The sequence below is a fragment of the Lontra canadensis genome, unplaced genomic scaffold, assembly GCF_010015895.1.
Source record: "Lontra canadensis isolate GAN:19392208 unplaced genomic scaffold, GSC_riverotter_1.0 scaffold205, whole genome shotgun sequence".
NCBI lineage: Eukaryota > Metazoa > Chordata > Mammalia > Carnivora > Mustelidae > Lontra > Lontra canadensis.
The window spans coordinates 751,291-812,238 of record NW_022631199.1 but is presented as its reverse complement, the minus strand read 5'-3'; the positions used below and the strand labels follow the sequence as shown (position 1 = coordinate 812,238).

At 35.4% G+C, this 60,948-nt stretch overlaps 2 protein-coding genes across 2 annotated transcripts; both read left to right on the top strand.

The window, feature by feature from the left end:
* The first annotated feature begins 6,373 nt into the window (after window positions 1-6,373).
* LOC116861728 (olfactory receptor 2T33-like) lies at window positions 6,374-7,315 on the top strand. Its single transcript, XM_032848499.1, has one exon. The coding sequence runs from the start codon at window positions 6,374-6,376 to the stop codon at window positions 7,313-7,315; it is 942 nt and encodes a 313-aa protein (XP_032704390.1).
* A 22,536-nt stretch (window positions 7,316-29,851) lies between these two features.
* LOC116861722 (olfactory receptor 2AJ1-like) lies at window positions 29,852-33,573 on the top strand. Its single transcript, XM_032848495.1, has 2 exons — window positions 29,852-29,915; window positions 32,618-33,573. Exon 2 carries the CDS (start codon window positions 32,635-32,637, stop codon window positions 33,571-33,573), a length of 939 nt encoding a protein of 312 aa, XP_032704386.1. The 5' UTR covers window positions 29,852-29,915; window positions 32,618-32,634.
* Window positions 33,574-60,948: the final 27,375 nt, after the last annotated feature.

The following is a 60,948-nucleotide window of genomic DNA, read 5'->3' as shown; positions in this document are numbered from 1 at the left end:
TTCTGTGAACACCAAGGCCAGCTCCAAGCAATACCAATTATTTGGTATTGGTATCATAATACCTGGTCAGCTATGAATATCAGGAGCTGCTTATCTCAGGTGAACAATATTCTATTTATTTACCTACACCATTCTTATATCACCTGATGGAGGTATTTTGGGAGGTAATCTATCTTACTGTTCTATTATAAATTTTTCATGCTGTTGTATCCCTTTGAATGCTGCAGTAAAATAAAAAGTGTTATCACTTAAAAGAACTTTAAATTTGTTACAGCTAATTAATTTAAAAGTACAAGTTTGCAATGACATATATGTTGCTGTTAAGTTATGTAATGGATGGTTTTTCCTTAGTCCTATTTATGTAGAATCATGATAATGCACCTTTAGGCAGGATGTATATCTCTCAGTAATTCCTCAATAAAAATAATACTTTTCATAATTGTTAGTGCTGTTATTAATATCATTATTAATGATGCTGTTTTTATTTAATTAACTTATCCAGAATCACCAGCCTTTGATTCATATATATATATGAATATATTCATATATTTTTTTCCCTCTCACGTCACACTCCATTGACTGTATGTATCATTAAATACCTATATAAAGATAAAATTTTTTAAAACTTTTATATATTGGAGAATTCTACAAAAATTGATGAATTTATTTTAATTAAGGTAATACTACAAACATATGTTTTGATCATTATGAACCATTGTAATTATCTCCAGGTTTTATGAAATTATTTGTTACCAGGTTTTAAACTCAATGGATAACACTATGGGAGAGACATTATTATTTCTCTTTTACAGATGATTAACATGCAGTTTACATTGCACTATAACTTACCCTAAATCATATATCTAGAAAGTTTCCAGAATTTAAAGGTATAATTTAGTCTCCCCTCTTGGTGAGATTTTTAACTGGGGGTGGGATAAATTTCACTCTGTCCCCTATGTAATTGTCAGATTTTCTTGACACACTGGTCATTACTATAACACAGGCTAGAAGGATTGAAGGCACTCCTGGGTAGTTTGCATACATTACCTCATTTAACACTATTATGCAGCAGATGTCACTTTCAAATTTGTCATATCCTCATTTGAGCATTATGTGAGTCAAACAGGACATTTCTTCGGGGATCAGCTACCCTGAGATTTAAAATAATCCACATGGAGATGGTAAATGTAGAAGGTGTTTGGTCATCCGTATTCTTTTAAATGCCTTCCTACTGGCATTTCTAGAGCCTGGAACTCAGGACTCCTTAGGCTTTAGCCAGGTGACATGCACTTTATATTAGAACAGAAGCATTTTCTGAATTCCAAACAGTGATTTGGGTGTTGGAGCCATAATCATTGGAACCGTGGATCTGTATGGTGGCTTGCCCTGAAGCAGGTGAGTTCCAGGACTCCCAGATTGGGTGCATAAAACTTAAGGTCATGTTCTCCAGTGCTTTTCATTTTGTCCATTTAGTTCTATAATTTTAAAAGACTAATAATCCATGGGAAAACATCCATAGAAAAACAAAGAAATTTAAATATCAGGATTTCACTCAATGACATTTTAACCATTTTCTTTGGCTCTTTGCCAAAGAATTTTATAAATTTTTAAAACATGGATTTGCTTCTCAATTAACATAATATATAATGCCATTCTGGCTGTTATATTGTGTCTATAGCAATGATTTTGATACTTTGATTATATAACTTCCTATTACACATTGTAAAGGAATGTGAAAAATCTTTGTGTATATAGGATATTTTACACATTCTTTTGGGTTGCATTTTAGGACGATATCTGGAAGAGCACACATCAGTGATTCCAAGGGATAAGGGTAGTCTTACAGTTCTCACTTCACATTTTCAAATGGAAATATAGACAATTTTCATTATTATCCTATAATTATTTGTTACTCTATTCTAACTGGTAACTTATGTTACAAAGAAAAACTTAAATCTGGTAGTAAAGATATAAAAACAATTATTTTGTTTAATCTGTGCTTCTTTAATTTTGTCTGAGAATGTACATTTTCTATGATTATGTCAACCTGTATTTATCAAATATCAGTTATGCACAATATATTGATGAATTTGTCAGGAAACTTGAAATTTGCTTCCTGCTCAACTTCCAAATTAGAAAGATGTATCTGATTTCAACAATTACCTCTTCTATTCATTACTTTTCTGTAGGAGTAATCATATTTTCTTGAGTACATGAAAGTGGTAGTGGCTACTATTTACTGATTCTTGCTGTTTTCCAGTGATCAATTAAGTACTCTCTATATGATAACTTATCTTATTTTTGTAGTAACCATGTAATATAATTAATGACTCACTTTAATTTTTTATTCATTTTCTAAGGACCCACTTTTGAAACACAAACTTGAGACCCATAGGATGTAAGAATGTGCTCTACTTTCCAGAACTTGCAATTGTTGGAATCCATCCTTGAGGTGTGCTCTGACTCACCACATGCCCATACGCTTAACCTCCTCAGTCCTCCCTGCTTGAATTGTGTGTGGTCTGGAACCTCTGAGAGGGTCCTTTATGTAACTGGAATTGTAGAGAGGACAGGAGTTCGTGTTTTCCCTTGGCTTAATCAACATTCCTAGTTATTTTGTATGTTTTAATGTACTCACAAGTTTATTTAAAATGTATTTATTCTTTATTTCCTGTTTGTAATTATATTGGGTTTGTAGGAAGACTGAGTCTGGGAATGCATCCATCCAGAAAAGTAGAAAGAACAGATCCCTTTTTTGAATGAATTTATCAATTACATGAAAGATAACCGGTTAGTGTAGCCTATAACTTTGAGAGTCCATTACTTACTTTATTTTGTTTGTTAATGTGCCAATCTTCTTAATCAAGAGAATGGTTGGAATAAAAAAAAGAACTAACGCAAATGTTTGAAGTTAACTTCCAGAAGCTGGGTTTGGGATTGATGGTACTTCATTGGTACCTGGTTTCTCCCCTTGATTTTCCAGATACAAATCATCTCACATCTCAGCTACTCCATGTGAAATTTCAAGATAAAATAGTGTCTATTTCTTTTGGTTGTTGGTATATTGGATGAGACATTGTATATTAACTGGGTTTTCATAGTCCTTGGAATACTATTTTCTACAACTTTTTATCATCTTTATTATGTCCGAGTTGTTACATCTATAGCATGTACATGAGAATCAGGTATTTTAGCTTTAATAGGATCTAATTGAAAAAAGGACCACATGAGGATGAGCCCAAAATATTGGTCAGTGAGGGATTTAACATAGAACATAGAAATGGGAATGATGAAGCTTTGCTATTTTCAAGAAAACCAGTTTGAAGTGTGAATAGAAAAGAAACAAAGGGATGTTAGATTCTGTGTAATCATAAGTTTTATACAAACAGAATATGATAATATTATATCTTTTTTAATTAGTTTCAGAGATGGACTTTAGTGATTCATCAGTTGCAAACAACAACCTGTGTTGTCATTACATCAAGTGCCCTCCTCAATGCCCATCACCCAGTTACCCCATCCCCCACCCACTTTCCCTCCTGGTTTTAATGTGCAATAACAACACAGCTGGTTAGATATACTCTTGAATGAACATATACTGTGTGTTTGAAACCTGTGGAATTAAACATAAGTGAAATAAACTGTTGATAGGAAATAACAAATAATAAGTTTTACTCTTTTAATTTTTGTGCTTATTTTTTTAAAGGAAAACATTATTTTATGTATCATAAATTCCATGTCATAGTACAACTTTTAAAATATATTAAAACAGAAGAAACTTTCAAAATTAATAATCAAAGAACCTATTGCCTTGGAATGATTGGTATTACCATAGTCATGTGTGTTTGTTGTTTTAAAAAATTCACAAATGGTGTATTGAATGCAATACCCAATCCAGACTTTTTATAAATGTTATGTCACTGAAATTATTCCTATACTTTAAAAAATGTGTAACTTAATTGCACGCCTGTTTTCAAATAAGTATTCATTTTACTTGAAAACATTTGCATGGGAGCTATCTATTTATAGCTAATAAATATAACAACAAGGTAATTATTAAGGGTAATCTTTGTAGAGATATTGTATGTCTCCATTGGAGAACTGTCTTGTTAAGTCTTCTGCCCATTTCTTGACTGGACTCTTTGTTTTCTGGGTGTTGAGTTTGAGAAGTTCTTTATGCAACTTGGATACTAGCCCTTTATCTGATATGTCATTTGCAAATATCTTCTGCCATTCTGTAGACTGGCTTTCAGTTTTGTTGACTCTTACCTTTGCTGTGCAGATTTTTATCATGAAGAAGCCCTGAGAGTTCATTTCTGCTTTTCTTTCCCCTGCCTTTGGAGACATGTCTGGTAAGAAGCTGCTGCAGCCGAGGTCAAAGAGGTTGCTTCCTGTGTTCCCCTCTAGGCTTTGGATAGATTCCTGTCTCACATTTAGGTCTCTCATCCATTTTTTTCTATCTTTATGTATGGTATAAGAATAGGCTCCAATTTCATTCCTTTGCATGGGGCTGTCTAATTTTCCCAACACCATTTGTTGAAGAGACTGTCTTTTTCCATTGGACATTCTTTCTTGCTTTGTTGAAGATTAGTCGATTATAGAGTAGGGGTTTCGTTTCTGACACTATTCTGTTCTATTGATCTGTGAATCTGTTTTTCTGTCAGAACCATACTACTCTGCTGATTACAGCTTTGTAACACCGCTTGAATCAGGCATTGTGATGCCACAAGCTTTCATTTTCTTTTTCAACATCTCTCTGGATATTTGGTCTTTACTGGTTCCATACAAAATTTAGGATTAATTATTCCAGCTCTGTGAAAATGTTGGTGGTATTTTGATAGGGATTGCACTGAATGTGTAGACTGTTGCGGGTAGCATAGACATTTCACAAATGTATATTTTTCTAATCCATGAGCATAGAAAGTTTTTCCATTTCCTTGTATCTTCCTCACTTGCTTCATAAGTATTTTGTAGTTTTTAGAGTACAAATCCTTTACCTCTTTGGCTAAGTTTCTTCCTAGGTATCTTGTGGTTTTGATGCAATTGTAAATTGGATAAATTCCTCAATTAGTCTTTCTTCGGTCTTATTGTTAGTATATAGAAATGCAAGCGATTTATTTGTATTGATTTTATATCCTGCCACATTGGTGAATTGCTCTTTGAGTTCTAACACTTTAAGGGTAGAAGCTTTTGGGTTGCCCAAAGAAAATATCATGTCATCTGTGAAGAGTGAGACTTTGACTTCTTCTTTTCCAGTTGGAATTCCTTTTATTTCTTTTTGTTTTCTGATTGCTGAGGCTTGAACTTCTAGTACTATGGTGTACAACAGTGGTGAGTCGTGTTCCTGACTTCCGGGATAAAGCCCTCAGTTTTTCCCCATTGAGAATGACATTCACTGTTGGCTTTTTGTATGTAGCTTTTATGATATTGTGCTATGTTCCCTCTGTCCCTATATTTTAAGAGATTTAATTAAGAGAACATGCTTCATTTTTAAAATGTTTAAGGCTTCAAGTTAAGACTTTTTTAATGTTCCTTAGGTTTATATTCATTTATGAAATTGATTTTTTATAATGAACACATTTAATTAAACTCAACATATTGTGAATATATATTAGATCTAAAATTATTACAAGGCCTCTAAACTCAGACAAATTCCCTGTAATCACAAGTACCCCCCAGGATAACGTAGCCAGTATGGTGGCAGGTGTTCTGAAGCAATGTCTGTGGTAGCCAGGAACCAAGCATATTGAAACCATGTACTGAAAACACATGTAAAACAGAGAAATATAACCATTTTGTGTTTGTCACCTGCTATCTGAGCTATAGTAGTTTTACATTTAGTTTTGCATATTTTAATATTAAAACAATTCCTCGTGGCAGAAGGAAACTTTGAGAAGCCAACTTTCTAATTTATGAAAAATTTATGAGAAAAATGAAAAATTCATAATTAAGAGATATATCACATCAATATTGACTAAAATGCAGGACTATGAGGTTCTTTCAACACAGAAGTACAAACATTTTAGAAAACTGGAATTTCATAGTATTTCCTATCTGCATGAGTAAAATATATGTGGCACACTAACAAGATATACAAAAATAATGGAGAAATATAATATGTATTGCAATATATCCTTGTCATGCAATTTTCTTAGGATTAAAAAAACTGTGTAATAACAGAGATGTATGAAAGGATGGTAAGGCCAACATCTTGTTGCAAAGTGAAAGACAAAGACTTAATCATTCCTCAAAGTTTTTTGCTCTCTCCCTCTCTTTTATGTCATTTGACCACCTCTTCTTAAGTAAATGCCTAACCTTTCTTTCAAGCAACTCATTCCTTATTATTCCTTGCCTTGCAGGCATGACTGCAGCCATGGAGGATTTAAATGACACCACAGAAATGAACTTCATTCTCTTAGGGCTCTTTAACCACACTCAGACCCATGTGTTCCTCTTCTCCATGGTGCTCATGATCTTCCTCATCTCCCTGCTGGGCAATGCCCTCATGATCGTGCTCATCCATGAGGACCCCCAGCTTCACACGCCCATGTACTTCTTCCTTAGCCAGCTCTCCCTCATGGACATGATGGTGGTCTCCACCATAGTCCCCAAAATGGCAACCAACTACCTGATGGGCACCAGGACCATCTCTCCTGCTGGCTGTGGCACCCAGATCTTCCTGTTTCTCACTCTGGGAGGGGGTGAATGCTTCCTCTTAGCAGCCATGGCTTATGACCGCTATGTGGCCATCTGTCACCCACTGCGCTACCCCATCCTCATGAATCACAAGCTCTGCTTTCACATGACCGCAGGCTCCTGGCTTCTGGGAGGAGTGGATGGGCTGATGCAGGCTGGGACCACTCTGAGCTTCCCTTACTGCCATTCTCGGGTAATAAACCACTTCTTCTGTGAGGCACCCTCACTTGTGCACCTTGCCTGTGCTGACACAACCATTTTTGAGTTTTTCATGTATATGTGCTGCATCCTAATGCTCTTGATCCCTCTCTCTCTCATTCTGGCCTCCTACAGTCTCATCTTGGCTGCTGTGCTTCACATGAAGTCCATAGCAGCTCAGAAGAAAGCCTTTGCCACCTGCTCCTCTCACCTGGCTGTTGTGGGGCTCTTCTATGGAGCCATCATATTCATCTACATGCGGCCCAAATCCTACCATTCAGTGGCCCTTGACAAGGTGGTCTCGGCTTTTTACACCATCTTCACACCTGTGTTGAACCCCCTTACATACAGTGTGAGGAATAAAGATGTGAAGGGGGCTTTGAGAAAGTGGATAGAGAAACGTTTTCTGGGACATCTATAGTGAGACTGATTTGATAAACTTGTACCAGGCCACCTGGATCCACTATGAAATTTCATGTATCAATATATATTGCTCTCATCTGGCCAGTTTTCAATGTTTGTTTTTTATTTATTTATTTATTTATTTAGCTTTTTATTTATTTATTTTCAGTGTTACAATATTCATTGTTTTTGTACCACACCCAGTACTCCATGCATTCCATGCCCTCTCCAACACCCACCACCTGGTTCCCCCAACATCCCACCCCCCACCCCTTCAAACCACTCAGATTAATTTTCAGAGTTCATAGTCTCATGGTTCACCTCCCCTTCCAATTTTCCTCAACTTCCTACTCCTAACTCCCGTTGTCCTCCATGCTATTTGTTATGGTCCACAAATAAATGAAACCATGTGATAATTGACTCTCTCTGCTTGACTTATTCATTCAGCATAATCTCTTCCAGTCCTGTCCATGTTGCTACAAAAGTTGGGTATTCATCCTTTCTGATGGAGGCATAATATTCCATAGTGTATATGGACCACATCTTCCTTATCCATTCGTCCGTTGAAGGGCCTCTTGGTTCTTTCCACAGTTTGGTGACTGTGGCCATTGCTGCTATAAACATTGGGGTACAGATGGCCCTTCTTTTCAATACCTCTGTATCTTTGGGGTAAATACCCAGTAGTGCAATGGCAGGGTCATAGGGAAGCTCTATTTTTAATTTCTTGAGGAATCTCAACACTGTTCTCCAAAGTGCCTGCATAATTTTATTCATTTGAGCTTTCTCTCTTTTCTTCTGGATTAGTGTGGCCATTGGTTTATCCATCTTATTGATTCTTTCAAAAAACCAGCTTCTAGTTTCATTGATACGTTCTACTGTATCTCTGATTACCTCATTGATCTCTGCTCTAATCTTGATTATTTCCCCTCTTATGTGTGGAGTTGGTTTGATTTGTTGTTGGTTATCCAGTTCTTTAAGGTGTAGAGACAGCTGGTGTGTTCTGGATTTTCCAATTTTTTTGAGGGAGGCTTGGATGGCTATGTATTTCCCCCTTAGGACCGCTTTTGCTGTATTCCATACGGTTTGGACCGAAGTGTCTTCATTCTCATTGGTTTCCATGAATTGTTTCAGCTCCTCTTTGATCTCCTGGTTGATCCAAGCATTCTTAAGCAAGGTGGTCTTTAGCTTCCAGGTGTTTGAGTTCCTTCCTTACTTCTCCTTGTGATTGAGCTCCACTTTCAAAGCATTGTGATCTGAGAATATGCAGGCAATCATCTCAGTCTTTTGGTATCAGTTGAGTCCTGATTTGTGACCCAGTATGTGGTCTATTCTTGAGAAGGTTCCATGTGCACTTTAGAAGAATGAGTATTCTGTTGTTTGAGGGTGGAATGTTATGTATATATCTATGAGGTCCACCTGGTCCAATGTGTCGTTCAATGCCCTTGTTTCTTTATTGATTTTCTGCTTTGATGATCTGTCTATTACTGAGAGGTGTGTTAAGATCTCTTACTATTAATGTATTCATATCAATATGACTCTTTATCTTGATTAACAGTTTTCTTATGTAATTGGCTGCTCCCATATTGGGGGCATAGATATTTACAGTTGTTAGATCATCTTGGTGGACAGTCCCTTTAAGAATGATGTAGTGTCCTTCTGTATCTCTGACTACAGACTTTAGTTTAAAATCTAATTTGTCTGATATGAGAATCGCTACCCCGGCCTTCTTTGGAGGCCCATTGGCATGAAAGATGATTCTCCATCCCATCACTTTCAGTCTGGGTGAATCTTTAGGTTCAAAATGGGTCTCTTGTAGAAAAAAATGTGGATAGGTCCTGTCATTTTATCCAATCTGAAACCTTGTGCCATTTTATGGGCACGTTTAGGCCATTCACATTAAAAAGTGATTATTGATAGAGACGTTTTTATTGACATCGTGTTAGCTGTGAAGACTTTCTTTCTGTAGATTGTCCTATATTTCTGTTCAATGTTATTCTTAGGATTTTTCCTCTTTTATAGAACCCCCCTTAATATTTACTGCAGTGTCAGCTTGGTGGTTTCATCATCTTTTAAGCCTTGCTGGTCTTGGAAACTCTATCTCTCCATCCATTTTGAATGTCAGTCTTGCTGGATAAAGTATTCTTGGCTGCATGTTCTTCTCATTTAGTACCCTGAATATATCTTGCCAGCCCTTTCTGGCTTGCCAGGTCTCTGTGGACAGGTCTGACATTATTCTGATGGGCTTTCCTCTGTAAGTAAGGAGCCTCTTTGTCCTAGCAGCTTTTAAGAGATTATTTCTACAATTATGATTCCTCAATTTGACTATCAGGTGCCTTGATGTTTTTCTGGAATCCATAATCTTGGGTGGAGACGGTTCGGCCTCTAGTACATGAATGCTGGTTCCATTCGCGAGATTGGGAAAATTTTCATGAAGAACTTGTTCCACTATATCTTCTAGACTACTTTCTTTCTTCTCCCCTTCAGGGATTCCAATAATCCTGACGTTGTAACATTTCATGGCATCATTTATTTCCCTGATTCTGTTTTCGTGGTTTCTAAGCTGTTTGTTCCAGGCTTCCTCCTGATCCTTTCTCTCTATCTGTTTGTCCTCCAGATCACTAATTCTATCTTCTGTCTCAGTTACCCTAGCTTTGAGAGAATTTAGATTAGATTGGAACTCATTGAGAGCATTGTGAACCTCATTCCTGGTAGCTTTCAGCTCTGCCCTAACATTGTGAACATCATCTCTGGTCGCTTTCAGTTTGGCCCTAATCAATTCCATTTGGTCATCCATGGCTTTCTCCAACCTAGCTATTGCCTGGATAATTGTTAGTCTGAATTCTCTTTTCGACATATTGTCTATGTTATTAGCCCTTAGCTAATAGGGCTATAGAAGGTCCATCCTCTGTATTTTTCTTCTGTTGGGCATTCCTCCTCCTAGTCATTTTGGTGAGAGATGACTGAATGGATGTAGCTGGATGTATCGACCGTGGTGCAGTCTGGGTGCACCCTGGAACACTTCTGAGCAATCAGGATTCTCCACCCAAATGAGAGAAAAAAATAAAAGAAAAAGAAAGAGAGAGAGAGAGAGAGAGACAGGAAAGAAAGGGAAGATAAAAGAGAAAGTTCAGCCCAAATGGGCCCCAAGGTAAGATTTATGAGGTGTACAAACAAAAACAAACAAAAAGACTGATAAAAGTGTATGACAAGAGAAAAATTATATATATATATATATATATATATATATGCAAATAAAGGAAGAATCTTGTCAAAAAGAACTCCAAGTTAAGATTTTTATACTATCAGGACAAACACAAAAAAGGAGAATCACTGGAGGAAGAAAAAGATGGGAGAGTGGTTATAAATTCTCAGTGTGGGCGAGGAAGGTTGTTTTGATTCTTCCTGGATGTATCTTGATATCTTTGTTAAAGGACTCAACTTTCCTAAGATAAAGGGGGATAAAAAATTGGTTTACCTATAGGGGTAGTATTGATTGGGGAAAGGGGATTACTTTGAAGTTTAACTCTATATGAATATTAGAAAGTAAATATAAAGAAGGAATAAACTAGACTAAACTAAACTAAAATTAAAAAAAAAATTTAAAAAATAGAAATGCAAAAGAAAAACACAGGTGTATGTATCAAAAAGTTCAGGTTAGAAGGTTATTATGGAATTTGATGTACTGGACAGCTCACTGTGATGGTAAATAGGTTAAAAATTATCTGTATTAAAAAAAAAAAAAATGAGCCAGAAGAACAAATTAAAAATAAAAGTTGTCCTATGAAGTAGTAGTGGTTGATTTCTTGTAGTCTTTTTTTTTTTTTTTCTTTCCTGGTTGGTTTTCTGTGGGAGGGGCCTGCCACGTGGGTTTTCAGTCAATGATGTTCCCTGAGTCAAGTCCTCCCTTGCCCCTCAAGGACGTGGGCTCTGAGGAAACCGGTTTTTTCAGGTTTTTGTTCTCTGGAGGTTGTTTGTTCACTTTTTTTTTTTTCCTTGCCTTGACCGCTTTTGATGGTTTTTATAGGTTTTAGGAAAGCAAACTGCACCCTGACCTCCCTCTCAGATAGAAGCCTCAGTCTGGCTGCAGAGCCCATATAAATTCCCCCTTGGTTGCTGGCAGAGCAGGTTCCAAGTTGCGGTCCCTGCGGATGCTGGATCTTCTGCTTGTACCCAAAACCACGGCAGTGGAGGCTGTCTGGACAGCTCCAGACTGCCGGAGAGTTTCCAAGCAGGGATCGCACACTGAGATTTTCCCTCTGGCCCGGGCTGGGAGTGCCTGGTCTTTCTGGGTCTAAGAGCGCCCGACTTGCACGCACCTCTCTCAGGGGAGGCTATTGTTCATGCCTGCGCGCGTCTCAGGCTCTGAGAGCGGGGCACAGGTCCAAAAGCACCAGCCTGGACTTTTGCACACCTCTCTCAGGGGAGAGTTTGGGGCACCTGTCTCAGGCTCTGAAACAATGGTGTGGGTCTAAGAGCACCGGGTTGGCCTTTGTACACCTCTCTCAGGGGAGGGTGAGGGGCACGCGTGTCTTAGGCTCTGTAGCAGGGCTCAACGTTCTGCCATCTGGTGTGGCTCCCAGCCCCTCATAGGAGCCGGACCCCACGGAATTTTGGGCGCACTGGCGGCTCAGGGATCAAGACCTGGTTTCTCCGCTGCACTCTCTCTGGCTTAGCACCAGGGGAGGCTGTCCTGGGTCCAGGGACTTAAGCCCCTGTCCCTAGCCCCACAGATTCCCACAATTTCCGCCCCCCACCCCCGTGATCCTTTGCTCTTTTGGAGTGCTTTCAACCAGTCTCCAAGTTAATGCTGGTCCTCAGATGCAGGGCACTCTCATATTAGGGGTATTACTTTCCAATCGGTCACCTCTGGTGGCTCCCTCCCCCTTTTGTTTATCTTCAGATATCAGTCCAAAGTTCCCACTCCGCTTTACCTGCCCACTGGCATCTTCTGCCCCTGTAGAGATCCAGACGTGTATAATTCTGATCTCAGGCTGATTTCATGGGTGATCAGAGTTCTCTGGTAGGTAATCAGCTCACTTTAGGGTACAGGTTGAAAAGGCACCTCCTCCTACTTTCCCGCCATCTTTACTCTCCCAGTTTTCAGTGTTTAAAGAAAACTATTTATTTTTTATTTGATAAATTAAAATTTACATTTTTCCTGCTTTCATACATTGTCATAGTATTTTTCTTCTGGATGTTGGACCTCTGCATTAGTAGTAAATGAGGTACTGTAAGTAAAAGATATGCTCAACATTGATAACATGAAAGAGATTTTCAGCTTTTAATGTCCTTGGGCCCTGCTCACAGGATCTTAAAGTAGCTAAATTTTAACCATTACCAGAATCAGCAAATTTAATTTCTGACCCCAGCATCAATTGTATATCTGTTTCATTTATAAATAACCTAAATGGGAGAATTCCAAGCATAAAGCTAAGGGTAGAAGGTCCCTGGTTCCCATGAGACTGAAGTCATACAGTCCTGCAGATAAACTAAGTCCTAAAGTTACAGTCCTAAGATAAGATAAACTCTATAACTTCCTGAAATGTATTTCATCTAATGATATATAATACTTCATGTCTTATGTCCTTAGTGAAGACTAAGCTAAGGGTAGAAGGTCCCTGGTTCCCATGAGACTGAAGTCATACAGCCCTGCAGATAAACTAAGTCCTAAAGTTACAGTCCTAAGATAAGATAAGCTCTATAACTTCCTGAAATGTATTTCATCTAATGATATGTAATACTTCATGTCTTATGCTCTTAGTGAAGACTGTATCCCAGGCAGCTGTCCTAGCCTGGGCTTGAAAACAAAAACAGAACAACAGAACAAAGGACCTTTTCCTTTAAAGATTCTAAAATGTTTGTTCATTTTGTGTCAACAACACCAACTCTTTTGTGTGTGTGTGTGTAATTTTGAGGATGAATTATTTAAAGAGGTAATAATTAATTTGAAAAAAGCAGTGTATATCTTAGTTTCATATAATTTTGACAAAATAGATTTCAAATAAATAGTTAAATGAATATGAAACAAAATACTTAAAAATCTTGTGGGAAACACTGTCAAAATTTTTGCTAGAAGAGGATGTTCTGAGGGTATAGGTGAGTTAAAAAAAATCATTATGGACAAGGTAAGCAGATTGAACTGTGTATGGTTAAATACCTAGCATTCACTGGCTAGCTCAGTCAGTAATACATCTGACTCTTGATATCAAGGTCATGAGTTCAAGACCCATGTTGGACATACAACTTACTTAAAAAAATATGCAGTAATCATGAAGTGTAGCAGTGAGCATCTTCGACCTGAACAAAGTAACATGCATTAAAAATGATAGAATTAGTCACATAAATCAGCACAGACAATAGATTGATTCATAATAGTGATATGGAACAAAAAATCCATTTTCCACAGGTTAAAATAAATATTTACTCTTGACATACATAGATAAGAATTCATCTTTGCTCCCAAGAAAGCCCTAGGGCTGAAGGATCATCTTCATTGTGTTTCAATAAAGGACATAAATCTAATGGCTTGGGAGAAATTTTATAATCTTTCTACAACTTTTGAGTTATAAGTTTTAGGATAATTAATTTAAAAAAAAAACAGAGAGGGACATGTACCCTACAAAACTGATTCTAAGGAAATGTCTCATTAAAAATGAAGAATCAAATTTAAGTGGTGTCTTGCCAAAATTCTTAAAATCCGAACTTTAACATCTGGATGATTTACTGAGTCTCATTTATGTCATTATCTCACATCATCTCAAACAAAAGAACATATCTATATATTTTAAAAATCCTGTTCCATAATTTTTTAAGTATAAGATTTCACTCCCAATAGAATGTCAGGACCTTGAAGTGGAAGTGTTAGAATAAATTTTTAAGTGCCATCATCACCCACTCGATTAAATTTAACAGATTAAATTACTGGAGAATGATATGCCAACTTTGACATCACACATCTGTCTTAAACACAATTCATTCTAAATGCTTACAATGTAACAATAGATACTATAGTCCAGGCTATGTAAAATTATATGCTTTAGGCTACAATCATTTAAAAAGTATTTATGCTACTTTAGTTGAGTGATTCATATATTGGAACATAAAAGGTCATTAAACATTTATGCTGATAAAAGATATGTGTATGCATTTTTATATATTTATATAATATACTATAATTTTTATATATTTTATATATTAATACAATATACTATATATATAATATATAGTATATATAGTATAATATACCTTGGAGATGAATCTCCACATCTCACTTCAGATGCCTGAACTGACATAAAAGTGATGTGTCTAGCAAACTTTGCCTAAAAAAGTTTTATGAGGAAAATAATGTAGTATTGTTATTTTAAATCACTAACATTTGATTGTCTTGCTATATAACAACATTAACTACAACATAATTTGATTCCTGGAAGAGGCATAAACCCAAACCTCATACTAAAATCGTGTCATTTTTTTCAAAGAATCTGTTTGCAGTCAGAATTTTCTTAAAATCAATAAACCATAGCAAAGCAAAACAAAACTCAAAGAAACTGTTTGCAAAAAACTAAGGGCCTTGAGAAACCAGTTGCTATAACTAATACAATGTTAAACGTTTATTGAACTTGAAAAAAATGAATAAACACATCATTTATCATCAGGGAAATGCCAATCAAAATTACAATGAGATATTAACTCACACCTTTCAGAATGGCTAAAATCAATAACACAAGAAATAACAGTTGGTGGTGAGGCTGTGGAGGACATGCATATCGGCAGGAATGCAAACAGTGCCGTCACTATGGAAAACAATACAGAGGTTCATCAGAAAGTTAAAAATGGACCTACTCTATGATCCATCAATTGCACTACTAGGTATTTACCCAGACGATACAAAAATACTAATTCAAAGAGATACATGTACCCCTGCTTACAGCATCAATATTTATAATTGCCAAGATATGGAAGCAGCCCAAATGTCCATCAATCAATAATTAACTAAGGAAGTAATCTATATATATGCAATAGAATATTAATCAGCTATAAAAAAGAATGTCAAAGATATAAATACAATGATTCAAAGTGGTACATGCATCCCAAAGTTTATAGCAAAAATGGCCATAATAGACAAAATAAGCAAAGTCCAGATGCCCATCAACAGATGAATGGATAAAGAAGAAATAGTGTGTTATATATAATATATATTATATATATACTACTTATATAATGGAATATTACACATCCATCAAAAAGAATGAAGTCTTTCCATTTGCAATGACTAGATAGAACTAGAGGGCCTTATACTAAGTGAAATAAGTCAGTCAGAGAAAGACAAATATATGATTTCACTCATATGTGGAATTTAGAAACAAAACAGATAAGTATAAAGGAAGGGAGGGAAAAATAAAATAAGATGAAATCAGAGAGGGAGAGAGACCATTAGATACTCTTAACTATAGGAAACTAACTGAAGGTTGTGGGAGGGGAGGTGGGAGGGGGATGGGATAGCTAGGTGATGGACGTTAAGGAGGGCATTTGATGGAATCAGCACTGAATATTATATGAAGTGATGAATCACTAAACTCCACCTCTGAAATGGATAATGCACTATGTTAACTGGTTTTAAATAAAATTTCAAGAGTAATGAAATTTTGCTATTTCCAACAAATGGGTGGAGCTAAAGAATGTAATTCTAAGCAAAACGAGTCAATCACAGAAAGACAAATATCATACAATTGCACTCATATGTGGTATTTAAGAAACAAAAAAAAAAAAAAACTCCACAAAGGGAAATCATTGGAGAGAGGGAAAGCAAGAAACAGACTTAATTACAGAAAACGAACTGATGGTTACAAGGATAGGTGAGTGGGTGGATGGGTGAGATACGCAAAGGGAATTAAGAATACCTTTACCTTGATAAGCACTGAGTAATGTATACAATTGTTTTTGTTTTGTTTTGTTTTTTAAATTTTTATTTCTTTTCAGTGTAATAGTATTCATTGTTTTTGCACCACACCCAGTGCTCCATGCAATCCGTACCCTCTCTAACACCCACCACCTGGTTCCCCCAACCTCCCACCCCCCACCCCTTCAAAACCCTCAGATTGTTTTTCAGAGTCCATAGTCTCTCATGGTTCACCTCCCCTTCCAATTTCCCTCAACTCCCTTCTCCTCTCTAACTCTCCTTGTCCTCCATGCTATTTGTTATGCTCCACAAATCAGTGAAACCATATGATACTTGACTCTCTCTGTTTGACTTATTTCACTCAGCATAATCTCTTCCAGTCCCGTCCACGTTGCTACAAAAGTTGGGTATTCATCCTTTCTGATGGAGGCATAATACTCCATAGTATATATGGACCACATCTTCCTTATCCATTCGTCCATTGAAGGGCATCTTGGTTCTTTCCACTGTTTGGCAACCGTGGCCATTGCTGCTTTGTTTTGTTTTATTCACTATATTGTACCCCAGAAACTAACATAACATGGTGTTAATTGCACTGGAATTAAAATATAAATGATAAACAGAATCTTTATAGGATATAACTCAGCATCTGTATTTTTTCTTTACCTCCCAGACAATTTTCATGGGGGTTCCTGGAAATAGCTGAGACTTTCCATGTTTCCAGTTCCTGTAAGACAACTATTCTTTCTATGGTTCTATATATTGCTGTCCAGTACCTGTCTTGCTTTCATGTCTTACAGGAAGGTCCCATTCATGAGCTCCAGGAAGGCACCTAAAGTATAATAAAATATTATATATATTATATGTAATGTATATAATATAAAATTATAATACATAATTATATAATGCATTATATTATATGTATGTTTTTATATTATATTCTATTATATATAATAATGTTATTATAATAATTTATAAATGAAAATAAATGAGAGGAGAGGGCTTATATGGAGCCTCAGACAAAGGCTGAGAATATCTACAATTTTGGGAAACTCACTATATTCCATGATCACTTCCTGTCTCATGGGGATTTCATTGAAGAGGTGCACAGTCTACACAATCAAAAGTTTATAAAAGTGTATAGTTTATTTTGATAGATTTAGTGTCTTTTGTGAAAAGCTGAAAAGATAAAATTTGTTTACACTTCAAAACAACAGTTTTACTACTAAGATACAGCACATGGACAAAAACCTTAATGAAAATTATGATTTTGTGGATCAACTCTGTGGCCCAGTTGGTTAAGAGGCTGTCTTTGGCTCACATCCTGATTGGGATTAAGCCTAGTGTTGGGCTCCCTACTTAGTAGAGAGCCATCTATCTCTCTCTCTCAAATAAATAAAATCTTATAATATATATACATGTATATATACATACATGTATATATATACACATACAAATTATAGTAGGTTATGTATATATGTATACATACATATACATGTATGTATATATACATATATACATACATACATATATATGACCTACTATAATTTGTTAATAAAAATGTCATTTTATATGCAACAAAATGATATAAAAATCATATGATCATCTCAATATGTGCAAGGAAAAAATTTGATAAGATGCCACATATTGTCTTGATAAAAACTCTCCAAATATTAGTTATAGGAAAAAATATAAAAATAAAAACAAAACCCCCATGTTAGCATACCCACACCTAACAATATAATCAATACTAAAAATGTTGAAAACTTCATTCCTCTAAGATCAGAAACAACACAAAGATGATCATTCTTAAAGATTGTATTCGTATAGTACTGAGAGTTCTAGCCAGAACAATTAAGCAAGGAAAAAAATAGAAGGTACTCAAATCAGAAAGAAATAATCTAACTTGCTTCTTTTTACAGATTACATCACCTTCTATCCAGAAAACCACAGACAACTCTATCAAACAGTTATTAGAACTAATAACAAATTCAGTAAAATTGCAGGTTATAAAATCAATATGGAATAATGTTTTATTTTTACACACTAATGATGAAGTTTTGGAAAGACTAGTTAAGAAAATAATCCGTTTACAATATAATCTAATGAATAAATACTTAGGAATAAATTTAATCATAGAGGCGAAAGATCTCTACACTAAAATGTATAAGAAATTGATAAAAAATATTTGAAGAAGGCATAAATGAAGAGAACCTATGTCCATTGGTTATAAAAATTAATTGTTAAAATTAATATAATATTTAATTTAATAATATTTACAATATTCATGCCACCAAAAGCTATATTCAAATTAAATATAATTTCTTCAAAATTTCAATGCATTTTTCAAATAAATAGAAAAAAAATCCTAAAATTCTAGGGACCACAAAAGACTCCAAATATCTAAAGCACTTTGAACAAAAACAAAGTTGGAGGAGTCACAGTCTGATTTAAAACAAGATTATAAAAGTAGTAATCAAAGAAATGTGGTACTAGATTAAAAATGAACACAGAGACAATGAAAAAGAACAGAGATTCAAGAAATAAAGTCACATATATACCTAAAATCAATCATTGACAAGAATGCAAAGGATAGGGTACCTGGGTGGCTCAGTCATTAAACATCTGCCTTGGTTCATGTCAGGTACCTGGGATTGAGCCCTGAATCAGATTCCCTGCTCAGTGGGAGGTCTGCTTCTCCCTCTCTCACTCCCCCTGCTTTTGTTCCCTCTCTCACTCTCTCTCTATCAAATAAATAAATAAAATCCTTAAAAAAAAGAATGCAAAAGATACACAAAATGGGGAAAATATTCTCTTCAAATAGGTGATTGGATAACTGAATATCCACCTGTAAAAGAAAGAAATTAGACCTTTAGCTCATACCACTCATAAAAATTAAATTGAAATGGATTAAAGAATTAAATATAATATTTGAAACTGTAAAACTCTTTGAAGAAAACATAGTAAGATGTCTCTTTGGCGTTGATTTTGAGGACTTTTTTAAAAATTTTTTATGACACCAAACTACAGGCAACAAAACCAAAAATAAACAAGTGAGACTACATGAAACTAAAAGGTTTCTACAAAGTAATGGAAACAACCGTGAAACGTAAAAGGCAACCTATGAAATAAGAACATTTGCAAACTATCAACTAATAAGCCTAATATATAAACTATATGAGACAAGCATTATGAAAAAAAAGCTAACAAATTTTAAAAAAAGAAAAAATTCAAACAGAAAATATGGCATACAAGAATCTATGGGATTCAACAAAAGTGGTTCTAATGGGGTATTTGATAGCTACACAGGCTTGTCTCAAACAAACAAAAGGAATGAATCCCTCCCTCCTCATGTATGTGTGTGTGTGTGTGTGTGTGTGTGTGTGTGTATCTAGATATATAGATAGATAGATAGATTTCTATATATATATAAAGAAACTAGAAAAGAACAAATAAAGGAATAAGTTAGTAGAAGGAAATAAATAATGAGGATCTGATTGGAAGGAAATACTATAGATAATATAAAGAAAATATGGGTGACCTGGCTGGCCAAGTTGTTGGAATGTGTAACTCTTGATCCTGGGTTTATGACCCATGTTTGAACCCCATGTTGTATGACCCTATGTTTGAGATCCATGTTGGGTGTAGAGATTATTTAAAAATAAAATATATTTGGGGTGTCTGGGTGGCTCAGTGGGTTAAAGCCTCTGCCTTCGGCTCAGGTCATGATCCCAGGGTACTGGGATCGAGCCCCGCATCGGGCTCTCTGCTCAGCAGGGAGCCTACTTCCCCTCCTCTCTCACTGCCTGCCTCTCTGCCTACTTGTGATTTCTGTCTGTCAAATAAGTAAATAAAGTCTTAAAAAATAAAATAAATTTAAAAATAAATTACATTTTAAGAAGAGAAAATACAAAAAAACAATGAAGCTAAAACTTGCTTCTTTCAAAAGGTAAACAAAATGAACAAAACTTTACCCAGACTCAAGAATAAAAACATTCAAATAAGTAACATCAGGAATGCAACAGAAAGTGCAATGATGCCACAGAAATACAAAATATCATAAGAGACTACCAAGAAGATCTATATGTCAAGAAGGTAGACAACCTAGAAGGACAGATAAATCCCTAGAAATTTACAGTATTCCCGGATTGAATCATGAAGAAATAGAAAATCTGAATATGCATATTACTAATAAGGATATTGAATTAGTAATCAAAAAACTCCTAGCAAGCAAAAGTTCAAGAAAATGGCTTTACGAGCGAATTCTATAAACATTCAAGAATATTTAATACTTACACTTCTCAAAATCTTCCAAAAACTCAGAGTATTTGGAATCCATACAAGATCATTTTATAAGGCTAATATTACCCAGATACCAAAACCAGGCAAGGAAACCACAGGGAAAACAAATGAATAATTTTATATTATATATATATACATATACATATGAATATATATAAATAATTATTTTATAGTATATGACATGTATTATGTAATACTACATATTATGTACTTTATTTATGTATTTTATATTATATATATTTATATGTGGTGGGTGAACATAGATGCAAATATCCTCAACAAAATAGTAGCAAACTGAATTCAAGAGTACAGTAAAAGAGTCATACACCATAATCAAGTGTTATGTATTCCAGGGAAGCAAGTATGACTCAACATCTATAAGTCAGTTAATGTGATACATTACAGCTACAAAACAAAAGATAAAAACCATTGATCATATCTATAAATGTAGAAAAATCTGAAAAAAGTTGACATCTATTTATTATAATTCTCAACAAAGTGTGTATAGAGGAAAATTACATCAATATAAAATGGGCCATTTATGACAAACAAACTGCTAATGTATAATGATGAAGAGCTGAGGGTTTTTACTGTCATATTAGGAACAAGACAAGAATAGCCACAGTCCCCACTCTTAGTCAACACAGCATTAGAAGACCCAACTGAAGCAATTATATTTTTAAAAATATAGTAATATAAAAGGCATTGGCAAATCAGCAAGGAAGAAGTTACCATTTGCAGATGAAATATATATATATATAATATTTTTTTAATTTTTTAAAATTATTTTAAATATGTATATATATAAATATATATATATAAAATGAAAGACCACCAGAAACTGTTATATATATATATGTGTATATATATATATATATATGACCACCAGAAACTGTTAGAACTAATAAATAATTTCAGTAATGTTGCAAGATATAAAATTAATATACCAAAATCTATTCTGTTTTTTACAAATATTTTTTATTTATTTGAGTGAGATATTGAGTGAGCAAAAGATAGAGCACAAGCCAGGAGAGGGGCAGAGAACTAGACCCCAGGGGAACCTGATGTGGTATTCAACCCCAAGACTCCAGGATCATGACCTGAGCTGAATGCACTTAACCAAATGAGCCACTCAGGCAACATTTATTCTGTCTTTATACAATAATAACGACCTTTGAGAAAGAGAAATCCCATTGGTAATCATATCAAAATGAATAAAATATCAAGAAATAATTTTCAAGGGATAAATTTAATCAAGGAAGTAAAAGACTTATACACTGGAAACTATAAGATATTGATGTAAATAACTAAGTGACATAAATAAATGGAAAGAAATTTCATGTTCATAGATTGGTAGAATTAATACTGTTAAAATGCCTGCATGACTCAGAGAAATCTGCAGATTAGTACCTCTGGTGAGACAACAACGAGATTCAATAAAATCCCTATGAAAATTCCAATTCCATTTTTCACAGAAGTAAAACAAATAATCCCAAAATTTGCATGGAATCACAAAAGACCACAAATAGCCAAAACAATCTTGAGAAAAAGAAAAAGTGAAACATATTATGCTCACTGATTTCAATGTATTATAAAAAGCTATAGTATTCAAATTGGTATGGTATTTGCATGAAAATAGACACAAAGATCAATGGAACAGAAGGGACAACCCAGAAATAAACTCACACATATATGTTTGATTAATGTACACAAGGACAGCAAGAATATACACTAAGGAAATGACTGTCTCTTTAGTAAATAGTGGTGAGAAAACTATATGCAAAGGACTAAAACAAAATTTCTGGTTAATATCACATACAAAAATCAAACTAAAATGAATTAAAGATCTAAATGTAAGACCTGAAACCATAAAGCTTAAGAAGAAAACATAGGTAAAAATCTCCTTGACATTGGTCCTAGAGATGCTATTTTGGATATGAAGTCAAACACAAGGGAAGCAGAATGAAAAATAAACATATGGGGCTGCATCAAACTAAGAAGGTTTTCTGCACAGCAAAGGACCCATTAAAAAAATGGAAAGCAACCTAAGGACTGGAAGAAGATATTCAAAAAATATATATCTGATAAGGTTTTAATGTTAAAAATGTACAAAGAACTCATACAAATTAGTAACAAAACAATTGGATTTAAAAATGGTCAGTGGAGGGGCACCTGGTTGGCTCAGTTGGTTAAGTATCTGCCTTTGGTTCAGGCATGATCTCAGGTTCCCCAGATTGAGCCCTGTGTTGGGCTCCCCACTCAGTGGGTAGTCTGCTTGTCCTTCTCTCTGCCCTTCTCCCACTTGTGTACATGACAAATGTAATAAAATTTCTATTATAGGAGTCCCAGAAGAAGAAGAGAGAGAAAAGGGAGCAGAAAATTCATCTAAAGAAATAATAGTTGTAAACTCCCCTAATGTGGGAAAGAATACAGACATCCAGATCCAGGAGGCATAGAGAATTCCCATCAAAATCAACAAAATATATTTACTTAAGATATATTTTCATTAAATTTGCTAGCCATAGTGATTTTTAAAAAATTTTAAAAGACAAGATATGTTTCCAAAGGCAAAGGAAACAAAAGTGAAAATAAACTTTTGGGACTTCGTCAAAATCAAAAGCTTCTGCACAGCAAAGGAAACAGTCAAGAAAACAAAGAGGCAATCCATGGAATGGGAGAAGATATTTGCAAATGACAGTAAAGACAAAAGGTTGATATCCAGGATCTATAAAGAACTCCTCAAACTCAACACACACAAAACAGATAATCATATCAAAAAATGGGCAGAAAATGTGAACAGACACTTCTCCAATGAAGACATACAAATGGCTACCAGACACATGAAAAAATGTTCATCATCACTAGCCATCAGGGAGATTCAAATTAAAACCACATTGAGAGATCACCTTACACCAGTTAGAATGGCCAAAATTAGCAAGACAGGAAACAACATGTGTTGGAGGGGATGTGGAGAAAGGGGAACCCTCTTGCACTGTTGGTGGGAATGCAAGTTGGTGCAGCCTTTTTGGAGAACAATGTGGAGATTCCTCAAGAAATTAAAAATAGAGCTTCCCTATGACCCTGCCATTGCACTACTAGGTATTTACCCCAAAGATACAGATGTACTGAAAAGAAGGGCCATCTGTACCCCAATGTTTATAGCAGCAATGGCCATGGTCGCCAAACTGTGGAAAGAACCAAGATGCCCTTCAACGGACAAATGGATAAAGAAGATGTGGTCCATATCCACTATGGAGTATTATGCCTCCATCAGAAAGGATGAATACCCAACTTTTGTCACAACATGGACAGGACTGGAAGAGATTATGCTGAGTGAAATAAGTCAAGCAGAGAGAGTCAATTATCATATGGTTTCACTTATTTGTGGAGCATAACAAATAGCCTGGAGGACAAGGGGAGTTAGAGAGGAGAAGGGAGTTGGGGGAAATTGGAAGGGGAGGTGAACCATGAGACACTATGGACTCTGAAAAACAATCTGAGGGGTTTGAAGCAGCGGGGGGTGGGAGGTTGGGGGAACCAGGTAGTGGGTATTAGAGAGGGCACGGATTGCATGGAGCACTGGGTGTGGTGCAAAAATAATGAATACTGTTATTCTGAAAATTAATTAATTAATTAATTAAATTAAAAATATTTGTCCTCCCCCCCAAAAAAAATCTTAAAAGCAGCAAGACAATAGACATCATTAAATTACAAAGGAAAACCCATAATCCTAGCTGCAGATTTTTCAACAGAAACTTGGAAACCCAGAAGGCAGTGGTATGATACAGTCAAAGTGCTGTGGGGAAAATCTGCAGCAAAGAATCCTGCACACAGGAAAGCTGTCATTCAGACTAGGATACGTAAAGAGTTTCCCAGACAAAAACTAAAGGAGCTCCTGACCACTAAACCAGCCCTGCAAGAAAGAGTAAAGGGGACTCTGAGTGGAAAGGAGAGACCAAAAGTTACAGGGACAACAATAGATCAGAGAAAACCTCCAGAAAATAATTGCAAAAGAAGTAATGAAATGGCAATAAATACATATCAATAATTACTCTGAATGTAAATGGATAAGGGATCCCATCTAAAGACATAAGTTGTCAGAATGAATAATAAAACAAGACCCATGTATATGCTGAGCACAGGAGACTAATGTTAGATCCAAAGACACCTGCAGATAGAAAATGAAGGGACAGAGAAATACTTAGCAAGCAACTGGGTATCAAAAGACAGCTGGAGTAGTACCCTGACATTAGACAAATGGAATTTACAACAAAGAATGTAATCAGAGATAAAGAAGGGCACTGTATCATAATAAAAGGGGCAATCAACAAGACCTAACAACTGTAAATATTTATACTATCAACATGGGAGCACCAAATATATAAAACAAGTCATCACACACTTATGGAACTAATTTAATAACAAAATAATAGTAGGGATTATAATACCTCACTTACATCAATGGAGATATCATCCATAGATAGACAGATGATAGATAGAAAGATGATAGATAGAAATGACAGATAGATGATAGATGATAGATAGATGATCAGCCATAAAAAAGAATTATTCAGTCATAAATAAAAAAATAGTTTTGTCATTTGCAACAACATGGATGGTTCCAGAGAGCATTTTTCTAAACAAAATAAGTCAAAGACAAATACCATATGATCTTACTCATATGTGGAATTTAATAAACAAAACAAATAAGCAAAGGGGAAAAGACAGAGATAAAAACAAGAAACAAACTCAACTCTAGAGAACAAAGTGATGGTTTCTGGAATGATGTGGATGGAGCAATGGCTAAAACAGGGAATGGGGATTAAGAAGAGCACTTGAGATGAGCACTAGGTGTTGTAGGAAAGTGTGGAATTACTATGCTGCACATCTGACACTAGTATAACACTGTGTGTAATTACACTCCTTCATTAATGTACAGCTGCCATCATGACTATGTGTAAGGCCAGTAAATTAACTGTATGTTTTGTTACATTTACTTTCTCTCTTTTAAAGATTGTATTTATTTATTTGAGAGAGTCAAAGAGCATGAGCAGAGGAAGAGCAGAGGTAGAGGGACAAGGAGATTCCAGGCTGAGCAAGGACCCTGATGGGGGGCTGGTCCCATGACCCTGAGATCATGACCTGAGCTGAAATCAAGAGTCAGACATTGTTACTTTTAGTTCCATATTAATTTATTTGGTAATCACTTAATTGACTTATGAACCTATCAGGAATAAAAACAAGCAAAATCACATATAAAATAATCCCATCTTCTTATCTGCCTCTCTGTAGGAGGCTGTCTGTGTGAGAATTATGTTCCTTCATTGACTCCATAAACACCCAGGAGACTCCATGACTCCAAGTGGGGTCAACCTAGTGGTCTGCTCTAAAGTTGGCATCTCATGTAAGAAACAGGCCATACACTTTTCCTTTAACTGACAGTGTGTTTTGGGGCCTTGAACAATGGAAATAAAATATGCTAAGAACAGAGGGTATAATAGGTAAGGGGTTCAGAAAGGTAGCTTCCCCCCACCTTAACAAATGTTTCCTCTCACTCTATTTAATCAATCTGAAATAGACTATCTCTATTCTGTCTCTGACACTAGGATTTTTTCTGCTGCACCCTGAGGAATGCCTATCTGTTTCAGTGCCCCCACTCCTTTCCACACAAACAACTGTTTCCTGTTCCCTTCATTTCCCTCCCCAGCTGTCCTCTGGAGACATGGCAGCCCATGTCACCCATCAAAGAGTAGGTATTTTCTCCTCCAGAAGCCACATGATACAGAACTCCAATGTGGTAGGTGTCCTCCCTGCCTTTCCTTGGTCCTCCCACATCATTTATGACACTGGTCCTTGCAAACTCTCAGCTCCTTTGAAGTGAGTTTCTGGATTGAAGCACCACACCATGCTTCTGTCATTCTGGAAGCAGGGACATTGAGGCAGATACTCCAATGGTGTGATCAATGGCTAGGCACCCACAAGGAGGAGCTTCTTGGTAGCCTCTGGGGAACAAGTGCACCCAGTGTGTTAGATGTGAAATAATGACAATGAACTGTCTGGGGTGCTGTGAAATTGGTAACATTTAGAGATGTTAGAGAGGAGCACCCAGGAGACATGAGGGGTGAGGTAAGTAACGTATGAGTATGTCACAAACATAAACTCAGACAGTGCAGCTATAGGTGAAACAGGATTCTCTGACAGAGATGCCCAATTTTACAAGAGAAGGAGAAGCAAAGAGGAATGGTCTAAAGAGAGCAAATTAGTCTCCATGGAAGGATATTTTTACATGAACTGTAGCTATTGGAAGACATCAAAGATGTTAGAAACAGGGGGAAGACTATTTATGCAGAAGAAAAGATGGATATGCCAAAGATGCAAGAAAAACAATGTCATGTAAATATAAATACTTTTGTTTCAAAGGAAATGGGAACTAGAGATACGGAGATTGTATGTTGCTTGTTTGTTTGGCTAATTAATTGGTTATTGTATTATTTTTAATGTATATGGACTGGAATGTGCATACAGTGTAATCTAGCAGATTATTTCCACGCTCAAATCAGTGTATCAGAAAGAATAAAGTAGACTAGACAAAAAGTGTATTAATTGGGGAGAAATTGGAGGCAGACATTTCCTTGAATTACCTTTACAATTGATTTTAATTCTTTGAAATTCTATGTCCTAAAAGGATTTGTTATGCATTTGGAATAAAATACACTGGAATTATCCTAGATCCATTATCCCAAAAATGTATGACCCAATGGGAATGTTAAAGAGAGCAAGGACACATCACAGGGAAATATCTTGCTTTTTCCCTCCCCAAATTATTCTTTTAACATTTTGGTGAGTTATTTTTCATTAATATCCACACATTACTATGATGAATAAATTGCCTGGCAGCTCACAGGTTTTGCTCCTGAACTCCTGAATTTATTTCCTGTACAGCTCTTCCAGAAAGAATCAATATCACACATCATCACATACAGGTGCAACTCACAGGACAAAGGAGTGAGAAGTGTAGGATCTTCCAGTCCCAAAACTCTTCCATCGTCTTTACCTGAAATTTGCATCATTGGCCACACTCTTCTGACTTCAAGCAGAGCTGTGAAGTGTGTGGTCAGTGTGGATGGCTCTGAACCCATACAGATATAGACAATCTACTGAGAGAGGACAGAATAGATGTTTAGAGTCACCATGACGACACATGGAATGTAGCACCATGAGGAGGTATAACCTAAGGTGGGGGCATTTATGTAGGGAGAGAAGGTAGGAGATGGTGACTTTTATATGGAGGAGTGCAGAGATAAAGGAAATTTGGGATAACTTCTTTTTTCAAGATTTCTGGCTTGGGCTATTGTAAATGGTGGTACCAATGATGGCGCACGTTTCAGGAGACTTTGGGAGCTCACTGTTGGGCATGATGAATTTGGTGTCACTGAAAAAATACTCACAGGACTTCCTTAGACTGACATGACAGCAGCAACAAATAGATATAAGGTAGCCATGAAATGATTCTTTGGTGTATGATTCGGTCTCCTAAAAGGTCAAAAGGACAAAACAAAATGGCTAGTTAATTATAGTGTCAAATGGCTAGTATAGAATGCAATTGTGAACAGCTCAGCTCATTGACTTCATATTAAGGACTATCAGTTAGCTCTCTTACACACACCTGTCTGTGTGTATATGGGTGGGAAGCAGACTACACATTGTCATTCAACATACTGCATTTCCATTTTCCCCAGAGAGCCTCATGGACCAATGTCACCAGGCAGCGAGAACACAATATACTTTTGATTCACAACGTCGAATTGTATTTCTTTACCTGGTTATATACTCTTATATCCTGAATACTACACCCTCTCTTTCTAGGATATAGTAGTTTAAATGCTTATTTTAAATATAAGGAAATAACTATAATAACAAAAATAATGATAAAGTAATGATAGAAATACTACAACAGTAATTTTAGAAATAATAATAATAAAATCAACAGTAATAATCATTGTCCCTGTATAACTACTAAGTGCTAAACTCTTACATGTGTTTGTGTGTGTGTACACAGGTATGGGCATGTGTGTGCATGGGTGTATTTGTGCGTATGTGTTATAATATGAGTTGTCTCATTTAATCTTCAAAACTTTGAGGCAAGTATTGCTATTGTCCTGGTTTCATAAAAATGCATTTCAGATAAAATTTTACATTTGAATGATATGCTGTGTGATAATAAGACATAATATACAATATTTCATATATACTATATTTGCATTAAATTTTCTTGTTTATCTCTTCAAATCATGGACACTTTTAGCTTATATTGTTACTTTCTTAATATAATTATTTGGTTCAGCAGCATACCCATTCCTAGGAAAAGTCAGAGTGTCATACATCTAACGTGGTATGCATTTTCCATGTCAACTCCTTTACAGAAGCAATGATTTTATTCCATCCATATTTAGGGAAATCCATTGTCAGACCTCTGCTTCTTCTATGTAATTCCATTACAGTGAATTATCAGTAATGACCACTTAACAGGAATCAATTGTACACCCATCATGTAAGTCTGGTATTTGAAGAGAGTGCTTTTAATTGGTGTATCAATTTGGCCATTGATATCATGGGTTTTTAGAATACACCCAAAAATAAAGGCAGCATTATCTTTTAGTATAAAATATAAGTGTGTGTATCAGAATATATATTCCCAGGATTTCTGTATCAAACACTTTTCAAAATAAATATTACTCAGGAAGAAATGATTTCTTGTATTTGTCTTTTGTCTTACAATCAAAACTTTCATATAATGATGTAGTGTAGAAGCATACAAATAATTGGATAAATGTGAAGTCATACTGATATTATTAAATAATTTCCTCACATTTAAATGTAAATTCCCTTCTATTTAAATTTAAAGAAATATTCTGAATGGTTTATTCATATACTGAGATAATTGGCAGAAAAGTGAAAAGAATATTTTTGAAACTAGTCAAGTCAAATTTGTGCATGCATAATGCATTTTGAACATCTTGACAAGGGTAAAATGGTAAAGATTATTTGAGTGTAGTGAATTCACTGGGTAAAGGGTATGAAGGCCTTTCTTTTACATCCAAGGAAAATTTGGAATATGACTGTGTTTATAACTAAATCCATGGTATCTAATGATGACAACATCTTCTATAATTGGTCTCTAAACTTCTAGAGGTTAGGGCAGTATAAACTGTATGTTACATCTGTTTATTTACATTATCATTATTAGACAGAGAATATTTAATATCAGGTAGAGAGAAAGAGACTATAACTTTATAAGACTACCACAGATTTGGAAAAGTTTACAGGGTATGTAACATTTGTCTTCCTGCTCACCACCAGTGCATAACTTTTTGGATTCAAGAACAGATTTCATTCAACATTCTGGATGGCACAGAAGGTATCCTTTTCTCTATCATTCTAGCATCATGAGAGGATATTTCAGATGCCTGATTAACGGGTTGGGCAAAAATACATAAAAGATCATTGTAGAAGTTTGCTTGGGTGGCTTAGTTGGTTAAGCATCAGATTCTTGATCTCAGCTCAGATCTTGAACTCAGGGTCATGAATTCAATCCCTCTGTTGGGCTCCATGCTGGATATAGAGCCTATTAAAAAAATTCTTGTAGAAAGTTCAGGGAAGTGGAAAGAAGATAGTAGAACAAAGAAGATGAAGTAGTCAATTAATTTATTAGGGAATGCTTCTAATATATAAAGATAAAGTCTAGACATTCTTGTGGATGTAAATGTAAACATAATTGATGTATTGTGAAAATTTTTGATATCGGAGTCCATAGTCAAAAATTTCTTTAACAGTCTTTTACTGAGAACATACAATAGGCCAGTAATTCTTAAGCAATTGGGGTTCTGTAGAAAATAGACATTACATATTTTTCTTTTTTTACAGATTTATTTACTTTAGAGAAAGAGACAGTTGGGGAAGGGGGACAGAGAGAGAGAGACTCTTAAGCAGACTCTTTGTTGAGTATGGAGCCTGACCCAGAGCTTGATCCCATGACTCTGATATCCCGACCTGAACAAAAACCAAGAGGTGGGCCTTTAACCAACTGTGGCCCCCAGGTGCTCCCATACTTCTCAACACTAAAATTGAGAAAGGATTTTTCAGTGCAAATGAGTATATCAACGGGAGTCACTAATGGAAAAAGGAAAACTAGAATGACAAAATTATGGTGAAAAGTGAGAAAAAGTCAACAATTTTGGATAATTATTATTGAATTGGAGTTGTCAGTAATATTCATAGACTTATTTTATTCATAGATTTTAGAGGCTTATTTATGATCCACCAATTCATGGGAAGCATCAGTGCCCTTAAATCTTAATCTGTGTCTACACCAAAATTTACCGAGCTGTAGGTCAAACAAGTCAAAAGAGCAAGAACTTCTTAAATATGTGTATATCCACAACTTCATTCAAAGGTTAATCTTTTAATATAGTGAAAATTATAGCAAAACAACATTCACATTCCAGACCATTAAAATAGAATATAGAGGTTTATTTCATAATGAAGAATCGTAATACCAACTAAAACAGAAAAATTCAAATTATTCATATTTAACTAGAGACATATTTGTACATTTGCTTCCCCAAAGGGAAAACCAAAACACATTCATTCAAAATCATGAATAGTTTTTTTTTTTGTATTTAAAGATTTTGTTTTTAAGTAATCTGTAAACCCAATATCTATACCCAATAAGTTGAACTTACAACCCTGAAATCAAGAGTTGCATGCTCTATTTACTGAGGCTGGCAGAGGCCAAAGACTTAAGAATAGTTCTTAAAGATGGCAAGTAACTTGTTTTATATATTATTTCTTTTTCATAGTCGGCATCTGTGTTTTCCTAAATTGTACCACTATGTCTCTGTGTGTGCAAGTATGTATGAATGTATATTTATTTATTGAGGGATAGATCATACCTACTGAATCTGTGCACATAATAGTAGAGGGAACAGTTAAGTAGCCACTATCCACATCTAAAGAGCATCATTATTTAGAAACTATATGATTCCCTATATAAAGAAGTAATTAAATACAAGTCAATTTTGGAAAGTTACTAAAACTGGCCAAAATAAAACATATTCTTATTTTAACTGAATACAATGTTCTTTTTCTTTTACATTTAAATATGACACTTCAAATTACAAACACAGATTAACCTAGTTTTAGCATCTCATTAGTTCATATTTTAGAAAAATATATAAATAATACATTTCATTTTCTCTAAAGTTAGCCAAATAAGAGCTGAGACAGAATATTGAGTTCCATATCCTATTCATTTATTCATTTATTTAAAATATATTATTGAGCAACTACTATGTACAAGGCATTGTTCAGCCACTCAGCTTATACAGAGTGCAAAATAATGATCTCACATTTGGAAGTTTAAGTTCTTGTGTGTTAGGATGACAATAAACAATAAATATAATTCATATGTTTATTTAATATGTTATAGATGAAAAGTGATCTGCAAAACACATCAAAGGACAGCACCACTGAACACTAAATCAAAACTAATGATGTGCTATATGTTGGCTAATTGAACATAATAAAAAAAAGTAAAAGAAGAGTATGACCACATTAACAACAACAACAATAACAAAAGGAGAGCACAATAAGGAGAAATAGGCGAATTGGGGTACGCAGGGCAGGAGAGGGTACTAAGATTTTAACTGTGCTGTTTAAGGGTACACCACATTTAAAGGTGACTTTGACAAAAGACTCAACTCCATTTAAGAATATGGAATTGATTGAATTTAAATAAAATAAAATTTAATTAAAGATTTTTTTAATGCAATTTAAAAAAAGAACATGGAATTAAGATCCTGAGACTACATGGAGCTAACAACTTACTGAACAGACCAAATATGATCATTTCATTCAAACAAATAAATTCCCAGATTGTAAAACAAGCCCATTTCAAAAGCTGGTTGAGAGTCTACTGATTTTAACTGCAAAATATGCCTCACTCTCTTTTTATTATTCTAAATGTAATGTTTTCTAATGTTTTCTAATATTATTCTAAATGTAAGTGAGTTTGAGATTTACACCACTGCATTTTAACTCTCTTTTTTTTTCCTATTTTAGGTGAAAGAGTGAAATTCATGATGGGGCAAGAGAATCACAGTTTCACCGGTGATTTCATTCTCCTAGGACTCTTTTCTTCTTCCCAATCAAGTCTAGTTTTCTGCTCCCTTATAGTCATTATTTTTATTATGACTATTACCGAAAACACAATCATGATCCTCCTTATTCTCAGGGACTCAAGACTCCACACTCCAATGTATTTCCTGCTCAGCCATCTGTCTTTCATGGACATCTTGCATATTTCTAACATTGTTCCCAAAATGGTCGCTGACTTCCTGTCAGGCAGCAGAACTATTTCATTTGCAAGTTGTGGCTTCCAGGTATTTCTGTCCCTCACCCTCCTAGGTGGTGAGTGTCTTCTCCTGGCAGCAATGTCTTATGACCGCTATGTAGCCATCTGCCATCCACTGCACTATCCCATTCTTATGAGTGACTATGTCCGCATCCTCATGGCTGGAGGGTCCTGGCTGGTTGGGACTGTCAACTCCATAGTCCACACAGCTTATGCCCTCCACTTTCCCTTCTGTGGCTCAAGAGCCATTGATCACTTCTTCTGTGAGGTCCCTGCCATGTTGAAGTTGTCCTGTGTGGACACAACCCTGTATGAACGAGGAGTTTACGTAAGTGGCTTAATTTTTCTCCTCGTCCCTTTCTCCCTAATCTTTGCTTCTTATGTCCAAATCCTCCTCAGTGTTCTTCAAATGAAATCATCAGAAGCACGGAAAAAGTCATTTTCTACCTGTTCTTTCCACATGATTGTGGTCACAATGTACTATGGGCCATTTATTTTCACATACATGAGACCCAAATCATACCACACTCCAGGCCAGGACAAGTATTTGGCAATATTCTACACCATCCTCACACCCACACTGAACCCTATCATCTACAGCTTTAGGAATAAAGACGTTCTGGAGGCAATGAAAAATATGCTCAAAGGTAACTTTCTCCATTAAAGATAGTAAGAAAAATGCTTGAAGCCTATGTTTTCTATATTAATATTCAATACTTACAGGTTATTCATTATTCATGTATCTGGAAAGAAAATCAGTTTCTATCCAACAAGAGTAGAAGTGGATTTTTCCAAACCCCTAATGATAATAAACAAAATTTTTTAAGTATTTGTTTTATAAACACATACACCTAAAAAGTTACTATTCCCTCTGACAAAAAATTATAAGAATTTATAAAAATTGACTTTTACAATATAATCACATTTTAAAGGATCTATCCTTATGACTTTTGTACCTTATGAAACAGTAAAATTATAATTCCAATGTTAGAACCAGTTATCAAAAATTCATAAAAAATCATGTGCAAAATGGGTGCAGGTGTTCAAAAGGTAAGAATTCTAGTTGTAAGATACATAAGTTAAAAAGAAGTCCTGCATGGTGAACAGCATGGTGACTGTAGTTAACAATGTTCTTTTGTATATAAGAAAGTAGCTAAATGTGTATGTTTTAGAAGTTATCATAAAAAAATGAATTGTAGCTATGTGTGGTGATACATAATTAAACTTTTTTTTGAAAATTACTTTACAATATATAGATACATCAAATTGTTATGCAGTACACCTAAGAACAGTAGAATTATATTTACATCTCAATAAAACAAACATAAATTAATGCATTTTATTATTTAAAAAATAATATTAATTGAATGTATATTATGCATATTTTAAATATGTATTTTAATATACTAATACATTGTGTAATTCATGTGATATAATCCATACATTAAACATTATTTCATAAGAATAATATTTATTAAAAGTTATTTCATAAATAGCATTCAATTTCTATTAATAGGAGTTCTAAATCATGGAAACACTTCATTATGAAGTCCACAATCCCTGTTTTCTTGCACACAGATGGAAACAAGTATTGCATATAAGAATATCCAGACATGAATTGCATCCTTGTCCTAATACCCTGGGTCTTTTTATTGTGACTATCTGAGTGAGAGGGCTGCACCTCTGTACAGCGAAAAGAGGTGTAAAGAGGGACCAAAAGCAGTCTAGCAGGCACAAGCAATTTCTGTTTTTTCTCCCTTTCAAACTTAATTGGAAGCGAATTTGGGAAACAAAATGTCAGAGTTACATTAAATCACAAACCAATACAACTACATGCATCACCCTGTAATCACCTGGAAGTTTCTAAAAACAAGTAAACTTTCAGAGCTCTGCTTGAAATATCCATTTTTCATTGAATAGGTTGTTTGAAACCTTTGTTATTGAAGTGAGAAATGTCTGTACATACACTTACATATATACATCAGTTATGGTACAATGAAAGTACTCATCCTTTGCTAGAAGCAAACACAAAATGTTTAATAAGTGTATGTTAAAATTGCGCCTTATTTTACATATGCTCATAGGATTATATTTTGTAACTCTTTTATCATTTTATCCTAAAAATTATTGCAAAGAAACAAATATTTTTTAACACTTATTTGTTTATTTTAGTGTGAGATAGCAAGAGCAGGTTCAACAGGGGGAGGGGCAGAGGGAGAAGTAAAGAGAGATTCTTAAGCAGATTCCCCATTGAGCATGGAGCCAAAAGTGGGGTTCAATATCAAGGCCCTGAGATCATGACCTGAGTCAAAATCGAGAGTCAGATCCTTATCCAACTGAGCTACCCAGCCACCTGCCAAATAAATGTTTCTATGCATAATTAATTCAAATGACTTTGTCAGTAATGAAACTAGACTACATTCAATTAGGTATCAAATTAATTAAATATTTATATTAAATGAATATCATATTTATACCATAAATTTTGCATACTATGTCTTCTTTGTCCATATATTCCTTCATTCACTGAAAGATACTTAGATTTTCTCTATTATCTTGGCTCTTGTGAATAATATTACAATGAACATGGGCGGGTTATGTCTTCGAGATCCTGTTTTTTCCTTTTGATATATAACCAGAATTGGGATTGCTGGATTACAATAAAATACTAGCCCTTTTTAATTTTTAATTTTTTTCTTCTGCTGTGCAAAAGCATTTTAGTTGGATGTAGCCACACATTCATTTTTGTTTTCATGTTTGGGCTTTTGATATTATATCCAAGAAACACTGTCAAAGACCAGAGCTTTTTGCTTCACTTTTCTTCTACGAGTTTTATGGGTTTGGGTGGTATGTTTCAGTTTTTAACATATATTGAGTTAATTTTTGTGACTGGTATAATATGGGGGTCCAATTTCTTTCTTCTATATGAAGCTATACGTTTTCTCAATACCATTTATCAAAAAAACTTTCCATTCCCCTTTGAGTATTTTTGGAATCCTTGACCAATATTAGTTGATCATATATGTGAAGGTTTATTTCTGGACTCTCAAATTCTGTTCTATTGGTCTAAGCTTCTATTTTATACCGGTGCCCTATTATTTTGATTACTAAAAATTTATAGTATAGCTTGAAATCCGAAAGTATGGTACCTTTATATTTGTTCTTTCTCTAGATTGCTTACGCTATTTGGTTTTTGTGGATCCATACAAATGTTAGCCATATTTGTGCTCTTTCTATGAAAAAATGCCATTGGAACTTTAAGGAGTTGCACTAAATCTGCAGATAGCTCTCAGTGCTAAATATGTAATAATAAGAATCTTCCAATCCATTAATGTGGAATATGTTTTCATTTTTTATGTTTTTCATTTTTTTAAATCAAACTTTTGCAATTCTTTATATACAGATCTTTTACTTCTTTGGTTAAATATATGTCAGAGGACTGAATTACTTTTGATCCTACTATAAATAATTTTATTTCATTTTCGGATATTTTGCTCTTAGTTGATAGAAACACATAATTTCTACACTTTGATTTATAACCAGCTACTTTACTAAAATTATTGATCAAACAAGTTTCTGGTGGACTATCTAGGATTTTCTGTAAGGTTAAATCATCTGCAAACAAATAAAATATTACTTCTTCCTTTCCATAGAGGGTTTTTTTCTTGTGTATTTGTTCTGCCTAGGATTTCCAGAAGCACTTTGCCTATGAGTGGTGATAATGGACACCTTTGTTTTGTTTGTGATCATAGAGGAAATTATTTTATGACCGAATATGAAGTTATCTGTGATATTGTTATATAAAACTATTTTTGTATTAAGTTATAATCCTTTTATACCGATTTGACAGTTTTCTTTAATCGTGAAAAAGTACTATACTTACTTAGTGTTTTTTTCTGTATTTATTGAGATAATCATATGATTTGTACCTTCCATTCTATTAATGTAGTGTACCCCATCTATCAATCTGTGTATATTTAACCATTCTTGCCCCCCAGGAATAAATTCCATTGTATCATTGTATAAGACCCATGAAGTATGTGGTTGACTTGTGTTTCCCATTATTTTATTGGGAATTTTTGCACTTGTATTAATAAGAAATAAATGAATATATATATGTATATATATATATATATATATATACTTTCACTCTCTGAGTGTTGGCTTTGGCATCAGTGTAATACTGATCTAGTAAAATGACTTTGAGAGTGGTCCATCCATAACAACTTTCTGGATGTAGTTTAAGAAAAATTGGTGGTAACTCTTTAAACACTTGGTAAAATTCACTAATTAAACCATCTGGTCCTGTACTCTTCACTCTTGAGAGGTTTTTGACTCCTGATTTAGTCTTTTTACATTGTTCTTTGTCTACTCAGCCTTTCTCTTTCTCTCTCTCTCTCTTTTTCTTGATTTGGTATTTGTAGGTTCTGTGTTGATATGAATTTACCTATTTCTTGTAGGTTATCCAATTTGTTGTCATATAATTATTTATGGTACATTGTATTTGTATTTGTATGGTATCATTGTACATTTTCTGCTTCTATTTCTGCATTTATTTAAGTCCTATTTTTTCTTAGTTAAGATAAAGACTTATCAATTTTGTTTATCTTTTCAAAAAACCAACACTTAGTTTTATTGAACTATTTTATTTTCAACTATCTCATTTATTTCTGTTCTGGTATATTATGCCTTTCCTTCTTCTAACTTGTGGATCAGTTGTTTTTTTTCTTCTAGTTCCTTGAGATGGAAAATTTGGTTGTCATTCAAGATCTTCCTTTTGACTTAATGTAGACATTATTGCTGAAAAACACCCCACTTGTAACTGCTTTTGCAGCATCCAATAGGCATTGATTTGTTTGCTTCCATTTTTGTTTATTTCAGGTTTTTTCTCTTTTTGAATTTCCTCTTTCATCCATTTGATGTGCAGGCTTGCTTTACCTAATTGGTACATATCTATGAAATTTCTAGCTTTAATCCTGTTATTGATTTCTGGTTTCATGCCATTGTTGTCAGAAAAGTCATTAGATATCACTTCAAACTTATTAAATTTGTGAATATTTTTTATCAGTATACAACCTGTCTTTCATACTATTCTTTGTGTTCTTGACAAAAATAATCTTTCTGCTTCTGTTGGATGGAATGTTTTGTACTTGTCACTTGCATCCATTTTGTCTAAACAACTGTTTAAGTCCAACAATTCTGTATGATATTGCTGAAAGTGGGGTATTAAAGTACATTACTATTACTGTATTATACATTTCTTCCTTCCCAGTTTTTTACATATATATGTATATATGTAAATACATATGTATATGTATACATATATACGTATATACATACATATACCCATAATACATGTATGACTATTATATTTTCTTGTTTAGTTGACTTTTTGTCATTATATAATATATTTCTCAGTGTTTCGTTACCATTTTTTGGCTTAAAGTCTATCTTGTCTATTATAAGTAAGTTACTTCTGCTCTCTTTTGGTTTCCATTTGTATGGAATATCTTCATCCTTTCACTGTTATCCTAAATGTGTCTTTAAAGCTGAAGTTATTTTCTTGTAGGCAGCATATAGTTGGGTTTTTTTAATCCATACAGCCACTCTATGTCTTTTGATTATATAATTTAATCAATTTATATTTAAGGTGACTTGTTACTGTCATATTATTTTTATTTTCTGCTATTGTGTATTTCTCATTACTTTTTTCCTCTTCTCTAGCTGTCTGTATTTGTAAAATGGTTGTTTTCTGTAGGCATATGCTTTGATTCCTTTTACTTTATCTTTTATGAATTCACTGTAGATTTACTTTGTGGTTATTGCAAGATTCATATATAACATCTATATGTAACAGACTTTTTATTCAGATAACACTAACTTCAGTCACATATGAAATGCAATTTGCATCACAAAATAAAGTACCAATAATCTCATGAAGATTAGATTATTCTTTTTTCTAGCAAGAGAAACTCAATCCCCAGTTGATCAGATTTAAGGATAATAGGAAAATCTAAAAGTCTGAATTCATAAAATTATGAATTTCCAGATTAAAATACACATAACACTATGTTTTAAAGATAAGAGCTTTATTTTTTTCCACCAGGATATAGGAATATAGACAGAAGAGCTTATCCTGATATGGAGAAGAATGTCAAACTCCTGGGGAAAAAAAAGCCACATATATTTATAGGTTGCCTTGGATGGTCAAAATCATCATTTAATTAGCATGAGATTAGGGGTACCTAGATGGTTCCATCAATTAACCATCTGCCTTTGGATCAGGTCATGATCTCACGGTCCTGGGATCTTTCTCTTTCTCTCACTCTGCTCTATCTCTCAAATAAATAAATAAGATGCAAGGTTGTAATGTGTTGATTTTTTTTAAATGTATATGGTGGATAATGGGTTATGGGAGGATGTAGAACAATATATTCCTGTGATTATAATTATTGAGAATGTGTGATTGATTCATGAATATTGATTATGATAACCCTGCACTTCACATTCCAATGAGTACCTTCAAAATGAATCTAAAAACAATGAGGATTTGAAACAGAATTCCATAATTTTCATAGAATGAATGAAGATGAATTAAAATTGTATATTAATCCTCTATATTCTACCATTCCATCTAGAAACATAATACATTTACTTACCTCTTCATTCATAAAATTCTGGGAGAAAATTGTCCTTATATAAATATTGAAAATTTCTTGATGAATTTATGTTCAATGCATGTGTAAATTTTGTTACATTTGCATTTTTATAAAACTAGAATTTGTAACTGTGTTTAGGGACCTTCATTTTCTGTATTAATTGTGTGTCACCTTATACTTTCTAAAAAAGCTTATGGTATTCTAGTTAAATCAAGGCATATTCCAAGTTATTTATATTATAAGCAAATATTGATTTTAGCTTATTTTCCAAAAGTTAATATATCTTTGATTGCAGAAATATTTAGCACAATTTGTATGACCATGTCTTCCAGAAAGATGTTGAAAAAATACATGCAACTTGAATTTAACATCCTGATGGGAAATATTAAGAGTGTTTTGTTTATTTTATTTTTTAAAATATTTATTTATTTATTTATTTATTTATTTATTTGAAAGAAAGAGAGTGAGAGACATAGTGCATGGGGTAGGAGGAGCAGAGGGAAAGGGAGGGAGAAACTCAAGCAGACTCCAGGATGAGCATGAAACCCACTGTGGTACTTCATATCATGGCACTGATACCAAAATCTGAGCTGAAATCAAGAATTGGACAAATGACTAGGCCACACAACCACTCCAAGTATGTTTTATTTTTAATGCAAGAAGGCTATGGATTTTATTTGGTATTTTTTTGGATTTTAATGTACTATAGACATTATTTTTGGTCTGCACTACCAAAGACTTTTTTTTTTTAATGTTCTACAAGAATTTTTGTTTCTTTTTTATTAAAAAAAATTTATCCCCATTGGTGTGTTGTAATACTTTTTCCTCTAATTTAGAGTCATTATTGACTCTTCTCTTTCTCTAACATCTTACATACAATTACATACATGTTGGCTGTACATTATAACAGTTTTCCTATATGCCCACTTCTCAGCAGTTCCCCTGCAGATCCCTAGACTCAGCTACAATTGTCTCTTGCTTTGGCACCACGAGTAACTTCTAACTGCTCTTCCATTTTTTTCCTCATTTTTTTCTTCTAAAATTTCTCCCCATGACAGGGCCAGAGGTATTCTCCAGAAAACTTATGCAGGTGATACATGTCTCTGTTCAGATTTCTTCAATAGGTTGTATAAGTCCAAATTATTTACACTTGATCTTAGCCAAAAGGCTGAGAAGCGATAAATCCAAATTATTTAAACTTCCATAAATTGCTATTGGATACATCTCTGAACTTACCCATAGTATATCCCTACCTCACTGGATTTATACTGCCGTCCTCTTTGTATTTTCTCATGGTTTTAAAGTCTTTGCACTGTTGTTCCCTCCCCCAGCACTTCTTTTCTGCATGAATTGCCTTTGGCTAATTCCCTCATTGCACTCAGATCTCTCAGGTATCACTGATAAAAGACGTCTTGCTGACCAAACAACACAATGTAGCAGTGTCATAGCATTCTATCCATTGCCTAGTTCCTTTAAACTTACAAGGATTTGTATTATTTTTCATTGTAATATTTATCTATTTTTAACATTGTTTTATTTTTTCAGTGTTCAAAGATTCATTGTTTATGCACCACACCCAGTGCTCCATGAAATACATGCCCTACTTAATACACACAACCAGACTCACCTAACATCCAATGCCCCTTCCCTCCAAAACCCTCAGTTTGTTTCTCAGAGTCCACAGCCTTTCATGGTTCATCTCCCCCTCCGATTTCCCCCAATTCGCTTTTACTTTCCTTCTCCAAGTGTCCTCCATGTTATTTCTTATGCACTTACTTATCCATAAGTAAGTGAAACCATATGATAATTGACTGTCTCTGCTTGACTTATTTCACTTAGCATAATCTCCTCCACTCCCATCCATGTTGATACAAAAGTTGTGTATTCATCTTTTCTGATGGAGGCATCATACTCCATTGTATATATGGACCACATCTTCTTTATCCATTTGTCTTTTGAAAGGCATCTTGGTTCTTTCCACAGTTTGATGACTGTAGCCATTGATGCTATCAACTTTGGGGTAGAGATGGCCCTACTTTTCCCTACACCTGTATCTTTGGGATAAATACCCAGTAATGCAAATGCAGTGTTAAAGAGCAGCTCTATTTTTAATTTTTGAAGGAATGTGCACACTGTTTTCCAAAGTGGCCACACCAACTTGCATTCCCACCAACAGTGTAAGAGGGTTTCCCTTTTTCCACACCTCTCCAACACTTGTTGTTTACTGTCTTGAGAACTTTGGGAAAAAAACTGAGGGTTTTGGAAGAAAGGGGTGGGGGGTTGTGTGATCCTGGTGGTGGCTATTAAGGAGGGCACATATTGCATGGAGCACTGGATGTTGTGCATAAACAATGAATCTTGGAACATTAAAAAAAATAATAAAATTTAAAAAATAAAAAAGAAGTGAATCTGAGGTGTTATTTGGAAGATAAACAGGGTGGGGAGGGAACCTCTAAAAGCTGGCTACTGGAAAGTGATATAAACCCTGTAGCACAAAATGAGAACATTTAGAAGTTTCCTCCAGTGTGAGACCTATTTGCGTGAAATGAAATGGGGCAGATTCCTAGGTGGGACAATGTGGTCTCGGGAATCCTGGGATCATAGAAAGAAAGGGGATGCCAGATACAGCAGAGTTCCAAAACACTAATGTGAGGAAACTAGTTATGTTTAATGTGACTAGGAGGGAGCTCTCAGCTCAATTAGCCATAAATGGTGAACTGTGGCATGACCAGGTGATTCCTTTCTGTATGGAGTCTCTGCAAAGGGCAGAAACATGACCCTCTGCCTTCTGCTGGGAGCATCATCCCAGGAGTCTCCAGAGTTTGGTACACACAAATGTGAAGACTACTTATCCCTGAGGGTTAACTGGGGAGAGGGGATGCAAACTTTCAGCTTTGGGACTGGAGATTAGGGTGTAGCCATTTTAATTTTTATCCTCTAAGAAGCACAGAAAGCCTTCAGGGAACAAAAGCAACATAGAACAACTAGAACCAAGTCACACTGAGGTGGACACCCTTAAAAAGGTTGGTGCAACTCCACTGAGACCAAGAACTTGAGAATCAGTGCAGCAGACCACTCCCACAGAAGACGAACTAGAATAGGTGAACACCAGGTTTACAGAGCTCACAAGACTGCAAAACCTTAATCCTAGGGGAAAATAGTATAAAAAAATTCAAGGTGGTTTTTTTTTCATTCTTGCTCATGATTCATTTATTTTTCAGTTTAAAATTTTCCTTTTCTTTTTTCATTATTTCCATTGTCAACTAATTTCTTATTTTATGAACACTTTGTTTTTAGGTTTTTTAACTTCCATTTTTATGTTTACATTTCACAGATATATTCCTCATTTTTGTTTCCTTTTACTGTATTCAAGTCTATTTTATTTTTTAAGTATTTTATTTGTTTATTTGACAGAGAGATAGAGAGCATAAGCAGGGGGAGATGCTGAGGGAGGAAGAGAAGCACACTCCCCACCAACCATGTAGCCTGATGTGAGTCTTGACCCCAGGAACTTGGGATCATGACCTGAGCTGATGGCAGATGCTTAACTGAGTCATAAAGATGTCCCTCAATTTTATTTTTGTATATATACATCTTTTGCTTTCTTTACATTTTTGGGATTTAGTGTCTCCTAACAAACAGACCAAAATACACCAGAATCAAGTGGATTACCCTGTTTTGTCCACCTAGTAGATTATATTATCTCTCCCCCCTGCCCATTTTTAATTTTCTTTCTCTTTCCTTTTTTGGAGTTGTCTAGTGTGTATTTCACTTGGGTTGTGGTTGATATTTTTTATTTTGATCTCTCATTCATTCATTCTTTTCTAAGAAAAATAACTGGAAGGAGGAATTCACAAAAAAAGAAAGAACCAGAAGTAATACTCTCTGCCACAGATCTAATTGATATAGATATAAGTAAATTGTCAGAGCTGGAATTCAGTATAACAATTATAAAAAAAGTTACTAGTTGGACTTGAAAAAAGCATAAAATACAGTAGAGAATCTCTTAGTGAAGAAGTAAAATCTAATCAGGCTGAAATTAAAAATGCTTTAGGTAAGATACAGTTTAAGTTGGATGCTCTAACAACTAGGGTAAATGAGGCAGAAGAGAGAGGCAATAACATAGAAGAAAAACTGATAGAAAGGAAGGGAGCTGATGAAAAGAGAGAAAAGCAGCTACTGAATAATGATGAAGCATTGGAGAAATCACTGATATCATAAAGTGAAACAGTACTAGAATTATTGGGGTCCACAAGAAGAAAAGAGAGAGGCCCAGAAGGTATATTTGAAGAAATCATATCTAAGAACTTCCCTCATCTACAGAAGGACACAGGCATTAAAGTCCATGAAGCACAGAGAACCTCCCTCAAAAACAATAAAAATAGATCAACACCCCAACATGTAATAGGGAACCTTGCAAATGGGTTAACAGGATGATAGACATTAAGGAGGGCATGTTGTTGTTATGAGCACTGGGTGCTACACAGAACTAATAAATCACTGAACACTACATCCAAAACTAAAGATTCATTACACAGTGGCTAACTGAACATAATAAAAAAAGAGAGAGAAACCCTGAGCAGCTCAAGGCAAGAGGTTCTAAGCTAGGAGATAAAAACCTTAGGTTTGCAACAGACATATCCACAGACACCTAGAAGGCCAAAAAGGGCTGGCATGATATATTCAGGGTACAAGAAGAAAAACATGCAGCCAAGAACAATTTACCAAGCAAGGCTGTCATTCAGAATAGAAGGAGAGATAAAGAGCTTCCAGGAAAAACAGAATTTAAAAGAATTTGTAAGCACTAAAGCAGCCCTGCAAGAAATATTAAAGGGGATCTTGTAAGGGAAGAGATAACCCAAAAGTAACATAAGATCAGAAAGAAACAGAAACAATCTACAGAAACAGGGACTTTACACTTAATACAATGCCACTAAATTCATATCTTTCAATTGTTATTCTGAATGTAAATGGGCTAAATACTCCAAAAGATACAGGATATCAGATTGGATAAAAAGCAAGAGCCTGGGGCACCTGGGTGGCTCAGTGGGTTAAGCCTCTGCCTTCAGCTCAGGTCATGATCTCAGGGTCCTGGAATCGAGCCCCGCATCAGGCTCTCTGCTCAGAAAGGGAGACTGCTTCTACCTCCCCCTCCGCCTGCCTCTCTGCCTACTTGTGATCTCTCTCTCTCTCTCTCTCTCTCTGTCAAATAAATAAATATTTTTTTAAAAAGAAAGAGCCATCCATATACTGTCTATGAAAGACTCATTTGAGACTTAAAGTCACCTCAAGATTGTAAGTGAGGGGGTGGAGATCAATGTATCATGCAAATGGACTTCAAAAGAGGTAGGGTAGCAATCCTCATATGAGACAAATTAAATTTTAAACCAAAGACTGCAGTAAGGGATGAAGATAAACACAATTTCATACTTAAAGTGTATATCCAACAAGCATATCTAACAGTTATAAATATTTGTGCTCCTAAACTATGAACAGCCAACTATATAAACCAGTTAATAAACAAATTAAATGAACACATTGATAATAATACAGTAATAAATAGTAGGGTACTTCAACACCCCACTCACAGAATGGAGAGACCTTCTAAGCAGAAGATCAACAAGGAAACAAGGGCTTTGACACACTGGACCAGACAGACTTTATAGATATATACAAAGCATTCCATCCCAAGGTAAAAAAACAAAAACAAAAACAAAAACAACAAACAGAAAAAAACATATTCTTCTTGAGTGCTCATGGAACATTCTCCATAATAGATTATATACAGGGTTACAAATCGGATCCCAACTGATAACTAAAGATTGGAATCTTCCCCAGAATGTTTTTAGACCACAATGCTCTGAAATTTGAACTCAACCAGAGAAGGAAATTTGGAAATACCTCAAACACTGGGGAGTCAAAGAGCATCCTAGTAAAAATGAGTAGGCCAGAAGCACCTGGGTGACACAGTCAGTTAAGATTCTGCCTTCTGCTCGGGTGATGATCTCAGGGTCCTGGGATAGCCCTGCATCCCTGCTCAACAGGAAGCCTGCTCTTCCCTCTCACACTCCCCCTGCATGTGCTCTAGTATCTCTCTCTGTCAAATAAATAAAATCATTTTAAAAAATGATTGGGTTAACAAGAAAATTAAGAAGAATTCTTTAAAAATTATTGGAAACAAGTGAAAATGAAAACACAACTGTTCAAAACCTTTGGGATACAACAAAGGTGGGTGTAGAAAGGAAGTATATAGCAATATATATTTCTAAAAAAAAATTAGAAACAACTTAAATACACAAGATAACCTTACACCTAAAGAAGCATGAAAAAAGAAGCCTGAACCAAGCAGGAGAAGAGAAATAATAAAGATTAGAGCAGAAATCAATGCAATATAAACCAAAAGAACAGTAGAACTGATCAATGAAACTAGAATCTGGTTCCTTGAAATAGTTAAAAAGATTGATAAGCCCCTAGCTACACAGGTCAAAAAAGAAAGAAAGAAAGAAAGAGAAAGAAAGAAAGAAAGAAAGAAAGAAAGAAAGAAAGAAAGAAAGAAAGAAAGAACCCAAATTAATAACAATGAATGAGAGGATTGATCACAACCAACACCAAGGAAATACAACTTTAATAACATATTATGAGTAACTATAGACCAACAAATTAAGTAATCTGGAAGAAATGGATGCATTCCGGGAAACTTATAAACTACCAAATTGAAACAGAAAGAAATAGAAGATCTGAACAGACCCAAAATCAGCAAGAAAATTGAAAGAGTAATCAAATATCTCTCAAGAAACAAGAGTCCAGGGCCAGATATCTTCCCAAGGGAATTCTACCAAACATTTAAGGAAGAATTAAATCTTATTCTTCTGAAAGTCCTCCCCAAAAATAGAAATAGAGAGAAAACTTCCAAACTCATTCTATGATGCCAACACTTCCTTGCTCCCCAAATGAGACAGACCCTATTAAAAAGGAGAATTACAGACCAACATTCCTGATGAACATGTATGCCAAAATACTCAAGAAATTTGTCAATGGGATCCAACAATACAATAAAATAATTATTCACCACAAACAAGCAGGATTTATTCTTGGGCTGCAAGGGTGGTTTGACCTCAGTAAATCTATCAATGTGACACATCACATTAACAAAAGAAAGAACAAGAACCATGCGAACCTCTCAATTGATGCAGAAAAAGCATTTGATAAAATACAGCACACTTTCTTGGTTAAAACTCTCCACAGTATAGGGATAGAAGGAACATAAATATCATAAAAATCATGTACAAAAAGCCCATAGTGAATATCATTCTCAATAGGAACTTATCAAACTCAGCACACAAAAAACAGAATCCAGTCAGGAAATACACAGAAGAAATGAACAGACATTTCTCCAAAGAAGACATTAAAATGGCCAACAGACACATGATAAAATGAGCAACATCACTTGTCATCAGGGAAATACAAACCAAAACCATGATGACCTACCACCTCAACCACTTAGCATGGCTAAAATTAACAAGTCAGGAAACAAATGTTGGTGTGGATGCAGGAAAAGGGGAACCCTCTTACACTGTTGACAAAAATGCAAGCTGGTACAGGCCCTCTGTAAAACAATGTGGAGTTTGCTCAACAAGTTAAAAATAAAGATACACTACAACCCAGCAATTGTACTACTAGGAGTTTATGCCAAAGATACAAATGTAGTGATCCAAAAGGGGAATGCACCCTAAATTTTATAGCAGAAATGTCCACGATAGCCAAAATGTGAAAAGAGTCGAAATGTCCATTGACAGGTGAATGGATAGAGAAGATGTGACATATATTTACATAAGGAGGATTAGTCGTCAGAAATGATGAATATCACTTTCAACCTTATGGATAGAACCAGAGGGTATATATACTGAACAAAATAATCAGAGAGAGACAATTATCATATGGTTTCACTTATACCTAGAGTATAAGAAACAGTGCAGAGGATCATAGGGGAAGGGGAGAACAATGTCATCGATGAGGGAGAAAAACCATGAAAGACTCTTAACTACAGTAAACAAACAGAGGGTTGCTGGAGGTGAAGTGTGTGGGGGATGGGATAACTGGATGATGGACATTAAGGAGGACACATAATATGATGAGCACTGGGTGTTATACACAATTGACAAATTACTGAACACTACATCTGTAATTAATGATGATTGCATGTTAGATAATTGAACTAAAATAAAATAAATAATAGGTTATTTACAATAGAGGGAAATTTTAACTGATTTTATAATAGCGAAATTATATCCAGCTGGTGGTAATTATGTAAAGTTTTTCCAACACATTTGAAAAGAACATAATTCATACTTAAAGATATGAATTACATTTATCTAGGTAAATTTTCATATACCTAGAGAAAATATTTCAGTATACATTTAATTATGTAACATACTGAGGTATTTTATCTAGGTATTTGCTATTTTATTGAGAAAAAATATTGATTTATTTTATATGGTATGACAGTATATCAAAAAGATATTACAGATATGTTCTATGAATAATAGGCATAATTCTTTGAAAAAGTCTCCAAATATCTATTATCTGTTTATATTCCACTAAGTTTAAACATATCTCTATAATTTCCTATATCCAAGATCTATTCTCTATAAGTAAACAAATATGTGAGTATCTATAACATTTGTATATTCATAGATCTGTACCTTATTGATAATAAATAAAGGAAGATTGATATATTTTTAAATTATTCCTTCAATGATTATTCACTATATTTTAATTAAATTCCCCATTATTCTTGGTAAAAAATAGTTGGCACAATATTTCAAATTGCCTTTGCTGACTTTTTATCAGTGAACCTGAAATGATCCAACTAAGTGAATTTCAATAATTTTTCTATACACCTTCCTTCAACCTAATTACACAATAAAACTGAGCTGAGGGTTGCTCAATGGGTTAAGCCTCTGCTTTCAGCTCAGGTCATGGTCTCAGACCCCACATCGGGCTCTCTGCTCAGCAGGGAGCCTGCTTCTCCTTTTCTCTCTGCCTGCCTCTCTGCCTACTTGTGATTTCTCTCTTTCAAGAAAATAGATAAAATCTTTAAAAATAAAAAAACTGAGCTGAACACTATTCAGCTTTATTTAAGGCTGTTTAGCTCCAGATCATTAATTACAAAGAGCTTCAGATGATATCTAAAAACATTTGCAAATAGCTGCATTGATAGTTGTAAATATATACCATTTCCTCATGTTTTGCCCAAATCATATTAAACTCCTTGCATTCTTCCCCAGGGGAACATGAAGGATTTACTAACATTTCACAGTTGTCGCCAATTAGGCAGTCCTGTGACTTGAAGAAAACGCCCCTGGAGATAATTCAGAAGGAGCAATGATCAAAAAAGAATAAAATGTCCCTGTTTACACATCCTCATGTATAAATTGCTTTGTTTAGTGCTTCTTTTCTTGTGCATTATGCAAGCAAATAAACATAGAATTTATTTTTTATTTAAAGGACTTTCTATTTAGGTTAAGCATTCAGTTTGTGACCCAGTGGCATGGCACAATTGCACTTGTGTAGTTTCCAAAACTTTATGAAAAGACCATTGGTCACCAGGAAGGCAAGTAGCTATAAAAATGGATATTTCTCCACACATGATTTAAAATTCATGACTATGGAATATCCCAGTGTTTCAAGTTTTAGTTTTCAGTCACTGACTAAAATGTAAGAGTATCCTCTGCTACTTTTAAGATCTTTTGTCACACAAAGGATGCTCCAAATATGGCTACATATACATAATCCTATAAAAATAGTCAATTAAATCACATTACTACAACATTGATGAAGTTATAAATTCAGCCTTATTTCTATTTTTTTATTACCTTTTCAGCTTTTTGCATTTTTTCCATTGAACAATTTCTTCCAAATCTTGGTTATGAAGGCACAATCATGAATGTAGTTGTTATCTACACATGTGCATGAAACAATCACTTTAGGAAAGGTATTGTCAAATGATTGTCTAATCAAATATGCATTATTTTATATTAAACCTCAGTGAAAGCTACCTATCAGAGTCTCTTTCTATTAACATATTTTACATTTTGTTTGATTATTCTTTTTTGATATCCCATGCTTCAAAAAAATAATTATTTTGAAATACTCAGCTGCATTTCATAAAGTACCTACTTTTTTAATATTCCTGATATGTTAATAGCAAAATATTACTATCTATATATTTTTAATTTTTATTTCTTTTTTTAAATTTCTATTCAGTGTCCCAGAATTCATTGCTTATGCACCACACGCAGTGCTGCATGCAATACACAACCTCCATAGTACCCACAACGAGGTTCACCAAACCTCCCACCCAACACCTCCAAAACCCTCTAAATTCCCCAACCCCCATTCTCCTCTCCATCTTCCCATGTCCTCACTGATATTCCTTATGTGCCACAAATAAGTGAAACCATATGATAATTGACTCTTCCTGCTTGACTTACTTCACTCAGCATAATCTACTCCAGTCCTGACTGTGCTAATACAAAAGTTGAGTATTCATCATTTATGATGAAGGCATAATACTCCATAGTGCATATGGACTACAACTTCCTTATCAATTCGTCCGTTGAAGGGCATCTTGGTTCTTTCCACAATTTGAAGACTGTGGACATTGCTGCTCTGAACACTGGGGTACAATGGTCCTTCTTTTCACTACATCTGTATCTTCAGGGTAAAAAACAAATAGTGCAATTGCAGGTTCATAGGGAAGCTCTATTTTTCATTTCTTAAAGAATCTCCACACTGTTCTAAAAAGTGGCTGCACGAACTTGCATTCCCACCAACAGTGTAAGAGGGTTGCCCAATCTCCACATCCCACCCAACACAGGTTGTTTCCTGTCTTGCTAATTTTGGCCATTCTAACTGGTGTAAGAAGGTATCTCAATGTGGTTTTAATTTGAATCTTCCTGATGGCTAGTGATGATGAACATTTTTTTAAGTGTCTGATAGCCAATTGTATGTCTTCATTGGAGAAGTGTCTGTTCATGTTTTCTGCCCATTTTTTTACATGATTCTCTGTTTTGTGTGTGTTGAATTTGAGGAGTTCTTTATAGATCCTGGATATCAACCTTTTGTCTATACTGTCATTTGCAAATATCTTCTCCCATTCCATGGGTTGCCTCTTTGTTTTGTTGACTGTTTCCTTTGCTGTGCAGAAGACTTTGATCTTGATGAAGTCCCAAAAGTTTATTTTGGCTTTTGTTTCCTTTACCTTTGGAGACATATCATGAAAGAAGTTGCTGTGGCTGATATCGAAGAGGTTACTCCCTATGTTCTCCTCTAGGATTCTGATGGATTCCTGTCTCATGTTGAGGTCTTTTATCCATTTTGAGTTTATCTTTGTGTACGGTGTAAGAGAATGGTCGAGTTTCATTCTTCTACATATAGCTGTCCACTTTTCCAAGCACCATTTATTGAAGAGACTGTCTTTTTTCCACTGTATATATTTTCCTGCTTTGTCGAAGATGATTTGACCATAGAGTTGAGGGTCCATATCTGGACTCTCTAATCTGTTCCCCTGGACTCTGTGTCTGTTTTTATGCCAGTATCATCCTGTCTTGCTGATCACAGCTTTGTAGTAAAGCTTGAAATCAGGTAACGTGATGCCCCCAGTTTTATTTTTGCTTTTCAACATTTCCTTAGCGATTCAGGGTCTCTTCTGATTCCATACAAATTTCTGGATTATTTGCTCCAGCTCTTTCAAAAATACCGGTGGAATTTTGATCAGAATGACATTAAAAGTATAGATTGCTCTACGCAGTATAGACATTTTAACAATGTTTATTCTTCTCATCCAAGAGCATGGAATGGTCTTCCATCCTTTTGTGTCTTCTTCAATTACTTTCATGAGTGTTCTGTAGTTCCTTGAGTACAGATCCTTTACCTTTTGGTTAGGTTTATTCCCAGGTATCTTATGGTTTGGCTCTATAATAAATAGAATTGATTCTCTAATTTCCCTTTCTGTATATTCATTATTAGTGTATAAGAAAGCCACTGATTTCTGTACATTGACTTTGTATCCTGCCACATTACTGAATTGCTGTATGAGTTCTAGTAGTCTGGGGGTGGAGTCCTTTGGGTTTTCCATATAAAGAATCATGTCATCTGCAAAGAGAGAGAGTTTGACTTCTTCATTGCCAATTTGGATACCTTTTATTTCTCTTTGTTGTCTGATTGCTGTTGCTAGGACTTCTAACACTATGTTGAACAAGAGTGGTGAGAGTGGGCATCCTTGTCATGTTCCTGATCTCAACGGGAAGGCTGCAAGCTTTTTCCCATTGAGGATGATATTTGTTGTGGGTTTTTCATAGATAGATTTGATGAAGTTCAGGAATGTTCCCTCTATCCCTATACTTAGAAGTGTTTTAATCAGGAACAGATGCTGGATTTTGTCAAATGCACTTTCTACATCAATTGAGAGGAATATGTGGTTCTTCTCTCTTTTCTTATTAATTTGTTCTATCACATTGATTGATTTGCGAATGTTGAACCATCCTTGTAGCCCAGGGATGAATCCCACCTGGTCATGGTGGATCATCTTTTTAATGTGCTGTTGGATCCTGTTTGCTAGGATCTTGTTGAGAATCTTAGCATCCATATTCATCAGTGATATTGGTCTGAAATTCTCCATTTTGGTAGGGTCATTTCCTGGTTTGGGGATCATGGTAAGGCTGGCTTCATAGAAAGAGTCTGGGAGTTTTCCTTCTGCTTCAAATTTTTGAAACAGCTTCAGGAGAATAGGTGTTATTTCTTCTTCAAAAGATTGGTAGAATTCCCCTGGGAATCCATCAAGTCCTGGGCTCTTGTTTTTTGGGAGGTTTTTGATCACTGCTTCAATCTCGTTACTAGATATCAGTCTATTCAGGTTGTCAATTTCTTCCTGGTTCAATTTTGGGAGTTTATAGTTTTCCAGGAATGCATCCATTTCATCTAGGTTGCTTAGCTTATTGGCATATAGTTGTTGATAATAACTTCTGATGATTGTTTCTACTTACTTGGTGTTAGTTGTGATCTCTCCCTTTTCATTCATAATTTAATGAATTTTGGGCTTTCTCTCTTTTCTTTTGGATTAGTGTGGCCAATGGTTTATCGATCTTATTGATTCTTTCAAAAAACCAGCTTCTAGTTTCATTGATACGTTCTACTGTATCTCTGGTTTCTACCTCATTGATCTCTGCTCTAATCTTGATTATTTCCTTTCTTATGTGTGGAGTTGGTTTGTTTTGTTGTTGATTCTCCAGTTCTTTAAGATGTAGAGACAGCTGGTGTGTTCTGGATTTTTCAATTTTTTTGAGGGAGGCTTGGATGGCTATGTATTTCCCCATTAGGCCCGCCTTTGCTGTATCCCATAGGGTTTGGACCGAAGTGACTTCATTCTCATTGGTTTCCATGAATTGTTTCAGCTCTTCTTTGATCTCCTGGTTGATCCAAGCATTCTTAAGCAAGGTGGCCTTTAGCTCCCAGGTATTTGAGTTCCTTCTGAACTTTTCCTTGTGATTGAGTTCCAATTTCAAAGCATTGTGATCTGAGAATATGCAGGGAATAATCTCAGTCTTTTGGTATCAGTTGAGTCCTAATTTGTGACCCAGTATGTGGTCTATTCTGGAGAAGGTTCCATGTGCACTTGAGAATAATGAGTATTCTGTTGTTTTAGGATGGAATATTCTGTATATATCTATGAAGTCCATCTGGTGCAGTGTGTCATTCGATGCTCTTGTTTCATTATTGATTTTCTGCTTCAATGATCTATTTCTGAGAGAGGTGTGTTAAGATTTCCTACTATTAATGTATTCATTTCAATATGACTCTTTATCTTGATTCAGTTTTCTTATGTAATTGGCTGCTCCCATATTGGGGGCATAGATATTTACAATTGTTAGATCATCTTGGTGGATAGTCCCTTTAAGAATTATGTAGTGTCCTTCTGTATCTCTGACTACAGTCTTTAGTTTAAAATCTAATTTGTCTGATATGAGAATCGCTACCCCAGCCTTCTTTTGAGGCCCATTGGCATGAAAGATGCTTCTGCAACCCTTCACTTTCAGTCTGGGTGTATCTTTAGGTTCAAAATGGGTCTCTTGTAGACAACATATGGATGGGTCCTGTCGTTTTATCCAATCTGCAACCCTGTGCCATTTTATGGGCACATTTAGGCCATTCACATTGAGAGTGATTATTGATAGAAACGTTTTTATTGACATCGTGTTACCTGTGAAGTCTTTCTTTCTGTAGATTGTCTCTGTTCAATGCTATTCTTAGGATTTTTCCTCTTTTATAGAATGCCCCCCCCTTAATATTCCCTGCAGTGTCGGCTTGGTGGTTGCATAGTCTTTTAAGCCTTGCCGGTCTTGGAAACTCTTTATTTCTCCATCCATTTTGAATGTCAGTCTTGCTGGATAAAGTATTCTTGGCTGCATGTTCTTCTCATTTAGTGCCCTGAATATATCTTGCCAGCCCTTTCTGGCTTGCCAGGTCTCTGTGGACAGGTCTCACGTTATTCTGATGGGCTTTCCTCTGTAAGTAAGGAGCCTCTTTGTCCTAGCGGTTTTCAAGAGATTATATCTATAATTATGATTCCACAATTTGACTATTGGGTGCCTTGATGTTTGTTTTTGTTTTGTTTTTTTTTTGGGAATCTATAATCTTGGGTGGAGACCGTTTGGCCTCTAGTACATGAACGCTGGTTCCATTCGCGAGATTGGGAAAATTTTCATGAAGAACTTATTCCACTATATCTTCTAGACTTCTTTCTTTCTCCTCCCCTTCAGGGATTCCAGTAATTCTGATGTTGGAACGTTTCATGGCATCATTTATTTCCCTGATTCGGTTTTCATGGCTTTGTCTATATCTGTTTGTCCTCCAGATCACTAATTCTATCTTCTGTCTCAGTTACCCTAGCTTTGAGAGAATTTAGATTAGATTGGAACTCATTGAGAGCATTGTGAACCTCATCCCTGGTGGCTTTCAGTTCTGCCCTAACATTGTGAACAACATACCTGGTGACTTTCAGTTCTACCCTAATCAATTCCGTTTGGTTATCCTTGGCTTTCTCCAACCTAGCTATTTCCTGGATAATTGTTAGCCTGAATTTCCTTACTTACATATTGTCTATGTCGATAGCAATTAGCTCTGTTGTAGAAGGCCCATCCTCTGTATTTTTCTTCTGTTGGGCATTCCTCCTCCTAATCATTTTGGTGAGAGGTGACTGAACGGATGTAGCTGGATGTATCAACTGTGGTGCAGTCAAGGTGCACCCTGGAGTTCTTCTGAGCAATCAGGATTCCCCACCCAAATGAGAGAAAAAAGAAAAAAGAGAGAGAGAGACAGGAAAAAAAGGGAAGATAAAAGAGAAGGCTCAGCCCAAATGGGCCCCAAGGTAATATTTATGAAGTATACAAACAAAAAGACTGATAAAAGTATATGACAAGAGAAAAAAAAAATATATATATATAAGCAAAAAAAGAAAAAAAAAAGGAAGAACCTCGTCACAAAGAACCCCAAGTATAAGATTTATATACTACCAGGACAAACACAAATACACAGAAACACGTGTGGAAGAAAAATATGGGAGAGTGGTTATAAATTCTCAGTGTGGGTGAGGAAGGTTATTTTGATTCTTCCTGGATGTATCTTGGTATCTTTGTTAAAGGACTCAACTTTCCTAAGATAAAGGGGGATTAAAATTTGGTTTACTTATGGGGGTAGCATTGATTGGGGAAAGGGGACTACCATGAAGTTTAACTCCATATGAATATTAAAAAAATAAAAATTAAATAAAGAATAAACTAAACTAAAATTTAAAAAAATTAAAAAATAGAAAAGCAAAAGAAAAACATGGGTGTATGTATCAAAAAGTTCAGGTTAAAAGGTTATTATGGAATTTGATGTACTGGACATCTCACTGTGATGGTAAGTATGTTCAAAATTATCTATATAAAAAAAATGAACCAGAATAGTGGGAACGAATCAAAAACAAATGTATCTCTGAAGTAGTGGTGATTGTTCTCTTGTCGTCTTTTATTTTTTTCCTGGTTGGTTTTCTGGGTTATGGGCATCCCACGTGGGTTTTCAGACATTGTTCCCTGAGTTAAGTCCTCCCATGCCCCTCAAGGGGGTGGGCTCTGAGGAAACCGGTTTTTCTGGCTTTTGTTCTCTGGACATTTTTATGTTTGTTTCTTTCTTTTCTCTCGCCTTGACAGCTTTTGATGGTTTTTGTAGGTTTAGAGGAAACCAAACTACACCCAGACCTCTCTCTCAGAGAAAAGCCTCAGTCTGTTCCCCTCTGGGTCTCCAGAGCACATTAAGTTCCCCCTTGGCCACTACAGAGCAGGTTCTGAGTCATGGTCCCTGGGGACACAGGAACACCTGCTTGTATCCAAAACCATGACAGTGGCGGCTGTCTGGGCAGCTCCAGACCGCCAGCAAGGTTCCAAGTATCGGTCACATGCTGAGATTTTCCCACTGTCCCAGACTGGGAGTGCCGGGTCTTTCCAGGTCCGAGAGCAATGAGCTGGCGCCTTCGCGCACCTCTCTCAGGGGAGGGTGTGGGGCTTGCGCGTCTCAGGCTCTGATAATATGGCGCAGGTCTAAGAGCGCCGGGCTGGCAACTTTGCACACCTCTCTCAGGGGAGGGTGTGGGGCACGCGCGTCTCAGGCTCTGATAGTATGGTGCAGTGTTCTGCCGGTTTGTGCAGGTCCCAGCCCTTCACGGGAGCCAGACCCCAGACGTTCTCAGGCGAGCTGGCAGCTCAGCGACCAAGACCTGGTTTCTCTGCCACACATTCTCTGGCTCAGCACCAGGGGTTGCTGTCCTGGGTCCAGGGACTTAAGCCCCTGTCCCTAGCTGCCCTGATTCCCACAATTTCCCCCCATGATCCTTTGCTCTTTTTGAGTGCTTTCAACCAGACTCCAAGTTAATGCTGGTCCCCAGTTGCAGGGCACTCTCGTATTGGGGTATTACTTTCCAATGGGTTGCCTCTGGTAGCTCCCTCCCACTTTTGTTTGTCTTCCATATCAGTCCAATGTTCCCACTCTGCTTTACCTGCCCACTGGCATCTTCTGCCCCCATAGAGATCCAGACATGTATAATTCTGATCTCAGGCTGATTTCATGGGTGATCAGAGTTCTTTAGTAGGTAATCAGCTCACTTTAGGGTACAGGTTGAAACGGCGGCTCCTCCTACTTCCCCGCCATCTTGTCTTCTCCCCCTTCTGCCCATTGTTTGACATGATTATCTGTTTTGTGTGTTTTTAGTTTGAGGAGTTCTATATAGATCCTTGATATCAGCCTTTTTTCTGTACTGTCATTTGCAAATATCTTCTTCCATTCTGTGAGATGCCTCTTTGTTGTGTTGACTATTTCCTTTGCTGTGCAGTAGCATTAGAACTTGAGGAAGTCCCAAAAATTCATTTTTGCTTTTGTTTCCTTTGTCTTTGGAGACATATCTTGAAAGAAGTTGTTGTGGCTGATGTTACTGTCTATTCTCCTCTATAATTCTGAAGGATACCTGTCTCATGTTGAGGTCTTTTCTCAATGTTGAGTTTACCATTGTGTATGGTGTAAGAGAATGATTGAGCTTCATTCTACACATAGCTGTCCAATTTTCCCGGCACCATTTATTGAAGAGACTGTCTTTTTTCCACTGTATATTTTTTCCTGCTTTGTTGAAGATTGTTTTACCATAGAGTTGTGGATCCATATCTGGGTTCTCTACTGTGTTCCACTGGTCTTTGTGTCCTTTTTTGTGTCAGTACCATGCTGTCTTAGTGATCACAGCTTTGTACTAAAGCTTGAGATCAGGCAACGTGATGTCACCAGTTTTGTTTTTCTTTTCGAACATTTCCTTAGCATTTCGGGTGCTCTTCTATTCCATATAAATTTTAGGAAAGTTTCCTCTATCTCTTTGAAAAATGCTCGTGGAATTTTGATCGGGATGGCATTGAAAGTATAGATTTCTCTAGGCAGTATAGATATTTTAACAATATTTATTTTTCTGATCCATGAGCAAGGAATGGTCTTCCATCTTTTTATGTCTTCTTCAACCTCTTCATGAGTCTTCTGTAGTTTCTCAACTACAGATCCTTTACCTCTTTGGTTAGGTTTATTTCATGGTATCTTATGGTTTTTGGTGCTACAGTAAATGGAATCGATATTCTAATTTCCCTTTCTGTATTTTCTTTGTTAGTATATAAGAAAGCAATTGATTTCTGTACATCGATTTTGTATCCTGCCACATTACTGAATTGCTTTATGAGTTCTAGTAGTTTGGGGTGGAGCCTTTTGGTTTTCCATATAAAGTATCATGTCATCTGCAAAGAGAGAGAGTTTCACTTCTTAATTGCCAATTTGAATACCTTTTATTTCTTTTTGTTGTCTGACTGCTTTTGCTAGGACTTCTAACACCATGTTGAACAGGAGTGGTGAGAGTGGGCATCCTTGTCGTGTTCCTGATCTCAACAGGAAGGCTGTGAGCTTTTTCCCATTGAGGATGATATTTGCTGTGGGTTTTTCATAGATAGATTTTGTGAAGTTGAGTAATGTTCCCTCTATCCCTATACTTTGAAGTGTTTTAATGAGGAATGGATGCTGGATTTTGTCAAATGCTTTTTCTGCATCAATTGAGAGGACCGAAAAAGAAGAGCCCAGAACCTACGAATTCCCTGGGGAATTCTACCAAACTTTTAAAGAAATAATACTTATTCTCCTGAAGCTGTTTCAAAAAATTGAAGCAGAAGGGAAACTTCCAGTCTCTTTTGATGAAGCCAGCATTACCCTGATCTCCAAGCCAGGCAAAGGCCCACCAAAAAGGAGAATTTCAGACCAATATCACTGATGAATATGGATGCTAAGAGTCTCAACTAGATCCTAGCCAATGGGATCCAACAGTATATTAAAAGGATTATCCACAATGACTAGGTGGGATTTATCCATGGGATGCAGGGGTGGTTCAACATTTGCAGATGAATCAATGTGATAGAACAAATCAATAAGATAAAACAGAAAAACCACATGGTCCTTTCAATACATGTATTTTTTTAAGACTCATCTCTATTTAAATTTCAGATGAATACCCAAATTTTGTATCAACATGGACAGGACTGGATGAGATTATGCTGAGTGAAATAAGTCAAGCAGAGAGAGTCAATTATCATATGGTTTCACTTATTTGTGGAGCATAACAAATAGCATGGAGGAAAAGGGGAGTTGGAGAGGAGAAGGAAGTTGAGGGAAATTGGAAGGGGAGGTGAGCCATGATAGACTACGGACTCTGAAAAACAATCTGAGGGTTTTAAAGGGGCAGGGGGTGGAAGGTTGGGGGAACCAGGTGGTGAGTATTGGAGAGGGCCCAGATTGCATGGAGCACTGGGTGTGGTGCAAAAACAATTAATACTGTTATGCTGAAAATAAATAAAATAAAAGTCCTCTTTCATTAATAATTTCTCTTTTACATTTATTGTGGCCAAAAGTTGATGATTAAGTGAAAACACTCCTGAACAGCACAGAACATGTACCCTATTGCTATGATGAAAAATGGTGGGAAATTTCACACAATGACAAAAATCACAAAGACTCTGATCTTTAGAGTAAATGTTATAGAAAGAACAACTTTGGTTCCCAGCAGTAAGGACTATTAGAAAAGATAATCCTAATCCATTAGTTAGCTAATCATTTGCAGAATAACCATTCACTTTCCATACTCTACTAGATTAGCATCAGGATAGCTGAACAGAAGAGAAAGACAACTACAGAATTTGCTAAATGGAGAGAAACCTAAGGTCCAACTGCTTTCATAAAAATTTAGTCTCCTCAGTAGGCTCTGGAACTGATCAACTTGCCAGACTTATTCCAAGAAAAACCTGAATTATGATAACATTATCTGATCAACTTGTATTTACAATTTTTAATTTACTGATCTTTAACATACTTCATGTGTGAAAAAATATTTGAGACAAGATGGATTGGAATCTCTATTTTGCAAATGAGGAAATTGAGGTTTAGAGTGAATTTAGCATTTCATCCGAGGTCATGCAGGTAACGAAAGCAGAAAATAAAACCTAGGTACTGAATTTTGACTCCAAATCTTATTCCATTTTCACAAAGTATAACTACTGGTATGTTTAATCATGTCTGATTCCTATGAATGAACAAATTAAAATATTGCAAAATTTTAGTTTTGATGGCTTTTCCATAGTTCTAGAAACAGACATTTAACATTAAATGAGGTATTGCTGACAAGAATAAAGTGTTAAGGGCCATAGCAATAATAGAGGCCACATTTGGTGTAGAATACCTAGTAGGATGACTTTACAGGGACTGCAGCAGCTAGCATGGCATAACAGTGGCACTAAAACTTGTACTTACAAATTTGGGAGAATTTCCACTTTTTTGGTTTTTTGGGGAGCAAATAATAAATTTGGAAAAAGTGAAAGATCCAGATGGGAAAAAATATATATTTATGTGAAGATTCAGGCATTTGTCCTACAGCATGAAGTATTTATATAAAACTGCTATTTTCATCATACAAATATGATTTTGATTTCAATTAACCAGAAATTGCCATATGGCCAAGGGAAAAATTTATTAGATGTGAATTAAAGCTCATCTCAATATTTTATTTCAGTGTCCTGATATTCAGCTGTTTTGCATAATTTTGTTAATCTTTGCTTCAATTTTTTCCTGTTTGTACGATTTATCATGATACATATTTATTGATTATTTTACACTTTAAGAGAGTGTTTATTTGCTTTTGTCATTTTGATCATTGAATGTACTGTATTAAATGTTTAAATACAAATACACTGAGATTATGGCATATATTATTGTTGAAACTTTGACATGAAAATATATTTATAATCCAGTTTCAGTAATAACCATCATTCTTACTTTATAAAACATCAAAACATCACTTTAAAATATGACTTTGAAGACATACAGGTAATTGAAAATCACATTACTATATTGAACCACAAAGTAATGTAGAATTTATATGAGACAATAATCTGGCTAAATGAAATAGATTTTGGTCTAATCATAACTGTAAAAACATACTTTTATATGATTGATATTTTACCACGCGTTTTAAGATAACTATTGAAATCATTACATGCAGGAATGTTCTTGAGGGGCTGAAAATTTTGGATCTTAGGAGAGGTGAGGAACAGCTGCATATTTGAACAAAACCTCTCTTTTATTGATATTAAGGAGCACATGGTTATTGGATACTTTTCAGGCAAAGGATTTCTAAAGTGAACATTTACTACTAGGATCCAATGCATAATTTCTTTATCACCAGGATTACCAGAACAGAATTCTTTGTATCCCCATTTATT

Coding starts and splice junctions, on each gene's coding strand:
- LOC116861722 (XM_032848495.1), top strand. CDS start 32,635: ATGATGGGGCAAGAGAATCACAGTTTCACCGGTGATTTCATTCTCCTA.
- LOC116861728 (XM_032848499.1), top strand. CDS start 6,374: ATGGAGGATTTAAATGACACCACAGAAATGAACTTCATTCTCTTAGGG.